At 39.5% G+C, this 72,089-nt stretch overlaps 4 protein-coding genes and 2 pseudogenes across 5 annotated transcripts; 1 reads left to right on the top strand and 5 right to left on the bottom strand.

The window, feature by feature from the left end:
* Positions 1–1,449: 1,449 nt before the first annotated feature.
* Positions 1,450–6,920, bottom strand: LOC149813691 (peter Pan-like protein). Its single transcript, XM_089991763.1, has 8 exons — positions 6,889–6,920; positions 6,654–6,692; positions 6,383–6,568; positions 4,476–4,706; positions 4,168–4,260; positions 3,857–4,044; positions 2,697–2,890; positions 1,450–1,954 (listed from the first exon to the last, which is right to left on the bottom strand). Exons 2-8 carry the CDS (start codon positions 6,669–6,671, stop codon positions 1,920–1,922), a joined length of 945 nt encoding a protein of 314 aa, XP_089847889.1. The 5' UTR covers positions 6,672–6,692; positions 6,889–6,920; the 3' UTR covers positions 1,450–1,919.
* A 4,011-nt stretch (positions 6,921–10,931) lies between these two features.
* On the bottom strand, positions 10,932–12,272 carry LOC149813690 (putative aspartic proteinase GIP2 pseudogene; annotated as a pseudogene).
* A 12,280-nt stretch (positions 12,273–24,552) lies between these two features.
* LOC149813689 (putative aspartic proteinase GIP2 pseudogene) lies at positions 24,553–25,991 on the bottom strand (annotated as a pseudogene). Its single transcript, XR_016428222.1, has one exon. The product of XR_016428222.1 is annotated as a putative aspartic proteinase GIP2 pseudogene (transcript).
* An 8,338-nt stretch (positions 25,992–34,329) lies between these two features.
* Positions 34,330–36,773, bottom strand: LOC149813688 (protein PROTON GRADIENT REGULATION 5, chloroplastic-like). Its single transcript, XM_089991774.1, has 2 exons — positions 36,481–36,773; positions 34,330–34,561 (listed from the first exon to the last, which is right to left on the bottom strand). The coding sequence occupies exons 1-2, from the start codon at positions 36,736–36,738 to the stop codon at positions 34,457–34,459; spliced, it is 363 nt and encodes a 120-aa protein (XP_089847900.1). The 5' UTR covers positions 36,739–36,773; the 3' UTR covers positions 34,330–34,456.
* A 13,422-nt stretch (positions 36,774–50,195) lies between these two features.
* Positions 50,196–51,602, top strand: LOC149813687 (uncharacterized). Its single transcript, XM_089991180.1, has 3 exons — positions 50,196–50,279; positions 50,399–50,487; positions 50,612–51,602. Exons 1-3 carry the CDS (start codon positions 50,196–50,198, stop codon positions 51,600–51,602), a joined length of 1,164 nt encoding a protein of 387 aa, XP_089847306.1.
* A 3,845-nt stretch (positions 51,603–55,447) lies between these two features.
* LOC149813686 (very-long-chain aldehyde decarbonylase GL1-5-like) lies at positions 55,448–61,925 on the bottom strand. The gene is made up of 10 exons (XM_089991179.1): positions 61,866–61,925; positions 61,460–61,683; positions 60,696–60,931; positions 59,234–59,453; positions 58,536–58,911; positions 57,343–57,450; positions 57,010–57,210; positions 56,049–56,147; positions 55,793–55,966; positions 55,448–55,627 (listed from the first exon to the last, which is right to left on the bottom strand). Exons 1-10 carry the CDS (start codon positions 61,923–61,925, stop codon positions 55,448–55,450), a joined length of 1,878 nt encoding a protein of 625 aa, XP_089847305.1.
* Positions 61,926–72,089: the final 10,164 nt, after the last annotated feature.

The following is a 72,089-nucleotide window of genomic DNA, read 5'->3' as shown; positions in this document are numbered from 1 at the left end:
ATTCAAGAACAGTAGGTTCCAAAGTACTGAATTGAACTGTAACTTGCAACCAAGAACTTGCAGAAACTCAAAAGGCTTTTTGTGTGTGCCATAATTCACGAGCAGTCAGCTCCAAAGTATGGAATGGAAATTACTTGAATAAAATCAAAGGCTCTATCTCACTGTGTCATAATTCATGAGTAGTTGGGTTGCAAAATACTGTATTAAATTAATCATATAGCACCTATCAGTTCAACATACCATTTCTTTCAGATCCTAGGGACCCCGAAAGAAAAGAGACTACAGGTGAATTAGATAGGTTAGATTGGAGCACATGGTGGGCGTTTGTCAAGTTTCAAAACCAATCTATGGCCTACATGTAAGAATAACCAATCTATGGCCTACGTGTAAGAGCTTGCTTGGTGGTTAAAACTTAAAAATAAGGAGCTCTATCATCTGGAGTTTGACAGCTCAGGGTTTACCATCCCCTTATCTTCCATTGAGTGTGAATGGCGGCATGTGCCATGTATCACCCACCATCCTTCTGAAAATTGGCTATTTACATTGTATTGAACTTGTAAACTGCAAAAGCAAAATGCTAATTCCATCATAGACCTTTTAAGATTCAAACTAAACCATCTATTTGTCTGACAAACAGAAATTTAATGAGCTCCCTGCTACTACTTTTATACTTTGAGATATAGATCACCCTTAGAATGAACAATTTTTTCCATTTCTGTCATTGCCAAACATCCGACTAAATCCAGTAAAAATGCTAGAGGCAGTGTGGGAGCACAAGCCACAGATATGCACAAGATGCATCCTTTTCTACCCATTTTCATGCACAGAAAAATGTAAAAAGACATCATCTTAACCCTCCTATTCTCATCATTTGTGGCGACTTTCTCAACACCTGAAACATGGGTCAATAGCCTACAAAGTTTTTGTTGTGGCCGTGAACAATTTTCTAGTAGCAGAAGAGAAACCAGAGTTCATGTCATCCTTCATGTTACCTGATACAACAAGCACACCTACCATACGCTGAAAATTATGGCAGATCATTCAATCCTTATCAATTATACCGTATTGGATAGATACCTAATCTAGCTACATGATTGCTAGTTTTTGAAATAAAGAGACTTTGATTTTGATAGAACTACTAAAGGCAACTTCAAAACATTCCTCACAAAAGCACATCATTTGCAGAAAATCATTTGCTGCAGAGACTGTAAAACCAGGTCGGACAGTAGAAAGTATCACGCCAAATCGTGTTCCGATGATTTTCTGGTGGGTATACAATCATGGATGGGCAGCCATTGAATGAAAGAGATAGAGGTTAGGGAAAGGGTAGAGGTTTTGGAGAGAGGTTAGGGAAAGGGTAGATGTTTTAAAGGAAGAATAAACTTGTCATTAAGTTTTCAAGTTTTAAAAGTATTTTCAAGCAAATAACAAACAAGTCCAACAAAAGAATTACAAATAAACCATTATGAGGGGCACATAATGTCCCAAAACCAATTGTGCATGTTGTTAAGACACACAAACGGTTGTGCATTGTACATATACATACATAAAGAGATTGTGTCAAACATTGTACGGTTTAATTTGATTTGCACCTTCAAAATCTGGAAAATATTAAAAATATTACTTCTACAGTCATGCTCAAAGAACAGTTCCTGAACAATCATAAAAAATGTGTAAGAAAAAAACAGCAATTAGAATGCCAAAATTTGCCAAGAGACTTGACTTTAACCACCACGAGGCTGTGGCGCTATGACTGCTGCCAGGGTCCAATGGTTTACCAGATGGAGTCCTAAGCCCAACTGGCCTGTCACTGAAGATAATTTCTCAACTTATAACCAAAAAGATGGCTCTTGCAACGTCAAAGCAATTGAAGTTAGAGAGATGGATCTTCACAGGTTAAAACAAACTCTGGAGAAGCATTACTCGCCACCAGTTTTTTCTTTACTTGCATTACCTGTACAAGCAACAGAGAGATAACACGCTAAGGCACGAGGCAAGAGATGTTCAACAAGTAACAAGTAACAACCCGTAAGAGCATATTCACAGAGAAATGAAGAGAAAAAAGAAGCAATGTAGCCATTAAAGAAAAGGGAGAAAAGAAAGTCACAGAATGATTTCAGATTTTCCTTGTTCTGAATTTCCCCTCAATAAAACTACATATTTGTCACAATTCTGCTCATGGATCATCACCAAAATCGGAAATACAAGCATCTCTGGAATAATCAGGTTCCCAAACCCCTTTTGGACACTCAATTCACTAACTGAGTTTCTTCCAAAACCTGATCAGATGCATGCAACAATCCTATGGTACACCTTAAACTACTGAAAACCCAAAAGATCAGAATGCCATGCATTCTTCTAAAACATCTTTGAATTTTTTTCTACTACTTATCTGGGTTTTCTTAACCTATCACACCATCGGTATTTGTACACAGTTGAATCAAGGCAATCCTATCTACTCACACCATCAAATATTTATACACGGCAGCAGCTTAGATGGAAGATGAAAATAATAGTCTTCAAAAGAACTTTTAGTAAACCAGCATGAAGATTAGGAAGCTTATGGTGGGGAAAATCAATTAAGTGAAGACATTTTGAATTTTTATCACTATTGCATCTAGGTCATCTTGCCTGTAATACCATCGACATTTAAAAAGAGTCAGTTGCATATTTAGCAATGAATAGAATATCTTTACCATATTCACTGAATATGACGCCACCAGAGCACAACCCCTCCTCCACTTTATGTATTTGCAGGGTCATTCGAGGTCCAAGCTCTTGAAGTTTCACAGCACTTTTCGTAGATGCCCTGTTCACTCTGCCAAGATCAGTTGGCAAACTCACTGCAGCTGATTCATCTTCTGCTTCACTTTCTGATCCATATCCAGCCCTTCACATATAGTAAAAGAAAATAACTGTTTGTCAACGGTGAAGATTACAATTAACCATCAGCCGAATTGCATTTATAGTGAACTATTTAACATTCTCAACACTACCTCAACCCAAGAAAGTTCTGTATCAAGAAATCAAAGGCCAGGGTTTCAAGATTTAGTAAAAAGAAGGCATTCAAGAAGCAAAATTAGTATGTAAAACAAGAAAAGACACTGGGACATGTGAATCTATCTCCTCAAAGTTGCAACTGTTTAAATATAATGCAAGACAGACTATGTCACAGGGACTCTTCAACTAGGTGCTGCACCCACGTCGCACCCGCACCCGATGCGGTCAACCTGACCCTGGGTGCAGTCAATGCACTCGGGGTCATTTATGTCCAACTTTTGGATTTTATATATATATATATATATATATTTTTTTTCCGCACCCCCGCACCCAAGTTTTTTGAAAGTGCCGCACCCCTGCACCCGCACCCATGTGACATAGAAGACAGACAATTTTGATTGAAACTGCACAAAAAATAAAAAAATGAATGACTCGCAACATGGATTTCTCAAATGTTTGTGACAAACAATGCACTAAAACAAATATGACAAGAAAAACATCAAATAACCCACCACTGCCTATTCCGAAAGAATTGACAATAGGGAATAAAGCCAAAAATATTTACTAACAAAACAAAAATGACCAAGAACTTGGCTCTGATAGAAAGCCAGACATGTACCCAAAGAGTCCAGTGGGGAAAGCAGGCATAACTACCCTTCATATAGCCAGAGAAGATAATATATATACACAGCCAAGAGCACTTGTCGCAAAAAGAAAAAACACAACCAGCGGGGAAGTTTCCACGCTAGGAACAACTATCAGGTAGCTCATTATCTTAAACAAGTGCCAAGGATAACAAATGTTGGAAGGATACACATCATTCAGATAAGAACTACTATTCAAGAATAATACATACTTGGTAACAAAGTCGCTAACATCCTGAAGATTTCTCATATCAGGTGCTTGACGATTCTGCACAAATTTTCTAATCCTGCGGGAGACTCCAACAGGCTGTAATCTAATAGAGTAGTGACGGAAGTCAATGAGCTTGGTCTCTTTATTGTAATTGAGCAAGACAATTCGCTGACATGAAGAGAGCTTGACCTGAAATTTCCAATAAAGCAGAAAAAAGGACTATCAGAGGAAAACAAGATGAAGGAAAAGTAGAACCATCCAAATTTTAAGCAAATGAAAATCATTTGAAATGGCTGTATTAGCACTACTAACAGTATTAATGTCAATAGATGGAAATATATTCTGAAACATAATTGTAACGAGCTTCAGATGTTGATCCCCTGTGCCAAAACCAGAAAGGACAATCTGCCAGAAATAAACCAAATAAGCACCGAATCAATTCCAGAAACAGTTACGACAAGAAATACAATGTGCAAAATGTTTCCTAACACATCAAATATTTCACACAAACACGCATGCATGTGTAAGACATTCAACTATATAGAGAGATATCACACAAAGACATTAGCAAGTGGCAGGAATTTTGATTCTTCAATCATTGTATTTTAGTAGAAGCCAACCAGAGGAGGATTCCTGAAAAGATCTTGTGGACATCGTGGTCGAGCTTGTGACTGGGCCACATCAGATGCCAGTGAGTACTCATGCACTTTGAATGATAGAGTTGGCCCCTGAGGAGTCCTTGCCACCCTTAAATAGGGTGAACTTTCTGTCTTTGACAATATCAGGAAATGAGTGACACCTAGAGGCCCCGCAACGTTCAAAAAGTCGTTCAGATTATTCCGCTTTTTTTCCTGAAAGACAGGAAATGAACTGATTATTAGCATATCAGAAAAACGAAGAAAACTTCAGAAATAAGTTACAATCTTATTCAGTAAAAGAAAAGTCATAATAATATCAATACCCACTGTCATATCAAAACCATACAGATGTTAGACATCAGTTCGGCAAATAACACAGTTGACAAGATAAGAAGAATTTCCAGGTTTACCGACGAACGGGGGAGGACAAAAAGGCACTTTCAAAGGGACTAGTATCTGATCGGATTTAGCACATAGCAGATTAGTCAAAATAGACTAACCAATGAAATGATGCTTCACCCAAAAATGGTGCCACACACCCTGAGCTGGTGACAGAAAGACTCTTATTACCACCATCTAGTCCATTGGTAAACAACCAAACAAACAGCATTGCGCATGCTGTCTCTATCACTTCCATATATGATCAGAAGAAAGCGAGAATACCAACATGAGAACTCAATCGACTAGCAAAAAAATATCACTGGCCATGGATGACCCTTGAAAACACAAAGAATATGCACCAACTTCATACCTCAAGAATTTTTACCCTCAACCTTTTTAAATGTTCACTCTCATCAACAAGCATTTTTGCCAAAGGGAAGATCTATAGATATGAATATCGTATTCAAAGAGTTAACATGTGGGATATTAGTGGGCAAGCAAACGTGGAATGGAAGAAACCCAAAACGGTAAGGCATATGCAGGAGATGTGAATAATGGTTTCCACCGACATATGTAGCTGCACATTTCATAATATGTTGGAAATGCACTAAACATATGTGATCCTAGAAGAGAATTTGTTCATTAATTTAAGGTTATACATTGTCAATTAAAAATATAGATGACCATGTTGCCAAGAATGAAGTACATGAAGATATGAAGACATGAAGTGCGTGTTATGATTCAATCAACATGATGGAAACTATCAACCTGGTCTCTGTATGTTACTCATATGCTCCCTTCAAATTTGTCATTCCTTAGCAACTTAGAGAAGCTAGTTTGCCCCCGACACCATTCACATGAATAGAAGTGTAAAACAGAACCTACAATTTGCAGAGCTTAGAGAAGCTAGCCTGCCCTTAGCAGCTCCTGTACGCCACCTATTAGAAACATATATTTGCTCTAGCATTTATGCATCAAGAACCTAAGAATTGATGCAACTGTCACGATGATCAAAATTAGCATTTCTTGTAATGCTGATAAAACATCTCGAAATCATTGACCAAGTGCAGACCGTGAACGTACGTTTATCTATCAATAGAGAATCTGGAAAACAATTGTTTAAGAAGTTCTTAATTTGGACGAAGCACTGATAATCTTCGCAACAAAGGGAACTTACCTTCTCAAGCATACATCAAAAATCGAAAAGTAAACTTCAAACTGCGATATTTCATTCAGTAAAGGAGAACAACAAAATGAGAATGCAAAAAAAAAAAAAAACACTCTTTATGTCCATTAGCAATAAAAAACAACAATGAAAACCGGCAACAACGATCCATTCTTGATAATCTCCCAACGGTGCAAACAAACAACTAAATTCTTTCGTAACTGAATCGCGAGCAATCAGTTTTATCTCATGGACCAACAACCAAAAAACACGATTTACATCGAATCAACACCCAAAAAAACAGCGGGCATCGACACTCAAACAAGAAGGGGGGAGTTCTTACCTTCAATTTAAGGGCGGTATGGGGCGACATGAGCTTCCGGAGATCGAACTCCAGCTGCTTGAGCGAATGGGGGAGTTTCCCTCTCGAGAACACGAAACTCTTCGGGATTTTGTCGCCGGTGACGTGATCGACGGCCGGCTGCTTCACCTTCACCACGGGTTTCATGTAAACCTTCTGCTTCTTCCTCTGCACCAAATTTTCCCAAAAATAGAAATTAAGCAAAGGAATGAACCTTCCAAAACATGAGCGGGCATGCAAAGGATGAAATTACCGATCGCATGCGTGCCATCCCTAGACTCGATCACCGCGTCTTCAAGAGAAGAAGAAGAAGAAAAGTCAGTGGAGAATTCATAATAATAGGAGGAAATCTCGCTATATTCGCCTCTTTTCATGAGTTCTGATCGCGATATGCAAGAACCCTAATGCCCTCGAAATTTGATGCGAAGAAAACACCCTAATTTGTCTAGAAAAGCACGGGAGAAGATGAGTATTGACACACAAAATACCTCTTTTTCTTCTTCTTCTACTTCTTCTGCTGCTGCTAGGGTTTAAGAGTAAAGAGAGATCAGGGTTTAAAGGAACCATCAGGTCTGAGGTACTCTGTTCGGAAGCCGTTCATCATGAGGGTGGGATCAGGTGCAATCACATTGGAATGGGCCCACGTATCCATGGACGGCTCGAGCAACGCCAAAAGGTTCAGGGTCTTTTGGTTGCCGTTCATCACACCGATGAACGGCCTGACCGGCCTTTTGTAAGAAAATGTTTCTGCTAGTGTCCGTAAATCGGTCATAAAGGGATCGGTTTGGGTTGGAATGTAGGCATTACTGATAGGGGTAGGGTCGGATCTGGTTTGGATCCAAGAAAGTTTAAACCCAGATCTAGGTGCTGGTACCGGATCTAGACCAAGGTCCAATTAGATTTACTATAAGAAAAAACATACTTGGGACTTGTAAGAATTACATGAACTAGACCCAATGAAATAATATTTTTTTACTTTTTTAAATTGAAAAATCACACATCTTAATCGAAACTCAAGTCATACCTGGTTTTGATATGAAATTTCACAAACTATACCCGCCTCCATATATTAATCAGACGTTTTGAGTTCGACCTAGATTCTAATTGGGCCTTCTTTATTACCAAACCTTGACCCTATAAGGCTTTGTAAGTGTCAAACCCGACTCATTGACCCCTACTTACTGAATCCTACTCAATTGAATATGGACAAATAAGATTTTGATTCAAATTCAGATGAAATAAACCATGGTGTTCAAGCTTGGTTCGTTCTTCTGATGAGCCGAGCTAGATGAGCCGAGTTAGATGAGCCAAGCTTGAGCTGTTTTGTTTATAACTAAAAAATAATAGAATTTGAACTCTAAGGGCGCATTTGAATCGCCGTGCCTGACAGCAGGCGTGGGCCTCATGAGCGTTTGCGCGCAAGCTTATTTAGCGTCTGTCACTGCTCCATGCCCCACTAACAGAACAGTGGTGGACAAACACTCTCGAACCCAAAAAAAAAAAAATTTGTTTTGTTTTTTGCGTGGATAGAGCAGGACAGTGTGTCCTGTCTTGTTCATGAATGTGCATGGACATCCTGGCCCGTCCTGTCCACATGCGTCCACCATTCAAACGCACCCTAAAACTGTCAAGCAAAGACCTAACTTGCTCATTTACAAAAAATAAACACAAATTTTAAAAAAGTAAACAATAGGATGTAAATTCTAAACTTATTTCTTGCAAGCCAAATACTTCAACCATCTATTCTCTGTGATATAAAATATATGCAAACTATATTTATTACTAATGAAAAGTCTACACTAAACCAAGTTGAGCCGAACATTCATTGTTCATGCTCGGGTTGCCAAGCCTATTTCGCGAGTGCCAACAACTTCTTTATGAGCCGAGCATGAGCCCAGCCATTTGCAGCTGATCTCGTTTCCCACACACACGCAGAGAGAGAGAGAGAGAGCTGCATGTAGGCGAGATCAATGCATGGGTTCCACCTCTTGAGTCTTGATCCGCATGTCCACATATCTCTACTAGAAACCTGTGGTATTCAAACACATCATTACTGAATGTGGATCCAATAAGCATATGACTTAATTGGATATTTTATGTATTGATCCAGGGTGGAGGATTTGCAAATTTTAGTTGCTTCGGATCCAACTCCCTAATGTATTTAGCTGTTCCGGATCCAAACAAACACATCATTACTGAATGTGGATCCAATAAGCATATGACTTAATTGGATATTTTATGTATTGATCCAGGCCCCAGGGTGGAGGATTTGCAAATTTTAGTTGCTTCGGATCCAACTCCCTAATGTATTTAGCTGTTCCGGATCCAAACCGTTTGCATCCATATTAACCACCATAGTTTTGTTTTGAGTTGTGAACTTGCACATGGGTGCCAGTGGTTCACAAAAAAAAAAATCAACAAGATGTGAAAGAACAAGCAAACAGCCTCTACTAGAGAGTACGGTACACTAGGGTAGCCAATATTTGGCCTTATAAATTCTAATTGCCGTTATCTAGAATCATCATCATTAATATCTAATTAAACAGATTAACCATAATTGAATTCAGTGTCAGAAGAAAATAAAAACATTTGCGTCATGCATTTTGGTTGCCATGGAATTTGAAGCCGGGTACTCCTCTGCACTAGCCTGGCCTGAGTAGTAAACGGGCATGGTTCAGGACCAGAGGCCAATATGACCTGAATCAAGTAGGGATTTCAGTAGGTCAAGGTTGGGATGCAAACAGATCTGTCCGGATCCAATAAATATATTGGAAAGTCGGATATCGATCGGGTGATCAGGTCGGGATAGCCAAAAAATCATAAAAGTGTCATACTAGATCCAGTCTGTTTGCATCTCTAAGGACAGGCCTGTGAAGCACTAATGGTGTTTGCATTCTTAGAGACAGGCCTGTGAAGCACTAATGGACTTCGGTTCGGGTTGGATTGGGCTGATCCCCAAAGAGATCAAATTTTGAGATGAAAAGGGGCATGCACAGATCTGGGCCAATATGGATACAGCTTCAAGTTCGCATCTGACTAGTGACTACTATCCAAATTCTGCCTATTTGCATCTAATAGATTAGGGTGGATATGTGGCCAAATTAGATAGCAGGCAATATCTATTAAGAACAATCATGAGGCAAGCATTACTTTTTAAAAATTGTTGGCAATATAAATGTTTGTAATATTTACTTAAAGGGCATGCAGATGGCATACGTGCATGCAATGAACAACTTGCACAAACAATTAATATTATACATGATCAAAAGATATGTATAGAGAATATGCAGTTATATCATCAAATCAGTACTATTGACATAACAATCTAGCCTTTCAATGTAAATGACATAACAAGGTATAAGTTGTTGAATTGTATAATCTATGCTTGAAATATAGGTGTTATTATTTTTATAGTTAATTATAAAATTTAAAAATGTATGATGCATTCGTGCAATCAAATGAAAAGATAAATATAATGTCTTATAGTTTAGTTTATACATATAAACAATCAATTAATGGTAACAGAGATCATGTAAACAACGGAGAATCGAATAATGATTATAACTATATTGTGTCGGATGAAGGTGACTATCAAACAATAGGAAAAGATCAAGGCACATATGACATGTAACAATTATTGACAAATGCAAATGATGCAAAAATGATAATTGAAAAGTCAAATTCTTGGTATGTTATGTAAGCTATATAATCATTTATTGGTCAATAGAATTGATTTTTTCTACTAATGATATGTAGTTAAATATGTTATAGTTCAATGAATTTTTATACAATAAAAAATAATTAAAAAATATTAAAGTAAAGTCATCTATGATGATTGATGAGTTAAGTAATAAAAAACTTAATGACCAAGAATCTTTACCATGGCTAACAACATACTCAAATGATGAAATTATTGTTGTCAACCAAAGATTTAACCAGCTATATACTTTATGAACATTCGTCATGTAGGGATGGCAGTGAACTCGGGCTGGGCCGAGGAACTAGGTCTCTATTTTTTGTCCCATCTCAAAATCTCTCGCTCGGGTCTTGAATTTAACCTCCATCCCCAGTTCAAACGGGGCAACGTGGGAAGGGCCCCATTTTCTCTTGGTCCACTGCCATCTCTAAAGAAAAATGGGGGACGGGTCAAGGCAGGGCAAGGTGAAAGATTGGAGATAGGGATGGGGCCGGGCGAAAAAAAAAAAAGTATAAGTCGATACCCACCTTCATCCTCGCAAGGGTTTTGATTTTAACCTCCATCCTCGTGTCCATCTCTATTTTATTTCTTCTGATTTAAACAAGGCGGGCCCCAGTTTTCCCACACCGGTCCACTCCCATCCCCACATTCATGTTGCCACGTGAAAGCCTCAGAATTTTCTTTTTATCTCGATTTAGATTTTAGATACAGAAACCTACCCCCACCAGGGGCATGCCGACAGCGAATCCTATGCCGAGTCGTACATAGAAGGACACCCATTAATGTTTATGCTGGGCGTGTCCTTGTGACATAGAGACTAATGGGATCTACATTCTACCGAGAGGAGGGGAAATTGAAGCCGGAGCAGGTTGTCTGGCGGAGCAAGAGGTTGGGGCTGAAGCCCATGGTTGAACGAACCAGATCGAACTGCAGCAGATGGTTCTCCAACAGGCGCCCTCCGATCACGATCGACGCCGTGGGGTTGAGCCCTGCGTCCACGAACCCCAGGCACATGACCCCGTTCCCCACGTCCACCATGGAGTTGGACCCGAAGACCTTCCACCCGACGCTCGTCCCCTGGAATCGAATCTCGATCTCCGGCACCGCCCACCCGACCTGCGTGCTTGTCACGTTCTCGGTGCTGAAGCACGCCCCGTACGGCCACACCGCAGCGGCCACCCTCACGATCCCTCTGGCCGCCGCTTCCCTCACGAAGGCCGCCTCGAGCGCGGCGTAGATCGAGCTCTCGAGCCTCGTGTGCGCGTCCACCGTGCTGATCTTCGTCCCGCCGCTCCCGTTGCTTGTCTCGAGCAGCGTCGCGTTCGCCGGAACCGCCTTTCCGTTCACCGCGATGGACGTCACCTTCACGAAGTACTCGACCGTCGGCTCGACCACGATCTGGCCGTTGCGGGATGTGGTGGTTGGATTGCTTAAAAGCTTAGTATAAGCGATCGGCTTCGATACGTCGACGTCGGGGAGCAGCATGTAAGGGCCGTCCCCGAAGAAGACCACTCCCGGAGTCGAAGTCGACGGCGACAAACAGATGGCGAGTTTCTTCCTGAACCCGAACGCGGTCGCTAATTGGTTCGGCGCACTCACCCCTCCTCGGCCTAACCCGAGCATGCCCCTGCTTCCGGCGGGTAGGCCTTGTAGGAGGATATTCGCACCGCACATGAAGATGAAACGCGGCACGGTGACCGTTGGTCCGGCGGTTTTGCCGTCTGTGCGCCGGAGTACGATCACGTCGTCGGAGAGTAATCCGTACGTAAAGACGGGGGCCATCGTTAAGACAGTGTTTCCCACCAAGGCGCTGCAGGTGTGGTTGGTGCAGCCCGGCCTGGGTCGCGGCTCGAGGCATACCAGCGTGTTGCAATCTTGAGCCCGGGCTAAGGTGCAGGCCGGCGCGCCGCACTGGATGGGGCGGTAGGTGGTGGACTCGTAGCCTTCATCGCAGTAAACCCAGAGGAAGGCCGAGCCAAGGTCGACGACGAATTTATCGGGCATGAGCGGGGTTTTGTGCTGCAATGTGGTCACGTACAGCTGAGTCGTCGCATCTTTGGTGACCGGAAGGACAAGAGCCCTCGGCTGGAGCGTCGCCGCAGCGGCGAAGAAGACATAGTATCCATGGAAAAGGAGGTGGAAGAAGAAGAGGATGGTGGCGAAACGAGAAGCCATGACACGAGCGGCAGCTTCGGCAATGCTGTTAATTGATCCAGAGGAACTTCATGTGCTACATGTATATAGAGGATCTCCAAAACATCTTGACCGTTGATTACATGAAAGAAGAAGATCTTGGTCATTGATAAAATTTGAGGGCGAATAAAGGGAACAAGAAAAACAGAGCGATGATTTGAACAAACGGTGGGTACTTCAACAAAGTCATAAAAAAGTGAAAGGTACCAGTGTGTATCCAGACGGGGGCGCCGTGGTTAATTCACTTGAGACAATCGGCGTTGAATATTCAATATAAAATAGTGTTTTTTTATGGAAAATAGGTATTTTTTTTAACCATTATCACGAAAGTCTAGTATTAAATCATATCTTTCGAAAGCATATTAGCATATTATATATATATATATATATATATATATATATATTTTAATTCAAAGTAAGAGTGAAGTGCATATATATATACATATATAGGAAAACCGGTAAGAACGAACGGGCGAAACACTTTCATCTAAGTGAATTAGCGACATTTAGCACAACATTTATCGGCGCGACCGATGGTAAATGTCAAACCTGCCGCTGATCCATGTGCGCGGCGAACGTTAGACCGATAACACTGTTTCGGGTTTCTCTCTCTGTATATCACACCACCCTAGGTTTTAAAATTGCTTGCTTACAAAGGTCAGCGCCTCAATACGACTGGAAGCGTGTTTAACCAATGTTAATGTTTCAAGGCTTCGTGCTCTTGGTTTTGGGTTCTTTCTAATACAAATATACATGTATACACATATGATACGGTTGTGTTATTTTTTTTGTATTTTTCCTTTATATTGTGTCATGTTTCTTAAGTATTAAAAAATAAAAAATATGCTTAGTGTTAAATCAACTATAGTTATACCACGCTATGCATCCGTACTCGTATCCATGTGACAAGAGGGGCTAAAGATTGGGGATGCAACTTTGTTTCAGTCAAAGAACATTTGTCATATAGGGAGAGAGTTTTATGTTGCGAAGCAGGTTATATGTTTTCCCCGAACATGCAGGTGCATCTTCAGGAGTCTGAATGAGCGTGCCACGTATGTAAGCATGTGGGGCTCGTATCCCTGTGTGTGTCGACATCAGTTAGCATAAGAGTTCGGTGCGGTTGCAAATACTTGAGTACCCTTTCTCGTCATTCTCGCCATAAAATGATGATTCTAGAAAAGGACAAAATGTCCTTCATCCAGAAAAGAGAGGATGATCTTAACTCTATAAAGTCTAAATGTTATGTTTTCGCCCTAAGCAGTAAACTTTTCTGTTATAACAGGAACTCACAATATTTTGCCTTAAACATTTCAGATCACCCTTTGACAATACACTATCTGCTGTAACAGGAGCTTCCTTTGATGGCGCACGCTTTGGCATCATCTGCTGTCGTTGGAGCACTCTTTGTTATCGTCTGCTGTCGTTGGAGCACCCTTTGTCATCGTTTGCTCGTGAAAAATAGTTGAACTAACAGAAGAATCAGCATTTTGTCTATTGTTCATCATGATACCAGGATGCAAGTGTCAAACTAAGTAGACAAAGAACAACGATTTACATAAGAGATAATGGTGACAACATCGAACTGAGAAGACATAAAGCACTGATTTACAACAGAGATTAGATCAGATAGTAGTGATTTACAACAGAGATCAGATCAGAGAGTAACGATTTACAATAGAAATCAGATCAGAAACTAACGATTTACAGTAGAAATCAGATCAGGGAGTAGTGATTTACAGTAAAAATAAGATCAAAGAGTAGCGATTTACAGTGAAAATAAGATCAGAGAGTAGCGATATACAGTAAAAATGAGATCAGATAGTAGGGATTTATAATGAAAATCAAATCAGAGAGTAGCAATTTACAGTAAAAATCAGATCAGAGAGTAACGATTTACAGTAGAAATCAGATCAGAGAGTGTGTTGTCAAAGGATGATCTAAAACGTAGAGTCGCATAAATGTGGACTCGCAGGAATGTGAAAAGCTATTTATGGGAGGATATTTCTGTCAAACATATATCTTTTAGAGACTTTTATTTTTACAGAAAAGATCACAAAAACATCTATATCGTTCATCGTCGAGTTCATTTTCTACTGCAAAGCGATTCTATGTGTAGCTGATGATACATCCTATCTAGGCAAATAAGCTCATTAGTAATGACAGCCCACTGCACTATTTTTCTCAGATTGAGGTTGATTCTTAGAGACTCTAACAATGGTAGACTCTTGAGAATATGCTTCACAAACTTCAGCTCAAGCACTGTCCCCTTGAAAAAGCTGATGAGCTTTGATTCAAGCAATGATAAGAATCGCAAAAATATGCAAAACTATTTATAAAAAAACATTTTCGTCAAACAGATATCTATTTTATAAAAAAACATTTTTGTCAAACGCATATTTACCTTTTTTATATGTTATTTTATTATAAAATTGTCATAGGTGACCAAGGTTGTTAAATGCGATGAGGCGAAGCGAGGCGTTGAGCCTGCGCTTCGCCTCTGAGGCGTACGCCTCAGGTACTGAGGCGTACACCTCTCACAACTGGAATGAAAGTGAAGCGGTGGGAGGGGAGGCAGTAAGAGAAGGACCACCCGCCCAGCAGGTACGGAAGCGAGGGATATGTCGGTCGTCCGGTGGTCGGAGAAGACTGAGCAGCAGCTGCAGCACAGCAACTCAGGTGGTTGGTGGTCACAACTGGTCGGAGGTTGATGAGGGGCGCATCACAGCAACGCCTCAGTACCTTGAGCGTGCGCCTCGCCTCTGAGGCATACGCCTCTCACAACACTGTAGGTGACATTGGCATATGAATTATCCCAAGTCTCAAAATATTCCTTTTTACACAGGAATACAATAATTTATATTTGAGGGAGAACACACAGCACGCTCTCTCTCTTCATGTTGAGACCCCCACTTAGAGCTCTCTTCGCGTGGGACAAAATTGGGCCACCCCAATGGGAAACGTGATACTCTTTTCTTCACGTAAAGCGGTTCCTCGGGGATGTTAAAGATGATAAGGATGAAAGTTATCACCAACCACAACTCGGTGCTGACCATCAATGAATGACTGGAATGACAATTAAATGTAGTCAGAATAATTATAAGTTGGACTATTAATAAAACTGTGAACCAGGGGGGTTGAATTGTGGATGGGTGGGTTGGGAGAGGAAGGTTTTTTCTTGGTTGTCAAGAAACCTGCTTAAAAATGTCACCTCCTTGTCCCCTCTTTACATATTATATTAAAACCCCATGTGAGTGCCACCACTGTGACTTCAATTAGGGATCGGGTTTGTATCAGGTGTCTAACCTGACCTGATTATAAAATTCAGGTATTAGCATCAAAAGTGCCAGTCTCAAATAATATTAGTGTCGAATCCGTCCGTTTGTACCCAACCCGTCTCAGTTTTTTTGCCAGATATCCAACTCGATCTTAGTGTTTTATATTTATTTTTAATTAAAAACAAGCTTATGAAATAATGCCAATCTGTGCTTGAGATTTCATTTTTGTGACCCCGCAAAACTCAAGCCGGACAATTTGTTATTTGGGCAGGTTTGGGTACACTATGACAGGTGGAGCACCCAACCAGTTAACAGTGCTAGTTTCAAGAAAAAATGATCTTAGAGACACATTTGAAAGTGATACAAAATAGAAAAATCTTTACCATTTTTCTTATCCTTCCAAACAAGAGTCTTTTTCACTGAGAGTTTTTCAAAAAAGTACACTTTTTTGGTAGAAAACATTTCATCACGGGGGCTGAAGAAATGTTTTCTATTTAGAGAAAATAGTGATTTACACTCCCAACAACCTATCTCACCACTACTACCCACCATCACCACCATCATCTATCTCACCACCACCATTACTACCACCACCACCCACCTCCCAAAAAACTGCCGAAAAAGCTCCACCACCACCCACTTCCTCTCTCAGTTTTTTAAAGATTTTCCATTTTATTTTTTTCTTACTACCCAAACAAGTAAATTTTTATTTTTATACAAATTATCATATCAAAACTTCTTGTACAAAATTTTCTTCTTCTATCATAGTTATTCTTGATTCCAAGGGCAGAGCTTCATTGTCTTTTTAAAAACCACCTTAACCTACTTAGATTATTGTCACCATGGTCCCCTTTTTTTTCTTCCTTGATTATGTAATGTAACTAAGATGGCGCTATTATGAGGAATCATATGGGCATCTTACTATAATTGATAAGATTGAGATAAGGCTCATAACCACTTTATCAACTGTTGCCATATCATCAATGGATTTCCTTTCACCCTTTGGTTTATTTTTTTTTGTTAAGTTTGTTAAACCTGACAACTTGCCTTTATCGTCTTTGCTTTCACGTATAAGTAACTCTTGTAAATCGGTGAATGAAATAATTAAGAATGTGTTCTCTCGTGTCTCATGAAAGTAGGTCTAAAGGTTGAACCACATATATATGCTTCTCTCTCTCTCTCTCCTTTGCTCATCGTCTTCTACATGCATGAATAGATAATCACTTTGTAACAGGTGCATGTAATTTATTTATTTTTTTCTTATAAAAACACATAAAAAAACATAGGCACATATTGTAACTTTGTAAGTAGTGATGCAAATGGATCTGATTTGGTTTGAAAGTGTGATTCATTAATTATCATCTAAGTCAAAAATGTTAAAAGGTACAATTATGTATTTATGTGAGCCACCCTTTTTTTTCTACAGAGAAAGCTGGGGTTCACTACAAGAAAAATGTGTATTAGCAACAAACTTTATCCGCGTTAACGTGTTTAGCGACGACTTAGTGACAGATAGTGTCTGTCGCATAACCCTAGTCGCTAAACTGTAGCAGAATTTATTTGTTTTCAATCTGTCACTACTTAGCGACGGATTAGCGGTGGATCATGTTCATCGTGAATCCATCGCTAACTAGAGACTGATTTGGTTATGCGACAAAATTTAATCCATCGTTAATCCATCGCTAATCTGTAATGAGGGATACGTATCCATCGCTAATATCCATCGCCAATTTGGCGACGGACATTAGCGACGACTTAAATTCTATCGCAAACCTTCAACTGATTTAAATTGGCGACGGAGTAGCGACGGATAATGTCTGTCGCTATTTTTGTTTTAAAAATATTTTTTTTTTTTAAATATTCTAAAACTCGAGAAAAATTTTTCATTATACAATTCATATAACATGCTTATAAAAAATAAAGTACACGTAAAAAATACATATATAGGCGAAACAAATTTAATACAAGTTCTAAGTTAAACAACTTTAACAACCAAATACAGTCCTTGCCAAGTTATAATTAGTTACAAGTATGTCAAATAAATTAAACACATGAATCTAATCCTCGCCAAGATTCTGGGCATCATCCTCTTCATTTTCTCGATCTGCCCCTCCCTCCATGCCTCCATTAGCTCCTCTACGCTAATCATCTCCAGCATCCTACAAGAGAACCAAAATGTTAATATTTATAAACAAAATATAATAAAATAAATTATATACAATGCACATAATCTAATGCAACAAAGTAAATGGTTGAATGACACATAGACTAACAATAACGAAAGGACATCAACAGAATTCAGATATGTGTTCTAAGACTGAAAAAAAAAATTTATAGTGATTCAATCATGCAGATATGTGTTTTAAGGTTGTCAAAGAATGTCACAGTGATTCACACATGCATATATGGTTTATAAGGCTGTCAAATAAATGTGTTATGTATCATAATCATGCATATATGTGTTACAAGGCAGTAAAAAAACTTTCATAGTAATGAAATCATGCTTATATGTGTTCTAATGTTGTAAAAAAACTTTCATAGTGATTCAATCATGCTCATATGTGTTCTAAGACAGTCAAAAAACTTCCATATTGATTCAATCATGCATATATGTGTTCTAAGAAAATTTTTATATTAATTCAATCATGCATATGTGTGTTCTAAGACAGTAAAATAATTTCATAGTGATGAAAGCATGCTTGTATATGTTCTAAGGTTGTCAAAAAACTTTCATAGTGATTCAATCATGCATATATGTGTTCTATGGTTGTCAAAAAACTTTCATAGTGATTCAATAATGCATATATGTGTTGTAAGGTTGTCAAAAAACTTTCATATTGATTCAATCATGCATATATGTGTTCTAAGGTTGTCAAAAAACTTTCATATTGATTCAATCATGCATATATGTGTTATAAGGCAGTCAAAAAACTTTCATATATGCTAATATCATGCTCATATGTGTTATAAGGCAGTCAAATAACTTTTATAGTGATTCAATCATGCTCATATGTGTTCTAAGGCAGTCAAAAAACTTTATATGTGATTCAATCATGCGTATCATGTTCTAAGGCAGTCAAAAAAATTTATAGTGATTCAATCATGCATATATGTGTTATAAGGCATTAAAAAACTTTCATATATGCTAATATCAAACTCATGTGTTCTAAGGTTGTCATAGTGATGAAAGCATGTTTGTATGTGTTCTAAGGTTGTCAAAAAACTTTCATAGTGATTCAATCATGCATATATGTGTTATAAGGCACTAAAAAAAATTTATAGTGATGAAATCATGCATATATGTGTTGTAAGGTTGTAAAAAAACTTTCATAGTGATTTAATCATGCGTATATGTGTTATAAGGTTATCATAAAAATTGTATAGTGAATCAATCATGCATATATGTGTTCTAAAGCATCAAAAAAATTCATAGTGAGGCAATCATGCATATATGTATTCAATCATGCATATACTAGCGTGAAATCTAACGACATGAAACAAATGACATGAATCTTTATACTTGACGAGCACTGTTGCTCGTGTTAAATGCAGACAAAGTTTTTCTGTCCCGAAAAAAGTTGTACAACTCATTATGGACAATGTTGGGAATGACTTCATTTAAAAAGTACTATATTTTATCCTCAAGACGTTGACAGACACCTTCCCAAAATATAGCAGGGTCAATCGGACGTTGAGAGATGATGCTGAAAGGAGAACTCTAAGAGTCATGGCTGCAGAAGATAACGATTGCTATGGTGTTCATGTTACTCCTAAATCCGAACACATGACTCTTTTTGGGTTTACTAGTTGCAGTCACCCATGTTGCAGGATTAAAAGACAGATGCTGAGTAGAGTCATCACCATATCGCTCTACCATTTGCTGCTCGTATGACTCCTACAAAGTAATGATTAGAATCTGAATTAATAATTAAGCATTATAATGTTTATGATAACGTAATTCATAGTAACTTTATATTACAATGTTTATTAATACAATAAATACATACTGATGTCGCTCTTGCCTTCTCTGATATAAAATCTCTCGTGCTCTTACGTTTATATGTTTCAACAAACACATTCTTGTAAGGCACAATGTCTCCTTCTTATGCTTTCTGCAATGTTAAATGATAAAAAAAACAATTAATAAGTATGCAGAAATACTTACAAATTTGATAATATATATATATATATATATATTGATGAGTTATCATTTTCTTCTAATGGCTCCCAAAAGTCTTAGATTCACCTGTGTGTAGATGAGCATCGGACATCTTCTTTCGGTTTTGTGCAGCCTTTGCTGAGTGGTTTCAAAATTCATTGCTCACCCACTTGTCGTACATGCCCTCCCAATAATCTCTTCTGATAGTAGAAGGCCCATGGCCCTTCCACTGCAGTTGATCATCTATCCCACCAGCTACTTTTTTTGTTGTAGTCTTTATATTGTGCAGCATGTCGGCAAATAGATTGACAGTCATCTTCTGCCACACTACCCTCGCATCTTTCTCCTCGTTCGGAGTCGCGAAGCAATGAAAAGCCTATAAATACTTTCAGAAAGTTAGCACACATGAGTATAACAAAAAATTAAATATGAAATACATTAGTTATGATAAACGATTGCATACCATGAATGAAGACATTAATCTGTCCAACACCTCTGTCGGATACTCTTTTCATTGTGCGATCGGTCCTGAAAGATGCTGCAGTAGTGACTTCTTAATTTCTCGTATTACTTATTGCTGCTTGAATCTCGTACTGCACATGAATTGATACACATTAACAATGGACTGTCGAAATATACTATTTATAAGATAAATATTTGACAAGTGACAATGAAATACTTACGATCGACTATCGATATACACTATTTGAATGAGTCGTCATGTGTCACACTGAGAAAACCCTTCATTCGGTGTTGTCTCGTAATGTGTATGAGTAGCTGGTGTAGGTGGGTCATGTGTAGGCAAAACATCACCTACAAAATAATGAGTTAGAAATTCACACAATGCACATTTAAACTAATCAAATATACAATTATTTAAATAATATACCTATTGAAGCATTGCGTGAAGACGAAGGCTGAGTCTGCCTACCATTGAGCTGAGATCCTATAAAGACGATTAACAAGTAACAATGTTTATATAAACATATAAGCAAAAATATAATGAATGCCTATATTTAAATATAACACAAAGACATTTACCTAATGATGTCTCACGACCTCCACTTGGTCCTCGACCACTGTGACCTCCACGAACCATATTCTAACAAATAAAAATGTTATTTAGATCAGTTACATGATATGCAATTTCATGGATACATATTCAAATAAAAAATAACTTCAAAAAAGCATGGATACAGTCACATCAAGCGTGGCAATACATTCAAATGATTCATAACATATCAATGTCAAACATGTACCTGCAGCAAACACACTCCAATATTCCGCTAACTACTACCTCATCAAACATAACAATACATTCAAATCATTCATAGCACTCAAACATGTGTTTCACTAGATCGAGTATGTTTCCTCATCACTTGTTTGACTTTCATATTCTTTTTCTTTCTCCTCCTCCTCTTCGTCATCTTCGTCTTCTTCTACATTAAGTGTCCATCTACTTGGTATATCATTTGGATCACATTCTTCCATACATGTGCCATCAAATAATGAAGATGTGACATGTAGACCGTGTGTAACATCGTGATCATAAGAGAAGTCATACATATCATCTGATTAATAGTAATCACTTTCTTCAGTTAACTTGTCTTCCTGTAACTGATCATACTCGGGGTATAGTCTAAACTTCACCTTACAAACTGCATACCATTCATTTCTATCTGACTTCCTTGTACTCGGATATAAAGTATAGTAAACTTGTTGAGCTTGCGAGGCTAATATGAATGGTTCATATATTTCAAACCTTGATTTATGATTCACCTCCACAATACCTAAGGCTTTGTCGACTCTTGTTACTGTGGGATCAAACCAATGACACTTGAATAAAGTTACACTATTATTTGTGCCTAAGTAAGTCAACTCCATTATTTCTTCTATAACATCGTAGTAGTAATGTCATGAGGTTCTATAAATTGATTATTCTTACACATCGTGCAGAGGCATCTGATCTAACCTATAGGATCCACTGTACTGACACTTGCCGTTGCAAATTCAATAAAATTGTTAACACCATTCATATATTCATGCGACACCTCATTATCAATTATCTTACAATACATTCATTCACAGTTTGCAGCCATTTTGTCATATAATGTTATGGATATTATCATCACCAGTTAAAAGAGAATCTTAATAATGCTATGATGAAAAAAATATCTAATTTATCTATTAATTCTTGTTTGGTGATTGTTTGTGAGCAATTTTTTGTTTCAATTAATTCGTAAATTTTCTTCTCCTCTATACCACAAACATGCTTAACATAAAATACAATTCCATGAACCATTATGCATGCATTGATAATTCAATATTTTCGTGTATAACACCATCACATCATATTTATACACATCACGAGGATATTTAGAAATATGAAATTACATTCCATAAAATGATACATTCATTTGAAGCATGTTTTCATGATACAATTTCACATGGAAGGCATAATCAAATGAAAAATAACTTCATGCAAGCATGAATACAGATACATCAAGCATTGCAATACATTCAAACGAAAACAATGTCAAACATGTACCTGCAACAAACACACTCCAATATCCCGCTAACTACTACCATGCCTAGCATGGAATCCGTACTCCAAAAATAAGAACACTTCTATTTTCATACATTAAAATCATACTCAACATGATCTCCAAACTCCATCAAAGCACTCTTAGATATCCACAACTAAGTGAGTGTGTGAACAAAAAAATGTTGCATCCAAGAAATTAAATAACATGTGATGCGCTTGCATCACTTACTCACCACATGTATTTACCCGATTTGAATTGCTTTTGCCTTTGGAAATTTTTTTATTTTTTTTTTTGCATTGCATTTTTAGCCGCACGCGATGCTTAGCACTAAGCATCGTGCAATTAGCTCAGCAACGTACCTGCAAAGCATAAATATACAAAATAATACAGGGAGGAGGCTCGACCCCTCCCTAGTGAAAAAGGAATCAGGGAGGGGTCGGAGTCCCTCCTTCGCATCCCGTAAGACAAAGAAGGGGCTCGACCCCTCTTTGGCGAAAAAAAGGGAAGGGGCTCTGCCACTCCCTCTCATCTCATAAGACAGGGAGACAGGGAGGAAGCACAACCCCTCATTGGCGAAAAAATAACAAGAAGGGGACTCGACCCCTCCTTGATGAAAAAAACATGGGAGGGGGCCGACCCACTCCCTCGCATACCGTAAGACAGGGAGACAGGGAGGAGGCTCGGCCCTTCCCCGACGAAAAAAAAAAACAGGGAGGAGGCTCAACTCCTCCCTGACGAAAAAAAAAATAGGAGAGGGGGTCGAGCCCCTCCCGCGCATCCCGTAAGACAGGGAGATAGGGAGGGGGCTCAACCCCTCATTTGAAAAAAAAAAGGGAGGGGGCTCGACCCCTCCCTAGCAAAAAAAGGGGAGGGGCCAAGCCTCTCTAGTGCAACTCGTAAGACAGGAAGACAGGGAGGGGGCTCGGCCCCGCCCCGACGAAAAAAGCACAGGGAAGGGGTCAAGCCCCTCCCTCGCATCCCGTAAGACAGGGAGACTCGACCCTTTCCTAGCGAAAAATAAAACGGTCGGCGATGCAACAGAAAGAGAGAGGGGGAGTCGGGGGTTACTTGAGCCGAAGGGGGAGGTGTCGCCGAGGAAAAGAGGTCGTCGATCGAGAGAGCCTCCTGGAGAGCGATGTCAGAGAGGGACGACGATGGGGAGATCGTCGGCGCAGTCGGCGGCGACTCTAGTCGCCGGTGGTCACTGGGGAAACAAGAGGAGACACGGAAGGGGGGGGGGTCTTGAGGTGTCTGCCAGACACAGGGAGGAGGAGGTGCCCGAGGTGGTCGTCATAGGGCAGGGCGATCGCCGGAGACCAGTAGGCGGCCAGGGCGATCGCCAGAGAGAGGTAGGTGGTCGGGGCGAACAACGCGGATGAGAGAGTGAGCAGAGTTAATTTCGTACCCTAGATGAGTATTTTACATCAAAAATTAGCGACGGATTCGCGATGAAATAATTTTGTCGCTAACACCGACGATACTTAGTGATGAATTCATGATATAAACATTCTGTCATAAATACCGTCGCTAATCAGCGACAGAGTAGCGACGAAAAAAAGCCATCGTTATTCCATCGCTAAGTTGCGACATAGTTTGCGATGGATGTAATTCCGTTGCTACTTAGCGATGGATTTGACGGTGGAATTGTTTCATCGTAAATCCCGCAACTAAATCAAATTTTAAGGATGGCTCATTTTCTCTCGTTAATTCATCACAAAATTATGATGAATTATTTCTGTCATAAATTTCAGTAGTTAATTAACATTTTTCTTATAACGGTTAGGCATACCCCTACCACTTATACAGCCATATACCATTAGGTTTTGAACATGCAGCGCGGTGACGGGTACTAACTGCTCCTGCCAGACAAGCAGAGCACCCTTATGGTTGTCAGGCGAGGGCTCCACAGAATAGAGAGAGCCATGCCATATTTTTTCAAACAGAAAAATAAAGAAGTGCACATGTATTAAACACACGTATGAGGACAACGGGACACCGTCTCGTCCTCAATTTCAAACATGTTTTAGAAGTCCACCATGTTATCCTTACTATCAAATAAAAAAAATAGGGAATGAGAAAAAAACAATATGCTAGCATCAAAGTGGTGCACGCCTTTTGAACCATATTCACACAGGAGTATGTTAACAGATCTTGATTGATAGTGAGATTTTCAAGTTTTCAGCACTTTCAGATATATCGTGATAGTATCGCTATTTTGCCGTAGTTTTTAAAGAACGCATTGATAAAATAAACCCTTTATGAGTGTATTATTGTGCAATCCCTTTTACAAGACGGAAGATGATTGTTCATTGGGGGTAACAGCACCTGAAAACACCGAAAGCCATAAAAATCACACTAGGGTGAACAGCCATAATTAGGGATTACTGGATCACATAGATGAGAAATTGAAGTTGGCACAGGCGGTGTGGCTGAGCAAGAGGTTGGAGCTGAACCCCATCTTGGAAGCCCCCAGATCGAACTGTAGGAAATGGTTCTCCAACTGGCGCCCTCCGATCACGATCGACGCAGTGGGGTTCGGTCCTGCGTCCACGAACCCCAGGCACATGACCCCGTTCCCCACATCCGCCATGGAGTTGGACCCCAAGACCTTCCACCCGACGCTCGCCCCCTGCAACCGCATCTCGATCTCCGGCACCGCCCACCCGAGGCGCGTGCTCGTCACGTTCTCGGTGCTGAAGCACGCCCCGTACGGCCACACCGTAGCGGCCACCCTCGCTATCCCTCTGACTGCCGCTTCCCTCACGAAGGCCTCCTCGAGCGCGGCGTAGATCGAGCTCTCGAGCCACGTGTGCGCGCTCACAGTGTTGATGGTCGTCCCGCCCGTCCCGTCGCGTATCTCGAGCAGCGTCGCGTTCACCGGCACCGCCTTTCCGTTCACGATGATGGAGTTTACCTTCACGTAGTACTCGAGCGTCGGCAACGTCACGGTGCGGCCGCCGACGAACATCTTGATCGGGTAGTTCAGGAGCTTAGTGTAAGCAATCGGCTTCGATACGTCGACGTCGGGAAGCAACACGTAAGGGCCGTCGCCGAAGAAGATGACTCCAGGAGACGACGTCGACGGCGACAAACAGACGGCGAACTTCTTGAATCCGAACTTCGCTGCCAACTGGACCGGTGCGCTGGCCCCGTCCCGGCCAAACCCGAGCATGCCCTTGCTTCCGAAAGGCAGAAACTGACTGAGAATGAGCGGACCGCACGCGAAGATGAAGTGCGGCACAGTGGACGGAGGCCCGACGGTCCGGCCGTCGGTGGATCGGAGAGCGAGCGCGTCGTAGAAGATCATGTCGAACGTGTACATCGGCTCCAGCTGCGCGATCGTGTTACGGACCATGCCGTTGCAGGTGTGGTTGGCGCATCCAGGTCGGGGGTGCGGTTCGTAGCACGCGAGGCTGCAGTCCAGCGCTCGGGCTGCGACGCAGGCGGACGAGCCGCAGGAGATCGCGCGGTAGGTGGTGGACTGGTAGTCTTCGTCGCAATTGACCCAGAAGAAGGCGGAACCAAGGTCGACGACGAATTTGTCGGGCATGAGCGGGGTTTTGTGCTGCAATGTGGTCACGTACAGCTGAGTCCAAGCATCTTTGGTGACCGCAAGGACGAGACCTTTCGGCCGGAATGCTGTGGCGTAGGTGACCGAGAAGACAGAGCAACCATGGAAGAGGAGGAGGAGGAGGAGGAGGATGGGGAACGGAGGAGCCATGTCCGTAGGTCGATCCACCGAGAGGATCTTATTAATAAGAGAGAGAACCCCTTTACTGATTGATTGATGATAAGTGGGCGAAGCATCTCGTCGCTTTTATTATTATTTTTTTAAAGATTTTGAACCCTTTAGTCACTAGGGCAACGGGCGTGGCGGCCGATGTGCCAAGCCGACCAGGGCCAGGTTTGATTCATGATTTTAGGCTCGGGCTTGTTAGTAATAGGGTCGAGGCTTGAGCTTGTGAGGAACTGGGCTAAAATCCTGCCTGGGCCGGACCGATGGGCTGCTTGAATTATTCAAAATAAAAAAATAAAATTAATTTTTTATAAAAATTAGAAATAACATAGTAACTGGGTAGGTGAAAACTTGTTAATTAATTTTAATTACCTAATCAATTGTACTAATTTTAAAAGAAAGATAATTAATTAAACCATATTACATTAACTGCACACACCAGATTTTTTAGGTATGAATCATCTTATTTGGACCCTCTTGACCCAGCTCACTTAGCATTGTTCCGTTGGGGTAATGGGTCGGGCAATGAGCCTCTCTTCCTGAGTCTATTAAAAACTAGGTCAAAACCTGGCCCGATAATAAATGGGTCAGGCTAGCACGGTCAACATCCCAGTCCATTAGCGAGCCGAGCCGAGCCAACCCAATGGCCATCCCTACTGACTGCTGTTAAAGGTTATCTTTTTTTCAAGGAAGACCGTTGCTAATTCCTTTTTTCTTATACTTTGACGAACGTACATCATCCAATGTTCCTTCAAGAAACAGCCATTCTACCTTACAGTTTTAATACTTCAGCCATGAATGATGATCATTCAACTAAAACATGTAAACTGGTATGAACACAAATTTTCATGCTTTTTTTGCAAATCTAACCCTACAGATGCATTTGAGGTGGTCCATTTGCTAGGAATTGACTCGAATCAAGAGAAATGATTTTTTATGTTTGCATATTTACAAAAATTCTAAGTCATTGATTTTCAAGCTTTAAAAAAATTCTTCTTATACATCATAATCATGCATCTAGATCACATCCTTACGGTAAAATTTTAGAAAAAAATAAAAAAAAATTATGAAAATCTCGGTGTATACCAGTTTTCATATTTGATTGGTTTACATATTTTAGTTATCTTATATATATATATATATATATATATATATATATATATATATATATATATATATATATATATTGGTTTTAAGTGTTTTATGATAGATCTGAACCATTAGATGTGTTTAAGATGCTTGATTTAGTGAGAATCCACTCTTGGATCATGTTTTTTCAATGAAAAAAACATGTTTTTTTGAGAAAAAAATTGGTTCCTTCATAGCCATTGATTTTGCATTATCGAAAAAACCTGTATACAGATCAGATGATCCAAAAACCGTTTCCCACTAAACAAAACCTATAGATCACATCTACCGTGTTAGATGTGAGAAAAAAATATTTAATTTTTGAAGGGCTTAACAAGATCTAACAAAAAAAGAGTGGAAGGAACGCACTACTCATATATATATATATATATATAGCACATCGTGACCGTTGATCGTATGAAAGAGAGATCTTGGTCATCGATATAATTTGAGGAGAAAACAAGGTGTTTAGGCGCTAATGTCGTGTAGTGGTGAGGTGAGGCCAAGCACGATGGAGGGAGGACAAAGTATGATGTGATTTAGGACTAAAAGTGTGCAATCATATTGCACCTTAAGGGTGGAGTAGATGCATGAAATCACATGGGTTGGCAGAAAATGGTGGGCCAAAGATGTGTTCGCATCACATGGTTGTACTTGTCACTTGCTGAACAGTTATATGATCAAACCTGCACGGAGCCCACGAAATCTGTTCCTGCAGAACAAAAAATGGGGTCGCCCCTGGGTTTCAAAGGCCCTGTTCCTTTAGTTTTTTTCTTCTTTATGTTTGCGTTTTACATGGAAAATTGCTCCATGACAGTGCTCAGCCATGGTGGGTCTAGGATGCATACCCCACCAGGGTGGACCCAAAGAAACATTGTCCATCTTAGGGGTGGCAATTGGGTCAGGTTAACGGGTTGGCGGGTCAAAATACTTCAACACAAATATGACCCATTTATTAAATGGGTAACCCGACACGACACGATTAACCTGTTTAATAAACGGGTCGGGTCAACACGACAGGATTACACGATACAACGACCCATTTATTAAACAGGTCAATCCGATAACATAAACACGATAACCGACTTAAGTAACCCGAATAACCTGTCAAACCCAAATAACACAATTAGAAACAAAAAAAAAATACATATACTTTTTTCCTGCAAATCTCAATATGAAACATTAAGGTAAAGTCATAAACATCAACATAATTGTCTTATAAGTTGCAACCATACTACAAACATATCCACCAAGTTGTCTTACAATCATCAAGATAAACATAAATAATTAAATGGGTTGACCGGTCCGCCTAACTCATTTATTAAACGGGTCAAACGGGTTGGCAGGTTGGCATACCCCTAACACGAAACACAACCCGTTTAATAAACGAGTTAGGTGGGCCAACCCGTTTATGACACGAACCCGTTTAAGCCAAACCCTAACTCGGCTAAGAAGCAAGTTGGTGGGTCGGGCCAGATTTTGCCACCCTGACTCCATCTAATCCCTCTGCCACATGGGACGGCTGTTGTTTTGGTAGGGGTCCGCCTAATCCCAGCTTGCCTTTAAAAAGAAAAAAGTGATCAACCTGAGTACTGGATCATCTCCCACAGTCATTTCCCTTCTCCAAGAGCTGCTTAACAGAGCGTGGTTAGGTGATTAGGTTTGTAAAGTATCAATCCTCTTGGGTTGCCTATATAACTATCTACTGCAAAACAGGAAGTGAGAAAAAAAAAGGAGATTTTGTCAAGAGGATTGAGGGATCACCGCGTGGAGAAAAAGCTGGAATAGCTCAAAAGAAAAAGCATGTATCATCACATAGATACATAGATGGAGGTTTGACTTCTCTTTCTCGGTAACAATATCAATTTTCTATTCAAAACTGCTGCTAGTCAATCGGTTGTTGAAGCACATAATGCTACAAGCTATTTGTTTGAGACCGCTTGGGATTCAGACCCTACTGCTTGAGAAGTGCTACAAAACAAAGAAGCAACATAAATCGGTAAAACTAGTCTGCAGCAAAGAAGTAAATCATTGGACAATTGCTGGCTGTTTAACAAACTTTTGGAGTGTAAACAGCTACGCATAGGTTTTAACTTTTAATTTTGTTTGTGTTCACAGCCTCTCTGACGCATTTTGACGAACACTTTGTGTGCAAAGCGTACTGCACATATTATCCCCTTTTTCTTAACCAAGATGGTTAAGGTGGATCTTTAAGTCCTCTCAAACCCATAATATATACCTGTTAATTAAGGGTATTGGTGCAGGTTTTCCTTTGTTGGTTGCTCATCGGTTCGAATTCTTGGTGCGGTAGTTGCCCCTGACCCCGAGCTTTGTTAGAGGATTCCTGAATCTTAGATGATAGCTGATATATTGTTGTTAATGAACACTATTTGAAGGCTGCCTAGCTATCATTTATAAATTTTATTTGGACATTACATGAACGTAAACTCATTATTCAAGGAATAAGGATCTTGGTTCACTTATACCTAACTCACCTTTATTTTCATAAGAAGTTGGGACCTAATTGTGTAAACGCTTTGCACTAGAGAAGATGACAGCAAGCATGGAAGACTATGCTTGTATCATTATGTGCTTGTTTCCTATGCTGACTTTTAGCATCACTACTCAGCATGTCCAGTAAGCCTTGATTCATGTTAGCATGGATGGAGATAGTTGTTTAAATGAACTAGATGTTGGTGTTCATGTAAAACCTTAACAGGAATGTAAAAACAAAATATATATACTGGGATAAGACGAGCATTGGTGCAGGTACACGCCGTTCTCCTCAGCCTATCAATGCCCACAATGAGCCCAGGTCATCAAGTCAATGATGAGCAAGACTCTCAACCCAATGAGAAATGAGAACACCTTAGTTGCTTTCATCAAGCAATCATGCCTCAATTTATAGTGCGAGAAAAGTGAGTGGTTGTACGTGAATCCTTCCATATTGAACTTGAAACTTTCACATTCACTTAACCACACTTAAGGTTAGACTCGATCCGAAATAAGTGTGATAATGCACATAGCATTGATGCAAAATATGCTTATCATACTATATGAATGTTTAATAATGTTTGTTAAGAATTTGAGTAGCAAAGTATGTTTGCTACTATTCTCGATAAAAGCATGATAATTTGACATATATGATCATGAAACTATAGTCTCATATGTATACATGTAGATGCCATGTATTAGCCAAAACAAAATTATGATATCAATTTTGGAAGAAACATATGAGATTTTTAGATAAAAGAGAATCTAGATGATCTAATCCAACTTATGCACATGAAAAAATATTTTTATATATTCATGGTGACATTTCTTTCAAAATACAAATTTCTGTTTAGTTTATTAAAAACCAAGATTGTATATATAAAATAATAGTAGCAATAAAAAAGTTGATCTTTGAATGAATATCATATATATGTCTCTTCACATAATGTGGCACTTGTGAAAGCTTTTGTTTAAAAAAGATTATTACTATCCAAAAGTGTATTTGTATTATGCTACTTGATATATTTGCTCATATATAAGTACTCTTATGAGTTGAATAAAATTTTGATGTTCCCAATTTTTTGTCCTCGAGCAAGTTATCAAAGTTGACTATGAGTTGGGCTGGTTTTGTGCTTATAACATTTCTTTTGTAACTGGTTTGTATCATGATTAAAGACATGATATGCATTGAAAATCATTTTGTATTGCATATGTAAAAGCATGATATATGGTTAGTCCCATGTCAAATAACTCTTGAAATTGCTTAATTCATGCACCTGATATGGTTAGATAAGTAGGTGATGATGTAGTAGATAAAAAATAAAAACTAGAATCTAGGCTTATTTCAACAACTTGATGAAACATATACAATGAAACATTTTTTATTGATTTAAGAACAATATTGGGCTAGGGCATGGATGATCCCTTGCTTATTGGGATGGATATAGTTAGATCCAAAATGATTTGATGTCCTATGTTTAAAAAATAGACATTTATATGGATCCAATGTCATATTTGGATTACATATAGACCATATGGATCAATTTTTGGGTCTGATATTATTTGCATTTTATAGTGACTAGTATGTTGAATAGTCAAACTAGACTTAACCTTGACCTAGTTTTTGCATAAATTAACTCATGGTATGGATTGAGAAATGGGTTGGATCTGTCTTATTTTTACGTGTTACCAAGTATAACTACCAGTTATATTAAGTCTATGAAATCCAAATCATGGATGGACCTAAGGTTAGATTTTAAACTTTATCTAAAATACAACATGGAGATACTAAATAGTGGATTTGGTTCGTGCTATGCAAGTTTTGACTTAAAATGGTCCACATAGCATAAATCCCAAATTGGACAAAACATCTAGGCTTTAATGACATTAATGTGTGTTTAGTTCTCAATATTACTTTATTTGACACATTATAAATTCAAGATGCCTTGGTTTTACGCTTTAAAATATAAGTCATGATTGAATTTTAAAATGCCTTTTTTAAATCATATCGATTATTATAAAAGTGAGAGCATCATTCTTTTCACTTGGAATGCTCCTTAAATGAGCTAATTGCATGAGAACATGATTGCATATTTTTGACATGCTTTGAATATTGTACAACTTGCACTCATGAATTTGGATAACAAATTTATAATCGATTAAATTTAGGTCCAAAATTCATATATGATCCGAAAGTGATTTACTTTGTGAAAATAAGAGCATATAGCTAAAAAGTGCAGGCTTGATAACGAATATTTATGATTTTTATGTTTTTTATGATGCACATGAAAAGTTGGAGCATTTGCCATATTTTAAGAATTGAAGATATAAGCTTGGTTTGATAGACTTGAAGCTGATGAATGTGAATTGTATGCACGGTGACTGAAATTTTTATTTTGAGTCCGATTATATTGATTCAAAATGGATGCTAATATTGCATAAAGTTATTCCTTTTTATTGTGCATATGAATGGTGGGAGCATGCATATTTACCACTAATTTTTGTATAGTGGGAGTGTTTTTTTTCTAACAATATGTTATACAAAAAATGCATAAAATAATGAAAGCAAGCATAGGACAATAGTGCCCGTTTGAAATCTTGTATGGAATATAGTTTTTTGTCTCACACATACTTGAAAAAAAATATTGTTATTCTCATCTTATATATGGATGGCAAGTGAGAAATGATTTGAATAGGAAAATTACATCCTGGTTAATCTCAATGAAAGATAATGGTCCATGAATGTTGATTTTAAGCATGAAGATGCTTGAAAACTACAATCAACTGTTGAAGATGAATTAATTGATAGGATGACAAAAAACCTATTATTGTTAAGCAATATAAACTGTTTGGCAATGAACCGTCTATTGGTTAGCCAACTCATGTGAGGTCATAAAAGTTCCACGAGTTTCTTCTAAGGAGATGTTGAGCCATAATAATAGGGGTGGTGGCCATGTTAGCCTCACCTAAAGATCATATGGTTAGTCAAGGTTGATCACTTCTCTAACTTTATGAGAATGGGTAACTTTTTTCATAAATGCACTGATATAATGTGACTTGCATTGAGAAAGATGATTCTTTTGAATAAGAATCATGATGGTAATTAATAACATTTTGGGAATGCATGGAGAAATCATTAGGGAATGTTTGTTCACCCTTATGGTCAAATGGGAGATGTTGAATTTAGGTATTGGATCCAAAGTTTGACTATGGAGGTGGTTATTGGATTATGACATTCTTCTCCAGAATTTTAGTGGTGGATAATATCAATCCTCTTGGGTTGCATATATAGCTGATGCTGTGGCAAAACAGAAAGTAAGAAAGAAATTTTGTTAAAAGGATTGAGGGGATCACTACATAGAAAAGTGACTTTAATAGCTCAAAGGAAAGGGCATGAGTCATCACATAGATGGAGGTTTGGCTCCTCCTTCTAACTCACATGTCCCACAGTTCATGACCACACCCTAAACTAGTTTAAGGAACTACCTATGTTCCAACAAACTGGTGGATTGGGTGATTTGAGATGAATCCAGGTAAATCATTGTCACCATGATCTTCTCTGTTCCCTTTAGTTAGTGTCACTAAGATGGAGAATGCAACTTTTGTCTTTTCTAAAGGAAAAGCTACTACTTAAGGAATAGGGAATGGCTTTGGATCAAAGATCCAACCGAGCAATTACCATTTAGTCTGAAATTCAGAAGAAATTGCTACATTCAATTAGGCATACAGATTTGGATTCAGTTTTTATTTTGTAGATGATCAGATTCTTGTAAGCCAATGCAGTTGAATTTTAAACCTGGCACGAGTGCTTGGTGAGTGTGGATCAGGAGTAACCCTAACAGTACTACTGCCAGGGGTAAAATTTAATTGGAAATAACAGGAGGCAACATAAAACATGTAAGATGAGTAGAATGGGTTCTAACACTTTTTCATAATTCTAACTCTATAGATGATGTTCAACATGGTCAATTTGTTAGGAATCGATAATTGAATCATGTCTTTTGTTGAAGAAAAAGTTTTTTGAGTCTCAAAAATTTATAAAGATTTTGGACCATTTTTCAAACCTTATTAAAACTGGCAAGAATCAGACGATCCAAGTGTTGGTCACAAATCTTAAAAACATATTTGGAATTTCATTTTACACACACAGACTCTCTCTCTTCCTATCAAATTTACCTTTCTGACCTCAAAAAGTGATCATGCATTTAAAAAATATCATTATTTTAAGAGTGTTTTAGTTATTTTAATAAGATTGAATTCATCTATTGTTAAATGCAACTAGTTTAATGTTAGATAAACCCAAAGGCACGCGCACACACATACACACACATCCCTGATTTGAAAATCACATTTTAACCAAATCCGACAATATGGATGTATTTAGAATCGTCAAAATAGTAGGAATCAACCCTTAGAAACATATTTTTGAATTATAAAACTAAATTTTTTTTAGAGTTAAAAATTAAGTACATTTTATGCTGTTGTTTTTTCAACCTGACATACACGCCGGTAAGACATTATTGAAGGGTCGATTTATTATTAAATCAAACATCCAGATCACATCTGAAAAGTCAGACAAAAAAGCCATAAAAAGAACATAGTTTTTCACTAGTAGTTTGGGACCCATCAGTGTGGCAAACATAATCCCATATGTATATTCTTGATTCCCACGTATCCATGATTAATTGTATAGATGATCTACATATATGTTATTAAGAATTTAATGCTTTAAATTATTATTAAGAATCATGGAAAGAGCATATACATCTCACATAGTAATACTAGAGTTACACTAGAAGAGGAAAATTGGAGAGCCAAAAAGCCTCCTTTCAAGCAAGAAATCCCAGTCTTTCCCCATTCTTCTTTGCCAAACGAATCAATCCTTGTCTTTGCTTACCATCAGCACCAATCGATTTGCAGAACTCGGTAATTACCTACAACAAAATCCTCACGTTAAAGATCATAGATGAATATTAAGGAAAAAAAAAATTAATGCGATTAGGATGAACGGTTTTCGAGTCTTGGCTCTGACAAAAAGGGAGCTTGGGCTCAAATTCCAAAAGCTTGGCTTCAATTTAAGCCTTTGCTTCTCTGAACTCAAGCCTGTGGATTAACAACTCCTGGCTAGAGCTTGGCTAAGTGAGTGGATGTCATTAGAGATGTTTACGTATACACTTTTTTTTTTATAGGCAAGCTGGGTTTAGGCAGACCGCCACCAGTTATACATCATACCATTGGGATTTGAACTTGCAAAGTCTCAACACAAGGTGACATGCACTAACAGCTCCTACCAAACAAGCGGTTGGTAGAGATGTTTACAAAGACTTGCTGGTACAGTGGTGTATATGAATCACTAGGATTTTTTTTTTCAGCTAGGCCAATGGAAAACATTGACAGGCCTGTAGCTGGTAAAACCCTTTGATATCCCCCTGCCAACCAGGGAGTACTCCCAGCTTTGACCTTGCAGTAAGGGTCACTTTTCGTGGGTTTTGAACTCATAATGTCCCATCGAGTCGGTGGCATTCATAAATCACCCCCTACCAGATCAGCAGAGCCCTTGTGGACATGAATCATAGGATTTGCAATAGAATCAAAAAAGAAAGAAAAAGAAAACTTTGGCTCTTTCTAATTTTACATGTGCTGATGACATCCTTTTGAGAAAGATGATACACCTCAACCAATATTTTTTTTTGAAAGGCAAGCTGGGGTTAGGCAGATCCCTACCAGTTATACAGCGATACCATTGGGATTTGAACTTGCAACATCCCAACACAAGGTGACGCGCACTAACTGCTCCTACCAGACAAGCGGAACACTCCCGTTGGTATCTATGCATTGAACATAGCGTCCGTCCCATGCCGAGATATAAGGTAAACAAACAATGAACCTCAAATTACCCCAATTAAGGATAAGAATTTCACATTTTGGTTAACATACAGCACCTCTGACCATTCTGGAAAAAGGGGTGGTGATGACAATTATACACGTATCTCTAAACCTTAGATCTCATATTCAAATTTGAGAACAAGTAGTTTTGCAAGTAAAGGACTTGCAACATTGGCAATTCTCTCTCTATATAGTTCATTGCTGACTTGGTTCGAGAAAATTTGATAAGGAATCATCCTGGATTGGACTCATTAAACTTGGTTCATCTACTTGATCCACCGATGAAGGGTTGGGTTAGCCATTAAAAAATTCGAGTGTCTTGCTTTAGCTGTACAGACTTGGTTAGATGGGTGATTTATTTACACAAGCCACAAAATCCTTTTAGGTCACAAAACCAGACTCTTTTAGGAGACACCCGGTCCAGTGGTACTTAGGGCTGGGGGTCTGTTGGTACTGGCCAAGCCCATAAAGTCACACTGCAGAATGTTGTCCGTGTCCCTTTAAGTAGGCGGCCTCCTATTATTTAGAACTCATACCGAGTTGGCTCATACTGCTCAGTACTAACTATAATGGGATACGACTTGGGATATAACCAATGCAACTGAATCCATGGAAAAATATGCCTAACCCCAGCTTTTCTCTGTCGAAAAAAATGTACCCAAAGAAAAGAAAAAAAATATGACTCATACACAATATGGACCTCACATGTTCCTAATTATGTTTGCATGTCTCAAGTAACCAAACAATCAAACAAAGAAATATCAAAGTTTAAAAAGCTTAAAACATCAGATTTACTAGATAGAATTGTAGACTTAAATCAAACAAATTGGTAGCTTCTTTCACCAGCCAAACACATGACCATTATGTTGAATCACAAAGCGAAAATGAGAGAGAGAGAGAGAGAGAGAGAGAGAGAGAGAGAGAGAGAGAGAGAGGAACCATGATCAATTATTGGTTATATATATACCTGAGAGTGCAAGGCGATGGCTTTGCCCCTAAGTTGGTTGAAACGCTTCTTGCCTGTGATGTTCCTGGTCAGCACCACAAGGGGTGCGAAGAAACCTTTGCCTTCATTCACATTCTTCATGACCGGGCTGGACCTACTGGGTCTGGCTACTCGGACCGAGGTAGGAACCGACCTCACCAACTTGTTGCACTCCTCACCTGCTATGGAAAACCCCCAACTTCCATTGAAGGATGAAGACAGATTGATGGATGCAGCCATCTCTCTCTCTCTCTCTCTCGAATGGTTGAGCCAGATGATGTTTTTCTGTTAGGTCTGAGAACTTTTGGCTGATAGGAGTTTTAGAGAGAGAGAGTCATGGAAGGAAGGCCACACAATTGGTGGATGGGATTCTGGCTCAGAATCTTAGAGTGGTGACGTGGACAGGGTTGTGATGTTGTGGAGAGAGATTGGTGGACTTGGAATATCCGGGTCCAATTTGGCATGCCAAAACTTGGGAGCCACGCATTCAAACGCAGACTAGTTCACAAATCTTGAAACCTAACAAAGTTCATGAACTCGGACACATCAAGATGTGACTCCCAAACTTACCCTGCGCAAGGGGGACTGGGTTTATTTATTTTTTTTAAAAGCCCAGTCCTAGCCCAGCCCTGATTCCATATGAAATAGATTTTTATCCATTTTTGTAGCCCAGTCCTAGCCCAGCCCAGCCCTGACTGCAGCAAATAGTTTGATTTGTCCATATGAAATAGATTTTTATTAATAATTGTAGCCATTTTTTTATTTTATCTAAAAAAAAAAAAAATCGGGGGCGCTGCCCCTGACTATCAAACCAGTTTTTTTTTCCTACACCCCTGTTTGCACCCCCCCCCCCCCTCACATGAATCCTAGCTATGCCACTGCATCAGGGAGTACCATTGATTTAGGCAGGAACCAACAAAATCACTTCTGACAACACATTCTAAAGCACAATCAAAGTTGCTAGTGAAGGAAGTTGGAGCGAGAAGGATTCGGAAAGCAAAAGTGGGAATTGAGACACTTTCAAAATTTTAGAAAGCGTGAGACAACTTAGAAGTTAATAAAGAATCATCTAGAAAGCAATTTAGGAAGTGAACCGAAAGAGAAAACAAATAAAAACATAAAAAGGGGAAAGTGAGCTTCTCCTAAATGAAAAGCGCACTTCCCATTTTTTTTGTGTGCTTCACAGCATATTTCAAAAGAACAATGTTTCACGATTCGGAAAAACACGCTTCCCCACTCTATATATGGCGCTTCCGGTAACTCTGAGCACAATCAAGGGTATGCTAACTTCAAGTATCATCTACATCAGGCCTAGGACAAAATACCATAAATGGGCAATGGCACAATGGTTCATCATTCTTGATCAACTATCAGTTTGTATCATTTGTGGATCATGGTGGACTACTAGTCTATGACCCACAGTGTGTGATTCAGTGTGGTATCAGGGACATGTTGATTTTTGGACAATGACTAAATTTTACAAAACATTGAAAAGCAAAGAAGGTAATAGAAACCACTTTCGAATTAGTAATTTTTTCAATAAACAGTATTCCTAGTTTCCTAGCAAACATATACATTAGAACGAGTTAACAACAATGTGATGAAAAAAACAAAAGAACAAAAATAAAAACCACCATATGACTCAAACTCGATTTATTGAGCTGGAGTCTAATTTAGCAAACCTGCTAGACTCCACACCAACTTATGTAGTAAAGGCGTCAGCAAGCACAACAGTTGATCCAAAGAAACCACCCCAAACTGACGAAGAAACAACTCATCTAGGTAGAGATTTGTCATCACTTTTGTGCCAGAGCCTCAGTTCTATGCTTCCAGCATCTTGTCCACCTCCTCAAACGGCAAGCCTTTGGTCTCTGAGACCAAGACAGAAACAAATCCAAGGGTAATGAATGCAAAGCCACCGAACAAGAGTAAAGTCAAAGCTGTTCCAAGTGCGTGTGTCAATGACAAGAATGTCGGTGACACAATGAGATTGGACACCCACTTGGCAGTAGCAGCAATCCCTCCACAAACTCCCCTGTACCTTAAGGGGGCGTTTGCATGTCACGGAATGGGATGCTACAGCACCCCCTTCCGTGGATTCCCCCAAGGTTGTTAAATGCGATGAGGCGAAGCGAGGTGTTGAGCATGTTATGAAGCGAGGCGTAAGCCTCCGCGTAAGCTTCATGATCAGAATAATAAAATATATAATATTAATAAAATAATAAAAAATTTAAATAAGAACTACTAATTTGTTTTTAGTTATTTTAGTACAAAATCATAAGAAAATAAATTAAAGATTCATCACCGATCTTTGCATCTGCCATTAACTGAACACACCAAATCCATATCCAAATCTGACTTTTGTGTACGAGATCCCAACCCAAATCCATATCCAAAATTTGATAAAGGTAGAGTTTAATATGGATCCAAAACATACATGATAATTCTGGAACTTCTGAAATAAGACCAAAATTTATTGTTTTTTACATGAAAGCTACAAATGGATCAGATTAGATCCAAACCTGAAAACAGATGGGATCAAATCCAAATTTAATCAGAATATACTTTTGGATAACAAAGTAATGAACTATCACATTGGATCTCTCATTTATCAGGACCTATAGGATGAGATTCTGGATCTGCCAGGTTCAGGGTAAATTATATAAGATCTCCACCATACCAGAGAATCTCACACAAAATAGTTGTTAGAAAGATCTCCACTCCAGATATACATACTCAGTGGTATGGATCCAATATCTAACTCTCATCTTATACAAACATGATAGAAAATTTACACTCTCCATAAGGGTGCGTATGGAATATAGGATTTCAGTGGAATTTGAATCCATATCCACTTAATTCCTCTTTGTGGCTGGAATGAAGGATTTAGTAGAATTGGATTACAATTCCACTAAATTTCCTAAATCCAAACACATCCTAAGGGAGCCAATATGGTGCAATAAGAGAAATGTAACTTACATCGTCTCCAATATTTTATTGGTTTGTGCTTGGGAAAAGCAAGAGGATTTTGCATTGATAGCCAAACTAAGTGCACACCATAGTCACAAATACCAACCATTTTTTTAAATATCGTGATTTTATTGTGAGATTTTAAAAAACTGACACAATCTTGAGAAAAATGTGATATTTCAAAATATCGCCAATTTTGAAAATATCACATCTTTTATCACAATATTTTCTTGTTATAATGTGATCTTGGCATTTTTCTATTTTTTGCCTATATTTTTCTACATAGTTTATCTGATATATATTAAAATTTTAAATATACCAATATTTTTTGAGATTTTCCTGAGGAAAATAAATTTTACAGGTTATCATGACATTTTCCTTTGTCAAGAAAATCACTAATTAGATTTATGACTATGGAATACACACGCATCCAGACCGATGCATGCCAGCGTATCGGTAATCAAGTACACTTTGTTCTTTTTATTATATCTCAGGTGATGTCACACGGATACGTATACAAACATGGATGTGATATATGGATTCGAGACATGAGTACATTATATGATTTTTATGCAAGGTCAAACACAGTGATGATATATATTTCTTAAATTTAATATATAACTTTTGATCTTTTTTATTATGAAAATCTACTAACATATTATACATAGTGTCTCTGTAGGCCTTGTCATGTCTTCTAGACACGTGATCATCGTGTCCTTGTGACAGAATTCTCAAAGTATTAGGTGGTCATAAAAGTCATCTCATGAACAAATGAAATATAAAAACGCTAAAAGAAATATCAACGCTTCAGGTACTGAGTGTGCGCCTCGCCTGTGAGGAGTATTCTTCAAGTACTGAGGCGTACGTCTCTCACAACACTCGATTCCACTACCACAGAAATGAAATCAACCCCCCCCCCCCCCCACACACACAGCGGTAACCGTTTTTTGCAAAAATCCCACCTCCAGTGTGTAAAATGGCATGCCTATCGTGGATTTTCTGCAGAAACACATGTTTTCAGTGTTTGTGTTGTCACTGTAGGCCCCACAAAAATGTACACCCATTGATGCGTTTATGTGAAAAACAACCCACTTTCCATGACACACAAACATGCTCTAATAGGTAGATCTTCCAGTTGACAATCCATGAAACGGTGCCCATGCCAGGTGCATAGAAGTGTTGGATTGTTTTCAGTGGATGTACATAGAGGGAAAAGAGAAAGACAAAGAAAAGAGGGAGAGAGTGATTATGTAGAACGGCCTGCTGAGGGGGGATTACCGTTTGGTATATCCTATAGTGCACATGAGATGAGTGAGTATAAATAGCCCTCCCTTGGGTAGCCATTTCTCAGCCTGGACAAAGAACAATTTATTCCCTGCTTATTTTCAAAATGTTTTGCAATAAGTTTTAGAAAACATTTTTTTAGAAATGCTAAAAAATGAGCAATCCACTCGTTAACAAGAGAGTGGGCCCTACTCTTTTCTTAACGCGTGGACCCATGCATGTGAGAAGCAACATGGCCACCTCAATTGCCATATATGGCCAACATCTCCCACTTGACCATGTGAACCCAATCATGCAGAGCTCTTGCATAAAAAATATAATAATGCTGGATATCATTTTATCTTAATCCCACACGAGATACATGTTTTGAAAATAATTTTTCAGATATGTCTTTGGTTAAAATTAAGATCATCAATCATATCAACGGTAGGCAAGTAACTGACTCTAATCTCATTCTTCTCAATCATGTTATGAACATAATGATATTTCATTGTCATGTGCTTGTTTTAGAATTTTCTGCTCCACTCTTCGTGAGAATGATAGCTGCTTGATTGTCACAATAAATTAGCATTGACTCATTGGTTATATTCTACTTCAAATCACTAATAAAACATCTTATCTAAATGGCAAAAGTGGATTTAGTGTCATCTTTGTTGCCAACAAAATCAACATCAGAATATCCAATCAATTCTAAATTATTTTCTTGAAAGCTCAATTGCAAATCTTTGGTCCTTCAAATATCTAAATACTCTCTTCATTGCTTGCTAGTGAGGTCAATCAAGATTATTCTAGTAGTGATTAATGAGGACAATAACAAAACTAATATTAAACCTCATACATATCATAACATACACCAAGCTTCCAACAACATGTGTATAAGAGACATTCAAACTTTCTTGTCCTTCACTCAAAGAATCATTTTTACTTAATTTTACCCTTTTTACTATGAAGGTTCTTACTGGCTTGCAATCACTTATTCTAAACTTCTTGAGTATATGATTAATATATCTTTCTTGACTCAAGTTTAAAAGATTAGATTTTTTGTTATGAGTAACTTTAATTCCAAGAACATAAGATGCCTCTCTCATGTTTTTCATCTCGAACTGTAAATTTAACCATGACTTGATTTTGATAATCATTTCATTTTCAATCAAAAGAAAATAATCCACATATAAAGAAAGGATAGAGAATTTGCTCCTACTTTTCTAAACATAAATACAACAGTCAAATCTATTTGCCATGAATCCTAGTATAGTAATTGCCTTATGGAACTTCTAAGTATCACTTTCGTGAGCTAGGTCAGCCTGACAGAGTAGTTATCAAGTCGAGGTCTCAGTAGTTGGAGAAGAACTCAAGCTCACTGGACCATAATGAGCACTGGATTAGGCTGGCCTAGCTCAGCCTTGCTCGACGTGTACCTCTACTTGAGGTATGGCCTCAACCTAACCTAATAAGAGTGGGGAGTTAGGCTTGACCAACCAAGGCATACTGGACCCTAGCGACAATCTTCTTGTAACGGGCCTATTTCCTTCAATGGGCCAACGCTGCGCGACGGTCCCTCCTCGCCGTCACAAGCCCACTTGTCAGCTCGTTTGTCGGTCGTGGAAGCTTGTAATTAGAGTGCAAGAGAGCAAGAGAGAATTGAGGGAGAGAAATTGCAATCACAAGAAGCAATCACAACGAGGGTGAACAAAAGAAATCTCAATGCATTTACTTTATTCACAATTTTGCCCGTAGGCTATTACAGTTCAAATATACGGGCTGCCCCTTCAGGGTATTGATTCATCTGAACCGGGCAGCTTACATCAGACTCAACAAAAGCAAAACAGACTCTAAGCGCAACTCTACAATGTAAGTCGCAAGGGAACATACTCTCCCTTTCAAATCATGCACCGTCCTCGGCGCCATCTGTTTCGTGGTAAGCTCTGACTTCAGCCGGATAGGGGCTGTTCATTCGGAATGCAGGCTCCCACGTTGGTTCCGCTGTTTCCTCCCACTGCACCAAGTATTTCTTTGCCTCTCCCAAGTAGTTGATTTTGTGGCGAAGAATCTGACTGAGGTGTTTTTCGGCCCGTTGTGCTGCCGGGGCCCTCTGCATAATGGGAGCGCGTTGTGGCACACTGCGTTCTGGGTCTCCATCATCCGGATGGAACTGCTTGAGGTTGCACACGTGAAACACTGGGTGCACCTTGAAGTCTGGGGGCAACTCAAGCTTGTATGTCAGCTTGCCCACCTTTTTTATGATAGTGAAGGGTCCTTCATACTTTCTGAGCAGTCCGCGGTGTCGCCCGCGGAAGATGCCTGTACGACCAGGATATAGCTTCACCAACACTTGGTCTCCAACTTGGAACCCTGCGGGCCGACGATGCTTGTCCACCCACTTCTTCATTCTCTTTGCCGCCTTGTGTAAGAATTCATTCGCTAACTCATTCTGCTCGTGTCAGTCGCGGACAAACTGATAGGCGAAGGATGACCTTCCTTTTTCTTGTGCGGCAAGAGTATGCGGGGTCAGTGGCTGCTGCCCCGTGGCTATCTCAAACGGGTTGTGGCTTGAAGACTAGCTCTTCTGCAGATTGTAACAAAACTGTGCCACATCAAGGAGCTTCACCCAATTTTTCTGATTGGCACTAACAAAGTGCCTAAGGTACTGCTCAAGTATCCCATTGATGCGCTCTGTCTGCCCATCTGTCTGCGGATGAAAGCTTGTTGAAAATAGCAAATCAGAGCCGAGTAGCCAAAATACTTCACACCAGAACTTGCCCGTGAAGCGAACATCGTGATCACTCACAATGCTCTTTGGTATGCCCCAGTGCTGGCCCATTTTATCGAGCTTTTTTTTTTTTTTTGCCCTAATCCTCCTCTCAGCCCATTTTATCGGGCTTTTTTTTTAAAGTCCAAACATTGGACATTTATGACCCTAGGTGCGTTGACCACACCAGGTGCCGCACTCGCACGCGCGTCGCATCACGTCGATGCAGGTGCGGCACCTGGTTGGCCGAATCCCTGTGACTTAGGATATAACATATATATTTAGATTATATTCAGTTTATTTTAAATTTATTTTGTATTTATGTGATTTTATATATATATATATATATAGCCAAGTCCCCATGCCCACATTTTTTGGAATTGCCGTGTCATCCCCTTCGCACCCGCACTCACACCCGCACCCAGGTCACATAGCTGTGAGCAACTAGAGGAGGTGCACATGTAGGATTTACCTCTAATTATTTATAAAATGGGTTGACACTTTTTAAATGGTTGGAATGTATGTCAAACATGAATTATTGGTTAGTCTGATGCATTTTTGTTGTCACAAAGAATTGGGGAGCTCGAGATTCAGTTATTATTGAGCATGTCAAGTAGCTGCACTGGGTGACCCTGTGGCAGACATGGTGTATTACATAGCTTCTCAACTGATTTTGCAGCTTTGAGTGGTTTCATGTCTGTTGTGGGAGAAGCTGACATCATATCTTGACACAGCAGCTGATAATAGATTTTCTATTATTTTGTTGATCAATCCAATCCGAGTCCAAGAAGACTAGTAGATGGTTATATCTGGCAACTGTTTTATGAGTAAGGTGCACCAACCAAGTTGTTATGATGTATAGCATTGGGCATTGCGGGCTTTTCCCAGCTTAAGAGTCTGAAGATGCCAAGAATATATATTAGTCCCATGCAAAAGCTAAACTTTAGACTCAAGAGAATAATAGCTGACATCCTGTCACTTATTCTCTTTCCAATTATTCATTGTCTTAAAAGGAAGTCTATTGGCGCAGCTTAACTACATTGTTTCAGATCTTGTATAACATGCCCAAAAGTTCCTTTTGAACAGTCTTCATTTTCTCTTTGATCGATGATGCCCTTAACTTGGCTAATAGGTATTGTGTCAGCCAACTAACTTGGTGACCAAGGTGGTTTTCCCCCAATAATCCATATATATATATATATATATATAAACAAACAAACAAATAAATAAATTATATATAGGGCATGTGTGTGTTGTGTGTATTTATGTTCTTTTATTGTGATCTTTCTCTTCATGTTCTATTATTGTGGGAATTTAGCGAGTTCATTTATTTATTAAACATAAAGCCGTGCCTCTTATTGCAAGCATGGTAGTGTAAAACAAGATCATGCTCTCTCACTCTAACATGCTTTGAGGGTTGATATAGGAACTCAATGTTTTGTATCTTTGGTTATGCTTCTCTTCCCTTTTCTTCTTCCTCCACTTTTGTTAATATTTACTACCATGTTAGCTGGCTGTAAACTGCATCTTACTATGTCAACCTGCCCGCTTATTAAGAAAGTTGATGAAGATCAAGAAAACCTTTTTTTTCAGTATTTTTGTCAATCTGTCTCTGTCAACTTTGATTTTGGCCCTATTGACTCAACCTGACATGTGAAGCGACAATGGTTTTTTTATAGACATTATTTGATACCAAATTCTCAAGATCCTCTCCACCAAACTGCTAACTCCATCTACCCCTTATCATTGATTTGAGAATATTTTATCTTTTCCATTTTATCCCCTGGTCATTCATTTGTATGCTAATGAGGGTGATAATATATAGATAGACTTGCTAGCATTCTAAATTACATCCTGGAGATAAGAATGTGAAGGATATGCAAATTGCACGTGGTGGTCAAGTCTGTAAGGGAAAAGATTATGCTTCCCTATGGCTTTGCCTGGATTTCTTGGGTTCAATCCTTCTTAAACTTGTATGTGCAGCCACATGAAAGATGCTAACACTGTATTTCTGTAGGGTTAACTGCACAAAAACTAGGTAACCTTTGAATAAAAGGCGGATGATGTCTGCAAACCATGAATCTGTTGTTGGTCATTGCTAGTTGTAACCCTCTTCTACATGGTGTCTTTGGTACATGCATGGTCATGAATATATCCTGTCATTGAAACGTTTCTTTTGATCTGCTTTTTCAATACTTATGACTGGTGGAATTGAACAATTGTCAAAATATGTTTGAAAGAAATGCTTATGATTACAGCATTTCAGGATTGAGGTGGATCAATATTGTTTGCCAGCATACTTACACTTTGAAACTTTAATAAGCTTACATGCAATAGGTTTGTACATGTTCGTCTGTGAGTGATTCTGTAAAATTTATTAATGAATAGAGGCACTTTTGCTAGAGGACCTGCATTTCTGCAAGGACATGAGACTCTTCTATGGCTGTCACTGGCTTACATTTTCTGCTTTTCTGCATTGGGCAGTGGACCACGAACCGCAACACGGTGTCTTTGTTATCTGAATCCTTGTCACTTCAATGTTCCTACCCCAGTATACTGGGGTCATCTCTACCTTGACCTGGAACTTTTTATCACAGACCTCATAGGACCTAAATCCTGGTAATGGCTCATTGTAATGCCCGTACCGTAACTGGTGAAACCTGTATACTGCCTGAGTCTCTGACCCATTGATAGTCCCACACACATCCGTGCAATGCTACATCAATCTTTGCTTCACCATAATGTAAGACTGAAAAAAGACAAGATTTGAACTTGCTAGTTGCCAATTTTGTTTTTTATCACTTTTCTTTTTGTTCTGGTACATAGATCTCTGTTGAATGCCTAGTTGTATTTGTAGCTTTTTCCTTAAAGAGTGTCACATTTGTCTCTTTTCTTTCTTTTTTATGTGCAGTGATTCAAGCGATGAGGATTATGATGATGATTACTCAGATTCATGTGTATGTGTAATAATGTAAATCATGGTTGCTATTCTTGAACTGCTCAGCTTTGTTTTGGAATAAAAACACTGGCTGCAAGCTGACATGATATAGACAGGGATTAAGGATCCCGTTATCATTCATCCTAAAAGGAAAAATTCTGGGATCACACGAATTATTGGGTATTAGGAGTGGATCCATATCAGGGACTGTTAATCAGTTTGAAATGTCTGCATCGTTTGATCCAATACCATTTATCACCTTGTTTTTGAATTTGGGGATTATCTAAAGTAGGTGCTGCCCTTACCATTCGATATAGATGGAGAGCGCTCAGCTAGGTGATTATAATCATGTCACAGTGCTTCTGCAAGTTGTGCGATAATCATGTCACAGTGCTTCTGCAAGTTGTGCGATAATCATGTCACAGTGCCTTTGTATTTACATTCAAACGCAGATTGTACTTAGTCAATCTCTTGTACTCGGAGAATTTATGTAAATTATGTACAAATGAAAAAGTGGGATAAATGTTTCTTGAAGTGTACCAAAAAAAAAGTAGTGTACAAACTCTTTAACCTGTTGGCTTTTCCTCTTTATAACTTATTATGCCTACCTCATCTCTACCGTTATACATAAACATAATGATGAACAGCCTCTTTGTTCTTCATCTTGGTACTTGGTGTCTGTGATAGCTTATAAATGGCTAACAATGCAAAATTGCTCTGACATATGCCTACCATGTGATGTGGGCACTTGTTTTGAAGCATTAATGCCTGATTTGCATGACTTGCGTTGTCTATACTCTGGGAACCATCAAGAATTTGATTGATGAATGCTCTAATAAATAGTGGGCTAAAAATGTCTTGCAAGCATGATGATTTATGTTGATACATGTCGGTAGTTGCAAGAAAGCAGAAATGTGCAAGAGTTTTCTGTTTATTTGTTTCAAAAAAGTTTTTGGTGGTAATTTGTTTACTGTGGTCCCATGCATATTCATGTCAACTTCGAGATGTGCACGTTGTTCCAAAACTGGCCTGCTGGGCCAGACTGCTGCTGGTAAACATTCCTTCTTAGGCGGGGATTCGAACCTGCAATCTTCAGGACATGTGAGTCGACCAATTCCTCCCTCTCTCTTTCATCTTGACCTAACGTCATTTCTTTTGCTATTTGAGCCTATGTTAACCAGTATGGGTGATATCTTAAACTTGCGGATAAAATGAATCATTTGATTCATGCACTAAGAACCCAATCCTTGGCCCCCATGACTGTGAAGAAGGGATTAATGATATTTTTTAAAATATCATCTATTTTTAAGTATTTTGATATTAGTACAATAAAACAAAATTTAACTTTATTAATATTTTTATGTTCACAAAAATTTAAAGAGTAATTTATTGCGAGATTTTCCCTCGAAAAAAGTTATACTCAGATTTGCGACATTGATTTTTAAGAAAGCCAAGATTCTTGGCTTGCTTACTTGAAGGGCTTGGCTCAGGCTCAGACTACTGAAGCGCAAGTCATGACCCACTTTAAACAGACACTCTATTGTCGTCTTGGGCTCAGGCTTAGGTTGCTAAGACAAAAGGGCTCGGCTCAGGCATAGAATTAGCCCAGAAGGGTTGGGCATGTAGTCAAGGTCCTTCATGAAGGCCGGAATCCTGGACCTAGTGACATGCTTTTGGGGTTTGAAGCGAGCCTAATTTTCTTGGGGTGCCCACTGAAGGGCTCGGCTTGGGCTTTGAATTAGGGGTGGCAATTTCTGACCCGACCCGCCAACCCGCCTCTTAGGCGGGTTCGGGTTGGGCTTAAGCCAACCCGTTTAATAAACGGGTCGACCCGTGTAACCCGTTTATTAAACAGGCCGGGTTCGGGTTGGGGGTATGCCAACCCGCCAACCCGGCTGACCCGTTTAATAAACGGGTTAGGCGGGTGGGTCAACCCGCCAACCCGACCCGCCAACCCGTCTGCCCGACCCGTCAACCCGACCCGTCAACCCGACCCGCCAACCTGCCTACCTGCCAACCCGATCCGTCAACCCGCCAACCCGACCCGCCAACCTGAAAACCCATTTACCCGACCCAACCCATTTATTAAATGGGTTGGCGGGTCGTGTCGGGTTACCCGTTTATTAAACGGGTCGGGTTTGTGTTTGCCACAGCCGACCCGTTTAATAAACGGTTCGGGTTCGGGTTGAGGTATGCTGACACGCCAACCCGCCAACCCGACCCGATTGCCACCCCTACTTTGAATGTTAGGACTTGAATCTGTTCGGTCTTAGTGGAACTGGGCGTGTTCAATTGAAAATAGCCAGCTATAGCATAGGTTTGAATTGCCTTGAGGAGGTGGCATAGTGGGATTTTTTCTTTTTTTCCATAACAGAGCTGGGAAAATTAGGGCCCCCTCCCTTTTACAAACAGCCTTTAGCCAACCCAGATAGGCCAGAGGCCTGTTCATACTACCAGGCAGTTGTTCAACCACCCATATACCAGTAGGGTTCGAACTTGCAACGTCCCATCACATGGTGACTTGCACAAACTGCTCCTACCATATGGTTGGGGCCCCCTTTGGTGGCATAGTGGGGTTGGGCTAAAGCCATCAGATGGGCGGCTGAGGTTCGAAACTTGCGGCATCCATACACCCAGCATAAGCCCCGGGAAAGAGAGTTTCGAAGTTTTACTCTCTGGGAGATCAATCTATGATCTACCTGTCACCAGGACCCAGGTTTTTTTTGTGTAATAAATAAAAAATGATTGAATCAAAGGTTTGGCATTATGCTGCAGCTACGGCCTTGAGCGATGTACCACATAAATTAGCACGTTATGTCTATTGACAAACTTAAAAGGACAAAGTTGCTTCAGTGGCCGGCGCTTAACATCAAGGTTGTTAAATGCGATGAGGCGAAGCGAGGCGTTGAGCCTGCGCTTCGCCTCTGAGGTCCTCTCACAACTGGAATGGAAGTGAAGCGGTGGGAGGGGAGGCAGTAAGAGAAGGACCACCCGCCCAGCTGGTACGGAAGCGAGAGGGATATGCCGGTCGTCCGGTGGTCGGAGAAGACTGAGTAGCAGCTGCAGCACAGCAACTCCGGTGGTCGGTGGTCACAACTGGTCGGAGGTTGATGAGGGGCGCATCACAGCAACGCCTCAGTACCTTGAGCGTGTGCCTCCCCTCTGAGGCGTACGCTCCTTGAGCGTGTGCCTCTCCCCTCTGAGGCGTACGCCTCTCACAACACTGCTTAACATTACTAAACTAGTAAACCTGTTAAACCATAATAATTTCTTGACTAACAGCTGTAATATATATATATATATATAAGAGAGAGAGATAAAATGAGATAACTGGGTAAATAATCATCATGACATCATCATCCCCAAGCTTTGTCCCAATTAATTACACTAACCATAATTGCAATTACATGTTGCAATAAAAAAGGGCCTAAAATCACCACCATCCGACACCTTCAAATCATTGCGTTTTCATCTCCCTTCCCTCAAACGACTATATGTGTGCCCCACATTCCCAACAGCTATATTTTTACACTTTTTAAATTCCCTTAGTACCAACGGTCATATTTTTTTTCAACCGTTTTGTCCTCTTTATTGCATCTAAGCTTGTCCCCGAGGCCAAGGGGGCATCAACAGAGCCAAGCTCACATTCCCTCTCTTAGTCTCTTCTTTCGAACCTTAAGCTATGGACTCCAACCCTCTCCTCATCTCGTAGGTCAAACCCCGAACAAATCAACCCCTCAGGACCAAAACTTGAGGATGGGGTGTTTTCTTGCATGTTTCGGTGGTTCCAAAGGAAGAAAAGGGCGAAGGCTAGCACCCAAAGTACTTCCAAGAAACAGGGTAAGCTTTTTTTTTCTTCCATTTTCTTCACTGGTTTCTCTGTGTATGTGAGAAAAAAATTTGTGGGTATTGAACATTTACCACTTTCTTGGACTAATTCATGCTCTATTTGGTCGCAGAATTATGAATTCCATGAATCTCAGTTACCCACTTATTCTTTGAAGCATCCTATTACAGAGGTCCAGGAAAATTCAAATTCAGAATCAATGTCAGACATGGGGCTTAATCTTCTATCCTTAAATCTACTTGTTCTATATCCTTGTATACTTTTTCCTTTCAGATTTTGACTTGAAGAACCTCCTTCTTCTCCTCTTTTTTTTCTTCGTTTGCAGAGAGAAAACAGAGAAACCTGAGGTGGTGAGTTTTAGATCCCAGAAGAAGGTTACTTTTGATCTTCTAGTGAAAACATATTCAGAGGTTCCATCTTGCGAAGAACCGGAGTTTTCGTCAGAGAAAGAAAGGAAGATAGATACTGAAGATGAAACAGAGGAAGAAAATGAAAGCCGAAGTTTGACATCTAGTGAAGATAATTCTACAACTTCCACCACTTTTTCATACCCTGCTTCTCACAGATACCAGAATTGCAGACACAGTGATGACGAGGATGACGATGTTGATGATTATGATGATGATGGTGATGTTGATGATGATGAAGATGCTGATGATGAACATGAAAAGTTGTTTGAATGGTATTCTTCTTCTTCTTCTTCTTCATTTGAGTCAGAATTGAAAAGCGGTTCGCCTCCATCAACGAAGAAAGAAGCTGATGATATGAATCAGAGGCCGACGGTGGTAGTTCGTCATGCACGTGACCGGAGCCAGTATGTTCATCCTGTGCTAAACCCGGTTGAAAATGCCTCACAGTGGAAAGTACTAAAGAGCAAAGAATCTAGGAATACAACACTACTGAAAGAGAGGAAGGAAAACATCCCATGCAAGCAAGAATCAGTGATCAAATTCAATTCGGATCCACGACAGGAAATGTGCGTTGATGCTAGTCTCTCAAACTGGTTAGGTCCCAATGACAACAGTGCAAGTGCCAATTCAAGCATAACCCATCTAGGAATTTCTGAAAAATCCAAGGATGGTACTCTTAGCTCCAGTAAGATTGCAGAAGGGAGGACAATTTTTGATGCATTGACAAACAAACAGGTCAAGCGGACAACTCCTCAAAGATCACCATACTGCGCTCCTGACGGAAACTGGAATCACAAACCCATGGCTGTGGATGAATTTTTGGCGAAGGCTGGTCACGAGATTAAAGGAATACCAAATGCAACCAGTAAATACAGAGGTACCAAGTCGAACAGAAGGCTGGCTTAAATTATGAACTTATGGGTCTGACAGAAAGGGAAACTAAAACTGGTGCAGTTTATATGTTGCAGAATCAGAGAGTGAATTGGCATTCAACTCCATTTGAAGTGAGATTAGAAAGAGTTTTATGCAAAGGTTCAGCTGAAGTTTGATGGTGTTTGTTGGGTCATTAAAGATTGCATTTATTTTGTGAACTTATTAGAAGATAAATTGAAAATTTGGCAGGTTTTAGAATGTATGAAGTATTCAAGTTCTCATATGTTTGATGCATATCTTTCGCTATTGTATGTATGTATCAGCAGTCAAATATGTAATAGTGTGATTCATTTAAGAGAGATTCGTGTCATTATAATTTGTATCCCTTAACAACCATGCATGAAATAAAAAAAGGGGTGAACCTTTCTGATGCATTTCATTCCATGAAAGGTAATCCTCTTAGTGTGCACTGAGATTCTAGAGACTGGAGTTTGATGGTGTTTGTTGGGTCATTAGAGATTGCATTTATTTTGTGAAATTATTAGAAGATAAATTGAAAATTTGGCAGGTTTTATAATATGAAGTATTCAAGTTCTCATATGTTTGATGCATATCTTTAGCTATTGTATGTATGGATATCGGCAATCAAATAGTGTAATAGTATTGGTTGCATTTGCTAAACTTTCATCAAGAACTGAATATTTTTTAGCTGTCACGTAAGTTCTTTGGTTGAAAGAGACAACCTGATATAAAAAAAATTGAGCTCTGTTGTGCACGAATTGATTACCACCAAGCCCTGTAGGAGTTTAGTCATTTGATCTTCTATGACTCTTAAGCTAAGGTTTGGGACTATGTAACTTGGGTACTTGAAAATACCCAATGTAATTGTAACGTTGGAACTTCTTGATGCTGTTAATGGGGTGTTGCTACATATGAACATATTATATAAAGCATGAGAAACATTCATTCATGCATTCATACAAGCAATTCATAGGAAGCATGATTTATGATGATGATTTAACATCATATGCAAATAACTATCTACATGCCTCTATAAAATTATAATTCAACTTTTACTTTTCCAATGTATTATATTTAAGCAATATGTATATTAAAACATCATAAACTAGAAGTAATATGTATTAAGAATAAAGCTTAAGTCCTTATATCCATATTCAATTCTAATATACACTAGTCCATAATCAATGGGAGTTATCCTTTTCTGTGTCATTACCATTTAGATATGTCAATCGTGATAAGCTCATTTCACGGGTTTAATCTTATCAAATATATAAGAAGCAATTTAAACCATAAGTATGTCAACATACAAGTTTAGATTCATTATTGAATCCACAAAAAAAACTATACCCATATCCAAAATTGACTTGAGATGTTATCACCAAGTCTAACATGATCCATATTGAAAAATAGATCTACTTGCAAGTTTAAGCAAAACCACGGGTCATAGGATTTGATTGTAGTCCAAATCCAAATCCTTAGGTTCCAAATTCAAATGGCTCCATACCATATTCGACATTATACTTCTTTGAATCTATTATAAAATTTGGGTCAAATCTGGACCCAGACAAAATATATTATTATGTCCAAATATCCAGGTTGATACTATCCAGATTCACCATAATACCTTGGTCAAGTCTAGATCTATATAATCAGAGGATCCAAAGAGGGACCATACAAAAGCACACATGCATATATAGATCAATTATGCAAATATAAATGATTTTGGATCCCATCTTCTAATTTGGATCTAAACTCACCTATATTAGGTAGAGCCTAAATTCAGATCAGATCCAAACCATACCATTCTGAACAAATATTTATATTTAGATCGAATATTCAATTATTTGACCCAATAACTAAATTATTTTAAAACTCATAACCATGAGTCATTCAAACTTAATACCAACATAGATCCAAAACAACTAATAAATATGGGAGGACTAACCTGGATCTTGAAAAAGTCCATCAAACCTTTTATGCATCCCAGGTGCAAATATGGTTTTGTTCCAATGATCCATTATGTTCAAGTTGATCCAACAGGTCCAATCAGTCTAATATTCATGATGACTGGAACCAAACTAATTAGTATAGTTTTGAGTTGGTTTAACTAGTTCAACTTGAGTTTGATCACTTCCATCTCAATCGGATCTGAATTTATTGGATCCAAACAAATTGAACTCTGAACCATTACAATCCAACCAACTCCAAAACATTTTCATAAAGCGGACATATGAGTCAGATCCTAACAAAATCCATTCAGGTTCATCCAGATCTAATCTGGTTTGGATAAACATATCTAGTCCATATCACCTCAGACTTATCTACTTTTTACCAAATCCGAACAGCATCTACCTGCCCCATTTTTTCTTTTCTCCTTTTTTTTCTTTTATTTATTTTTTTTATCATTTTTTCTTTTTTTTTTTATCACTTTTTTTTCTTTTTTTTTCCCACCCTTACCCATAAAAAGGGAGCCCGATTAGGGTTTTTCAGAAATAACGGATTTCAACTATGGTATTTTAAAAAAAAGTACGGCAATCGAGTTTCATTGATCAAACAGGTACTGTATATGTGATTTTTATCAGGGTGGTCGAATTTCTTGTCGATCGCCCCTCCCGCTCGCCTTCCTATGACTCATCACCAGAGCAATCCGGATGGCTGATGCTCGTGTAGATCTCTTGAGGAAGATGCTTGTTCAGATCTTCCCGAGAGGTAGATGATGTTGTCTTTGAGGAGTGCAAACACCTCAGTGTAGACCTGGCAGGCACTCCAACTTGGTTTGGTCGTCGGTGACTCTTCTCTATGGATCAAAGACCCAAAGCTGTGATACCACTTTTGGAACCCAATGGTTCCTAAATCTGGTATAGATGGGGCCATCAAATTCGAATGGGGTAGGAGCTGGAAGGACGGGGTTGAACCTCCAACCTTCTAATGACACACACTCACCATTGAGCTATTCCAACCCTCCACATGGTGGGCTTCTCTCAATCCTTCCTTGAGCTTATTTCTAGCTCATGTCTATGTGCCTATCTATAACATGTTGCCATGACCATTGACCTATATATAGGGAACCATGGAGAGGATTGGGATTAACTCCACCATAAACATGGAGATAATGCTCGGTTAAACTCAATAACTCCTTCCATAGCCATGTAGACTAGGTTACATGTAACCCTCTAAAAAATATTAAATTATATAATTAAGTAGCATAAATAACCTTAACGAGCCCACCATTTTATGTGGCATTTGGGGTTTCAATCGTGAGACCCTATGACCACACTGGGTACGGTACCAAGATCCAACAGAGATGTGAATCAAGCTGAGCAACTCAACCGGTTGATTGACACCAAACGATAACTGATCTTTGCTAACATTGTCCAAGTACCTAGATCGCATCATGCTCTAGCAAATACCAAGTTTCATTGTTCCATTAATGTTTAGTTGTTTTACATATACTAGCTCCATTTGTCTGTAGGCCATGTCAGATGGATATAGTTGCGGATAGCAGGTATAATACGGTCATTTTTATGAAGTTTCCAAGCATACCGAGCGAGAGTTAAAATGAAGTATCCACACGACATAGTCTGTACGTAGGTGATGAACCAAGTAGACAGATCTGATATAACTTTCAGATATTGATATGAACTTTAGGGCTACTTGCCCAACCCCCAATTCAGATTGTCTAGCCAGTGAGCATGGCTTTTGAGTATGCATAACCAAACAAGAAATATCCAAAATTTATGCTTGAGTTTTGCATAAAGAGTTTAGATAGTAATATATGCCAAGTAGTAAGACCTCTTGGCCAGGATCAAGGCTTCAAGGTTCACACATGTAAACATACTATGTGCAGGGCCAAAAGTTCACGCAAAATGCATAGAACGTGCAACCTCCAAGGGACGGAAACCATGGCTAAGTGCAGCATCCCATACTTTCTTTGTGTCGAGCATCGTCTCTCCGCACTCCTGTGCATCCCAACCTTCCAGTGCATGCACAATTCCGGCAACACGCCATGCGCTCATCACCCTTCTTGGAAGCCAATTCTACACCACAATCATACATAAGTTAGACACACTGTGATGATGATGATGGTCTGCAACAACATATCTTGATATCTATCAGCAACATGTACTAGCTCTATAGCTGTCAAGGAAAATTTGGTTTAAAACTCAAAGTAAATTAATAGGTTGTGCCTCTATAGGACTCACCTCACATGAGTGCACATTTTCTAATGCTTTAGGAATGACCAAGGCTGGAGTTGTGTGATAAGTGCAGTCCGAGCGAACAGCAACTGGAGGGAATTGTGAAAATGGAACAAAGAGTGTTCCTTTTGGAGCCATCCTTTGCTCTTTGGTGTTCAACCCCTCCCCTACTAGCCACACCTGAAGATAAATGAAATTAATTAAGATTATATTGAATAAACGTGTACCATATTGAGTGTGAGCTCATATGAGGATAGGCTACCTTGCAGTCATAGTAGTTGGCACGTTCAAGATGGCTATGGAGCTCAACTGGGATCTTTGATTTAAGGCCATGAAGCTCTTCATTTGTGGCTGTAAGAACCTGGTGTACATATATGAAAAGTACGTAATTGTTAAAATGTTAGTGTCACTAAATGATAATCATTTTTCTAGAAGCCTGAGACATCACGAGTTAAATTTCCCTTGGGATCAAACCGATGCCTGGTTAGGTGATCGAGCGAACACTGTAAGTGTGCTCGCCCGGGGAGGTGATTGTACATTTTTAGTGTGCTGCTGCACCTGATCATCCTCCATCTTTGAGAGAGCCTGCCAGCTGTGGGGCTTAAGCAATGATGGAGGGTGATCAGGTGCAATGCGATTGCACACTTTTAGCATGATGCTTCACCTGATCACCCTCCATCTCCATTTTTGGGATACAGCCGGTCAGCTGTGGAGTCCAAATTACAATGACGCCCCTTAATCTAAAGCATAGCATATTCTTTTATGCAGGGCTCAATTTTTAGCTTTCCTAATTGTAATAAGACTTACAATTAAGGGTTTTTTTTTTCATTTTTACTGGTAACAACCAAAAATTGTCACAGAAGGTGCTTGTTCAAAGAAATTTCTGCTTGAAACTATTATTTATGTGAACATTTTTCTTTAATGAAATTAATGGCAGAGGGATGTTAGGAAGTAGAGCAATGTTCCATTCTAGATAGACTGGATGTCTGGATCCATATCCATTTCCATGTTAGGGGTTATAGGCCCAAGCCCAACATCCAATATCAAGGAAAATAGAAAATTTAGTGAAAGAGAAGCCAATGTGACATTTTTAGCAAAATCAATGGACTATTAGCTCAGTATAGCCTCGAGCTGCGTGAGTGAGAGACCTGACCCAGATAGACTCATGTTGCATAGCGTCAAGACTGGTTAGTCAAAGAGGTAGCATACAGTAAGCATATTACCTTGGTCCCGCGCTCGCATAAAGCTCGCGCAATGGCATAACTGGTTTTGGTGAGCTTGCCACACACCAGAACCTGCTTAGCTCCTTGAGGGAGGTTATGCATCACCACTGCAGCAGCTAAAGAGCTGCCATCCACCACCTTCACCTTCATGTTCTCATTGCCTTCCAAGTAGATCTTACCATTTTTGTTCAAATCTTCCCTCTAGAACCACACAATTTAAAAATTGTCAAAACTTCTCAGTAAATGCTTGAATTATATTATAATAATGCTTGCACTCATCATCCCCGCGCGCGAACCAGCCAGGTGTCAACGTGCAAATCAGTGAAATTTTACCTGGTTGTGGAGGCCTAGAGTTATTACTTTCACTCCTCTTGCGTCAGCTTCTTGGATGGCTTTCTGTATCATACTGTTGATTGTAACCTTTTGCCAATTGAGACCATACTACAGGTAATACAATAATCAATGAGATGGCTTTCAAAAATTAACTAATGTTCATTAGAGGATATATTTACCTAGTTATGTTTATTACAATTCACCTTTATGTTCCAACCTTTCTGTGGGCAGGAGGCTATTGGATAGGGATCTAAACAGGTTGGACTCAGTTCAGATCTAGACATTAGTGAATCTGTCATAATCAGATTTTGATTTGGATCTGAACTCGGGTGGAGAGAACACAATATCAAACCTGGTTCCAATTAGCTAATCATGTATATTTTATAAGTAATTGGGTTGGATAATCCATCAAATTCATATATGGACTCAAATAAAAATATAAATTATTAATCAGATTCTATTTGGATATGGTCAGATGTTGGACCCAAACCCATTCCATTGACATCCCTAATTGGAAGCTTGACTTTAAAATGTCAAAGGTGCTTGCAATGGGTTTTCAATCTTTTCTGGCTTTAGATGAATTGGCTAGGGGCATACAATACCCTTAGGTTACCAAACTTTGGGATGAATGGGCCTACTCTGATCCATATACCAAGAATGCACTTATAAGGTGTTTTCTTTTTTGAAAAATAGAAGGTGTTTTCATGGTGACAAAAGTTTAAAACAGAAATTTATGGCCATGATTTTTCTCGTGAGATTTTGAAATATTTTATTTATCTCGCATTTTTGGCAAAATATCAGTTAAAATAAATAAATTAAGTTTTAAAAAATACGAGGCAAAATAAAAATTGTTGGAAAGTGTTTATATTCTCAACACTTTCCAAAGATGCATTTTTAAATAATTAATAGTATTGAGAGAGAGAGAGATGCATTAACGAACAGTTTAATGAGATTTTATTCACCCAAAGATAACGTTGTTAGTGCATTTTAATTAAATTTAAAGCAGTCTTTCTTTAAAAAAAAAATTAAATTTAAAGCAGTTAACTAACTCTGTTTTTCTTTAATCTCTTGACTAAAACGTAAATATCGAGATAAAAATATGCGATTCAGATTCTGACAAAAATACTGCGATATCGTGAAATTATCGTGGTATTTTGAAGTTTAAAACGGTGAGATGGTGTTTTGAGTCTTACTTGAAAGTTGAAGCGTGGGATCGCCCATGTTTGGATCTTGAGCTTGTCAAGTCGGATCTTCTCCACGGTGAAGGTTGCCCCAAAGATCCATGTAAACAACACCAATACAGCAGTGAAGGGCCACATGAGCCAGAAGTACCACTTGGTGCAATATGGCTCGGCTGCCAAGTAAGCGAATCCAAGTCGGATTTGCCAAATGGAGTGAATGGTAGTTGGATGGGTCAGATGGACGACATCTGTCATCTCTTCTCTTCCTTGGATCGATGCGTTGTATAAGGAGTCTGACGTCTTGTCAACCGTACCATACATGTAATCGTATAGAGGCATGAAGAGACAGAAATTGATATGAACTTGAGAATGGTGGAGGGAGTGGAACCTATTAATTGAATAAAATTAAATCAACAATCAAAATTAGCACTGCGATAATCAAAGTTTTAATTGGTTCACATGCCCACTTAGGTGGGGTCCTAAACCCTAATATCAGTAGGGATGACAGTGGACCGAGGGAAAGTGGCGCCTCTTTCATAGGAAATGACATGAAACAAACGCCCCCTAAGTCTTGGATCTACTAACTACCAAGCCAAGTTAACCCGTTTTATTCATACCCAAGTTTGGACCCAATGTCACAATCAACAGCAACCCACACACAAACAAGCTTGCAGGCTGTAAATTTGGGGTGTTTACACAGGCATACTTACGTGGGAGTGTACATGAGGTACTTGAGGGGAGGAAAAATGGTAAACGCCCATTTGGGGATGAACTCAACGTTGCAGTGGCCCAAGTTGTTCATAACATCTAAAAAAGTCATGTAACCACATACAGTAACAATTGAACCGGTTCCTGTGAACCAAGGGACCACAAAGGGAGGGCTGAAGATGACCAGATACAGCAAGTGCTCCGCGAATGGATGAACAACAGCTGTCAAGAGAGAGAGAGAAAGATCATTATGTTTTGATGGATAAATTTGAAACTTATTAATCATGCCACTAGTAACTCTTTGAGGAAATCACACTAAGCCATCCCACTAGTAACTTTCCATTGGAATTTTAACCCTTAACCCAGATATATTCTAGAAATGACAAGACTAACGTTGTTATCTAAATTTAAAGACCTTCCAACATGGAAGGAAGGACCCACATGCTAGCTCAACAGTCATCACCAAGTTGCATTTATGCTTTATACCATAAATAACACTCACCACACTAAGGCACAAAAGCTGTGAAACTCAAGTAAAATTCCATTCATATTCATTAAAAAATCAAGTTCTAATTTTTTTACACACACATTATATATATATATATATATATATATATATATATATATATATATATATATATATATATATATATATATATATGTGTGTGTGTGTGTGTGTGTGTGTGTGTGTGTGTGAAATTGAACATTCTAGATAAGTTTTCCTAGCATTTTTTTGTTTTATTTCTAAATTCTGACCATGCTGATGTGATCTACGTACATGATTTTATAGGGATCAGCTCTTGGAGTGTTCTATTCCAATGTATCGGTGAGTTTTTATAAGATTCGAAAAATCAACAGTTCAAAATCTTCATAAAATTTTGAGGCTCCAAATATCATTTTTTTTTATCAAAAAACAATGATTTGAGTATTGATTCCTAGTAAATCAGCCAGCTGAACACATCAATGTGATAGTAAATAGCAAAAAAAACACCAAAAAAACCAAAAATCTCTTTAACATGTTAACATTATATATATATATATATATATATATGTGTGTGTGTGTGTGTGTGTGTGTGTGTGTGTGTGTGTGATCACCTACTCTCACCTAATTGAAGCTTCAAAATTTTAAAATTTGATTATTTTTTAGTTAATCAGACCTATAGATATAATCTACAATCATTATTTAGTGAAAAATACATTTTTGATCATGTGATTATGGCATACATGTAGGTTTTTTAAGATTTTCAAAAATCAACGGCTCACAATGTAACAAATTTCATGACTTAAAAAAACATATGATGTGTAAAAAATATAATCCAAAACATTATTCTTGTCAAATAAACTGTGTTAAGTACATCTATAACGTCTGATTGAAAAGATGCAAGTAGGTGCACCCGTAGCATTGCTATATATATATATATATATATATATATAAGAGAGAGAGAGAGAGAGAGAGAGACTTACAGGTGATGGGCTCTGTAACGAAGGAGGAATGATGGTGGGAATGATAGCGAGTAAAGAGGATGTGGTGATGGAGGGCTCTATGGGCCCAGTAATATATAAACTCCACCGGCCCCACATGCAAGAGAGCGGCTATAAGCGCGCCTTTCCCATCCCAGAGTGGCAGGTGTGCAGCCCCAGGGATCGCTCCGGCGCACGCAATATAAATAAGGATGGCGTACATGATGGCGTGGTCATCCCTGCATGCACACCCACAATATCAACATCAATCCTCTAAAATCAAACCAGTTGGACCCTGTTCTCCCTCACCCCAAGCAGCTGGGCCACCCTTCATGCATGTGCCAAACCAAGCTCACCGAGTCTTTAAAACAAAAAAAAACTAACTCTTTCGGTTCTGACCAGTGCCAAACTCAGCTAGGTGGTCGTACTAGAATTTTCTCTTAGTTGACCAAGTCTTCGTTGAGTTAAAGTTATGAGCCACCTTAGGTAGCAGGACTTTGCCCAAGTTTCTCCTAGTCTATATAATGGATTCGCCCAACTTAGTTGATGGTTCTCAAAGTTCTTTTTTTATTGAGAATGGTGGTTATCAGAGTTAATTAACAACCACTGTTCATGCTTGGGATTGGAGGACTAGTCAGGTTCTCAAAGTTTGTTAGCTTTGAGCAATGAAATAAGCTCATCCACCGAGAGAGAGAGAGAGAGAGAGAGAGAGAGAGAGAGAGAGAGAGAGAGAGAGAGAGAGAGAGAGAGGTGTTTGATTTACTGACCAGTGCCTCTCCCTATCCACCTGCTGAAACTCGATGCTTTTGCTCTGTATTCGGTGCTTGCTTCTTGCATTCTCGAACCGTGCCCAGCTTATCCATAGTTGGTCATGGACAATCCTAATCACAAGCAGATAAAATGGGCACAAGAGTGTGTAGTCCCTGTCTTTGGGCTCACTGTTGTAGAGCGTATGGATGGCGTGACCGATTAATGGCAACAACACCGTGTACTACCAACCAAACGAAACAAAAAAAAAACACATACATGTCAACAAGCAACTATGATGAACAAATGTAATTCTAAAACATCTATAGATACCAAGTTTGAAACGTAGGGGCTACTGCTATTAGTTTTCCATGAATGGAGCCAGCCAGATAGGCCGCACTATTTGATCTATCGTTTGGAGAATACCTTGTAAGAACCAAGTTTCTCCCATGGCCATTCTGTAAGAGGACCTGGATTTGAAGCCATCCCTACTCCTACTCTCCCTCACTTTCTCATGCCGCTATGTGAACGATCTGCTCTATTTAAAGAGGCCTCTTGCAATGAAGGCACATGTAGATGCGTATGGTTAATCACTCACTGCACCAAGGCACTCCTCTCTGGTGATATATTGCTGATACCAACACGGTTGTCTTTCTTGGTCAGCTCTCAATTACCAAAGTTCCCATGATTCATGTCCTAAATTACATTAAGGGAGCCCTTTGTGCGTCCCTTAGTCATCATAGTCAAGTATGAATGCAAAGGCAATCAGAAGCAAATGGATATTGTGGTAACTTGCTTTCCGTCACATTAAGGATGTGAACGGGAAATGGTGAAGTTCGTTTTCTTTGGGGTGAATGAACAACTCAAGCTGTCAATGTAAATCGGGTCTAAACCAGAAAAATGGTAAACCTTTCATTTTGGTGCCCCACCAAGGGAAAGAGTAAAGCTTTATTTCCTTTAAAACATGCAATACTTCCTCATCTCACGCATTATGAAGAACACGGATCCCATCCATTGAAATAGGATGGGTTCCATCATACATTCAATCCTAGCCCTAGGATTGAATGTATGATGAAACCCATCCTATTTCAATTGATGGGATCCTTTTCCCATTATGAATGAGGTACTTGTTGTTTGTTGTTAGGCCCGAGGACGGATAAGGTAGAATGTGTTAGGCCAGTCTTCCCCTTAAAAAAAAAAAACGGGTGACACCAATTCAGCTTGTGAACCGATTTTTAACAGCATTGGTTAGGCGCCCATTACCTCGAGTGACACCCCTGTTTGGTTTAGAATGTGGGCTTCAAATGGCTCACATTTTTTTTGTGCAATCACGTTGCACCTGATTGGTGTTCTCTGGGAGGGTTGTGTATGTTCGCCCCCGATGATTCACTGAATCCCACGTCCGTGTTCGGGTGATCGAATGAGCGCCACGTATTCATGCACATGGGGCTCGTATTCCCGTGTATGTTGACATAACTTTGCATCGGACTCTGGTGCTGTTGCAAAGACTTAATCACCCTTACTTGCTTTTCTTGCCCTGAAATGACGATTCGAGGAAATGACAAAAATATCCTCCATTCAAAAGTTGTGAAACGACGGGTGGGGAAAAGGACAAAAAAGTCCTCCTTCTAGAAAGTTTGATGTTAACCATTTAAAGTGGAGACGTTCGCCTGCGCCATCTGCTGTAACAGTGCTCCCATTATCAACGCAAACTTTGCCTTCATCTCCAGTTGAGCTTTCCGCCTTGTTTTTTATCCTGTTGTACAACACACTGTCGCCTTCTCGTGCCTGCCTTGTGTTACAAAACATTCCAGTGTCTTCTCTTCATTTCTGCTGTCGTTAGGCATCATGGAAGAAAGCAATGATTCACAAACATTCCAACCAGTGCCATTAAGGCACCGTGAGTAGCTTTTCATCTCATCATGCTATCGATGAAGAAGGCATGTCGTCTTGTGTGCCATTAAGGCATTGTTTGGTTATTGCAGGTAGATCTTGTTATTACGAAGGTTGGAAACTTATCGATATTTGTAAGACGCTGGGACCTGTTGACAAGAACGCTTGTTTGCAGATGCTAGGAAGGGCCTCTACCCCATCAGGTATCCTACAGTCACTCATCATATGCATTGTATCTCAAACCGCTGTATTAGTAACAGACTCTCGTTTTTGTGAGATACATTTTTGTTAGTTAATATCGATTTGTTTGCTATTATGTTCAAGTTCTTCCTTATCGATTTGTAATTTATTGTGCGATATATTTATCGACCTTTTAGATAGTATGTTTTTGTATCGTCGAGTTATAAGTTATAAATACTAAACTGCCGTATCGATTTTCAATATCTGACAAATCGCTATACATATCGTTTTGTAAGATATTATATGTTTTGTAATATGTATTTGTAAGATATTTGTACACAGACTTTGAAAACGTTTGGGTGCAGAAACACATCTTGACACGCATGGCGGGGCGATTTTTGCATGCATATCGTTGCTCTCTCAGCGACTTCTATTGAACTCGCTTTAGAGCCTCGTGGATATTATGAGAGCGTTATCGTCAACACACATGTACGACATGTTTATTTTATTGGCATGGTAAGCGATACGTCGATGCTCAGCATAAGCAAACATCAAACCGCACTTGCTTTGATACTTTCATTCATTAAATCGTTGCTTTGACTTGCGTAACCCTAGTGGTATCCGTTCTTATATGCATCCTGATTAAATCGTAGTAAACCTATGCCGCTTGCTAACGGAAATTGATATATTGCTTACAAAACATTCCACTGTCTTCTTTTATTTGTCGTTGTTGTTAGGCATTAAGGAATAAAGCAATGATGCACAAACATTCCAACCAGTTCCATCAAGGCGGCGTGAGTAGCTTCCCAGCATCATGCTATCGATGAAGAAGGCATGTCGTCTTGTGTGTCATTAAGGCTTTGTTTGGTTATTGCAGGTAGATCTTGTTCTTACGAAGGTTGGAAACTTATCGATATTTGTAAGACGCTAGGACCTGTTGACAAGAATGCTTGTTTGCAGATGCTAGGAAAGGCCTCTACCCCATCAGGTATCCTACATTCACTCATCATATGCATTGTATCTCAAACCGCTGTATTAGTAACAGACTCTCGTTTTTGTGAGATAATATCGACTTGTTTGCCATGTTACTGCAAACACAAATTGATATATTGCTTAAAACATTATTGAGCTTATCATCAGATTGTAATAAAGACGATGTAGCTCAATCAATAGAAAGATCTGGAGAATTGAATATCTATACTTATGACCCAACTGAAGAATTGAACATCTGCACTAACGATGCACATGAAAAGAAGGGTGCAGGCATTAGACCCACTATTGACTTGAATGTTCCAGTGGAAGAAATGCAATTCAATGATGAGGTAAACTACCATGACAGCGCACATAATAAAAGTGTATGCACCGGGAATGTACACGGAAGTACACCTGACTTCAATGTTCCAGGAGAAGAAATGCAATTCAATAATGATCCTGATTTTGATGTCAGTACACTTAATAAAACCGTAGGAACTGGGAATGTACATGGAATTGCACTTGACTATGTTCCTGTAGAAGGAATGCATTTTAATGACGAAGAAGATGCATATAAATTTTACAATGATTATGCCTTAAAAGTTGGCTTCAGTGTGAGAAGGTTTTCTTGGTCAAAAAATGCACAGGGTGTCTTGGTTAGAAAGACATATGTCTGTTCCAAGCAAGGTTGGAAGAAATCAATGGGAAATCCAACTAGAAGCACGCCAGAATCAAGATGTGGATGTCAGGCGAGATTGGTTTTGAGAAGACATTCGAATGGGAAATTTGTCGTGCGTACTTTAATCAGTGATCATAATAATGATTTATCTGTATCATTTATGACTCCTATGCTAAAGTCACATCGTAAAGTAACTGTAGCTCATGCTGCAATGGCTGAAATAGCCGATAGCGCCGGCATTGCACCAAGGAAGACATACAATTTGTTTACCTGCATTGATGGTGGTCGCGAAAATGTGTCATTCACACCTTTGGATCTTAGAAACCACTTGAGCAGGAAGAGGACGGATAACATGAAGAACGGAGAAATATGTTGTTTGGTTCGTTACTTACAGAATAAATCAAGCAATGAACATGGTTTCTTTAGTGCAATGCAAGTGGACGCACATGGATATGTCGTGAATATGTTTTGGTCAGATTCAAGGTCTAGATTAGATTATGAATGCTTCAATGATGTGCTTGTGTTTGATACTACAGTAAAGATTAACACTGAACAATGGCCATTTGCGCAGTTTGTGGGAGTGAACCATCACGCACAGAGTTGTATATTAGGCGGTGCTTTTGTGTATGACCAGACCAAGGAAACCTTTGAGTGGTTGTTCAGAGTATTTACACAGGCAATGAACGGGAAGCATCCTGAAACTGTACTTACAGATGATGATCACGCAATTGCGGCTGCAGTGCTTCATGTGTGACCAGATGCACATCATCGCCTGTGTTTGTGGCATATCTTTCAAAATGCAGCAAAGAACATAGGACACATATTTAATCAGAATACAGGGTTTGACAAACATTTTACAAGGTGTGTACTTCATAGCGTAGACGAGGTCACCTTTAAGTCAGATTGGGACAAAATGATTAAGACATACAACCTTGCTGACTGTCTGTGGTTACAAAATTTATATGCAGAAAAAGAGAAGTGGGCATTGGCATATGAAAGACAATACTTTTGTGCAGGTATGATAAGCACACAAAGAGCCGAATCTATGCATGCCACGCTGAAGAAAACCCTGTATTCATGTTTAACAATGTTTCGTTTCATGGAACAATATGAATTATTTGTAGACGGTCTAAGACAGAATGAGCTTGAACAATACGTGAAATGCTTCAATACACGACCTCTAACTTTTGGCATGAAAATATTGATGCGACCTGCAACTCTGTATACACTAACTGTATTTGAATGGATCAAGAAAGAGGTATTGCATGTCATGAATTGCAAAATAGAAGAACTGGTGCAAACCGAGAATATGCACAAATACCATATTTTTTGTCAGGGCGAAAAGCATCAGGAAAGGCAAGAAGCGCATGTCACGTACAATGTCGACAACGGAAGGGTAGAATGTTCGTGCAAAATGTATGAATTCAAAGGTATCCTATGCTGTCATGCATTAAAGGCACTCAATCAAGAGAAGATACAAGAAATACCTGAGTCTTACGTAATGCAAAGATGGACGAGACACGCGAAGATTGAAATGCTCGTTATGGACAATGCGAGTAAATCTGGTGTTGACGAGAAGTGCCACATAGCCTCCCGTTACCAACAACTGTGTAGGTCATTCATGCATGTTGCTGATTTGGCATCGAGAAGCGAAGAAGGCTATGCATGTGTGAGAAAAGCTGCAACGGAGTTACTTGAAAACGTGGAGTTAATTCACATTAAGTCTGTTGCAGCGAATGAATACCAGCCGAAGATAATGGGATCGAACAACGTAGGTCAAAATCATGTCTCGCTTGACACTCCCGAGAAGTTGCGCCGAAGCGTAAACATTATCTTCAACAAGTCAGTAGTGAACGTTGTTGATTATGATGGACATATTCATGAAGCGCAGGGTATCAAAAGAAAACCTGCCTCTGATCGCAGTCGTCGGAGGGCAAAGGGTGCACTAGAATTGGTTGGCAAGAAAAGGACTAAGAAACAACCAACCTGTAATAAAAAACAACAAAGCCCTTCGAATGAACAGGTATGTAAAACATTATATTGCTTTCCATTGCGTGAAGCTTGTCAAATAGCTAACTCGTGTAATGTCCATCATGCAGCAATACCATGCAGAAGTACCGGCAAACGTTCAAACCTACATTCCTCCCGACCAGATTTCCGGCAACGATCGCTACAGTTTTACAAGGCTTTTGGTATGTAATCGATGTTGCGAGGAGGTATGCATTTCAGTGTCTAATATTTTCTCTTTCATGACAGGCTATGATGCAGTCGACAGATAGGTTTGGGACACAGGAATCTCGTGTGGGCTATTAACTTAGTTGTCATGCCTCTTTGCATGACCCGATCTCCATAATGCCGGATTTTTTGAGAGTTTATAGTCGTTTGTCATTCACTACTTGCGGTTCGTGGTTGAATTTGTTCAAATCGATAGATAGCGGGTTTTTTGCTTATGCAGGAAGGCGAATGATGACATCACTGTATGGCGATTTGTGGTTATCATTGAATAACGATATGTGGCATCGCAGCGTAGAACATTGTTGATTATTGTTGGACTGTCAATCTTAGCGTGATGCGAAGGATTGTTCAAGTGTGCTGCGATGTGTGGCATCGCAGCGTAGGACTGTCAATCACTGTGCTGCGATGCCACAGATCACTATTCAACGATAACCACAAATCGCCATACACCTCCAGTCAACTTCTTCTCCAGCAAATCTTTCGCGTTCCCGACACCTCCACTTGCCTTTTGAAATCATTATTGTTATCTTGTGAAAAGTTGTATCCATATATTATAAATAAAAGGCTACTCAATGTGTATTTTCCAACGGATACCCATAAATGTTTGAGTTGTCGTACAGTATTCATTGATCATGTTAGTTGAACAATACATCTTTTAGGTCATAAATAGTCGCACAAGCACTGGAAGGTGTGTTTGTCTTCTACTTCGTGAACCAGCAACAACCAAACCGACGGTTCCTTCATAAACCTGGAGATCCGCCCTCAAACATAGAAAATTATAGTCGGTGAGGCAGACGAAGACAACTACACGACCAACAATGGCGAATCATGGGTATATTGTCTACACATAGTCTACATGTTTAGCAAAATCTGTCTCTTTCATGCATTTTTTGCGATTTGTTTTTGTGTACTATATAATGTAATTTAAATATCGATCGTTGCAATGTCCGCATTCATTTCAGTCGAACATCCACCGCCGAAGTTGGGCGAAAACTTAAGCAATCACTCCTGGAGGACATCAACCGAATGCGCAGTGAATTCGCACAATGCAACATGATCAGTAATTTTGTTAGTATGAAACTAGTAGTAGTTGTCTATAAACGTAAGCCATGTGTACGTATGATCAATACAACACCATATTTGTTGCAAACAGACTATATCCGATTTCGTAAATTATATTAAAAGCAACGCACCAAGCCAGACTTTGAGCGTCGTCAGCCCATATTTCATGGTATATCGGTTGTATTTTATGTTGCTTTTCATTATTGATTTAGTCTAATTGATTCGTATGTTAACGTTGGTGTTAGCAATGTTTCTTTCGGTTTGCAGACTATATTACGCCGTTTGCCATACTCCAGTGGATTTCAAGACGACAAACCTTATTGGGTTAACGGTAATCACTGCAGAGACCTTATGACAAGTGAAAAGGTAAGCAAACAAACCTACAGTGCAATATTACAGCGTGACAGTGGTAACAACATTTTTTCGATCTATTTGCAGATACTGATTCCTACACTCTAGCAGTCTGAAAAGCATTCTGCTTATACGTGATGGATTTACGCGAAAAACAACTATGGTGTTACAATTCGTTGGAAGTTGACAGTGGTTTACGGCTAGACATTTCCCATCTCGTAAGATTTCATCTATATGAGTACCGTGTAGTGTACTGGGGTCATGAATTTACTTTCGGTCGCATTATTCTCAGATCGGTTTCCTCATAGCCATTTTGGGAGTCGATGTCAGCGAGTGGATCTATCGCACGACATACCATACTCCTTTACAAGATAATGGCGTTGATTGCGGCGTATTTGTAATGAAGTACATTGAAGCGATATACAATGGTGCAGAACCCTGTTTCGACGCTGTATGCCATTCCTTGGCCTCTGTTATTGGGAATTAAGGGCATGTCTATTGCTTCTAGTTTACAATCTGTTTTTGCAGGTTGATATACCCGGATTCCACGAAGAACTCTGCAAAAAGTTGACGTCCTTTCTAATTTCGGAGGAGAAACTGACGGAGGTGAGGATCGAAAAGGCTTGTAATTGATAAAAGATGTGCGCTCAACCCGCGTGATTGACAGTCGCAGGGTGAGACTGCGATGTGTGCAATGAACAAAGACTTCTAATGTTCGAAATGATAATATTCAACATCGCTATGAAATGTTGTATGCTTAAACATCGCTTTAATGTCGCGTTCATATTTTACGAATAGTACAAAGCGATACGCTTGGTGGTCTAACGTCAAACTACACTGCTACGACCATGAAAACCTGTGCCAGCATTTGAAAATTGCTTGAATTTTAAACGACGGTTTCTTCAATTATGATCTTACAAACCTATGAAAAAGGTATAGACGGATACGACAACTGCGTTGAAGCCGCCTATGCACTCGATTCAAGAATAAGTCGTGTATGCAGGAATTGTCGATTATGTCGGTTCCTTATTCGCGAAGCAAAGTGGAACTGTGTGTTGTGTTATTCAAATATTAATGAAACGTCCTATCACCCTCCGTCAGTTTTTGAGTATATACGTCAGTTTCATTAAACCAAAAGCAAATCTTAAATAAAAAAGCACTCCGCATTAATGAAAACAATGTCATGCCAGAGGGCTATTCTGAATGGTAGTCAATGCGATTGGACCAAATGTTTGGGTCTCAAATAAATCCACAAGTACGTCTAAAGAAATCGCCTTAGGTGTACATTACTGTCGGTTCATCAATACAGCGATTTCTAAGAACAAACCTTTATTATTGATAAGTTCACGTAATGCGATATTTAGAAATATCTTTCGTCGTACAGTATTCTTCATTGCTTAAGAACAACTTTACCAGCATTGGTTATGCGTATACAACACAAAACTATTTCTGAATACAATTTACTTTTCATAGAACACCCGTCAACGGAACGAGATGAACACCCGTCACCGGAACGACAAATCCGCTTAGACCTCGCTAGGGAGAGGAAGATGACTTGGCGGAGCTCCTGCTGGCCACCCTCAGCGCGACTGCACCGACTGGGTTGCTGTCGAGGAGGACGACGAGAACGGTGATGGAGGGCCTCGTTAGGTTGTACAGACAGAGCAATCGATAGGTTTCACTTTATACTATTCTGTCTGCCGTTCGTTTTAAACTCAATCAATTTTCCGCATATTTCGTCGCGTATTACCGGCATATGTTCCTGCAACAAAACAGGTAATGTGAAACCAATATATAACATGAATACCCAATAACATCGGATACGAAGCTCATACAGCGTGGAAACAAGGTTCTTTTCCATTGTATATTGCTTCAATATGCTGCATTACGAATATGCCACAATCGACCCCATTACTTTGTAACGGAGCATCGTCAGCACAGAGCAACATCCACTCACCAATGTCGACACCCATTTGCTCGTTAAGGAATCCCGCCTGTGAAAAAGGGATAATATATTACAGTCCGGTCCACCTCGAATAGCTACTTCACCTTTGGGTACAAGCTTACCAAATGCATAGCATCGCGTTCTACGCCACTATGGCAGTCCAATGAGTTGTAGCACCATAGTTGTTTTAGCTGAAAATTCATCTCGTATAGGACCCAATGGTCTGGATGTTGCCAGAGTGTAGGAAGTAAAATCTGCGAATCGATAAAATCATTTTTCGTTCCAGAGACTTATCGTGATGGGGATGTTACGAATAAACCTTGGATAAGAGGTTTGTTCACTTACCTTTCCAAATTTCGAAATGTCTATGCACTCATCATCGTTGTTCCAACAAGGTAGTGCATCTTCGAATCCTATGCCGTATGGCTTTCGCCGGACGTACATCTATTGCACGAAATAGCAAGGTTTAACCACCAAGAAATGTGAGTATGTCATGAAAGCAAACAGAACAACAGCGACCCAGACATACCATGAAATACGGGCTGATGATGCGTACTGTATTGCTCGTTGGGTTGCTCTGAATGTAATTGACAAAATCATACATTGTCTGGTTGCACAAAGTTACGAACTTCAGAACATGCAAACTGATGACCTAGAAATTGATAGTGGACAAATACTTACAAAATTACTGATAGTGTTCCCAGCTGCAAATTCATCTTGCATCTGCTCGATGTCATCTACGAACTCGTCAGGGCATTGCCGCCCACCCGAGACTGTGGATGTTGCACTGAGTGCACCATGAGCGTGGTATTCAGGATTGAACATTGAAATTATTGTCTACAGTAAACAACACTAGTCCAAATACGACATGAAAAGCCAAATGTTCACTAAACCGCTTAGGCGTTTCAAAAAATATACCTCTTAAGCGCTAATCCTGGTACTGTGGATGTGGTTGTCTTCTTGTTCAGAGCCGTGCGTGGCCGTTTTGCTCCCATCGTCCACTCCATTGGCAACGTGCCTGGTCGTTTAGCTCCCATCCTCCTATCCGTTTGCTCCGTGCCTGGTCGTTTTTCTCCCCTCGTCCACTCCTCTGGCGCCGTGCCTGGTCGTTTTGCTACCATCGTCCTCTCCGTTGCCGCCGTGCCCGGTCGTAGTGCTCCCATCGTCTTTGACGTCGTGCCGGGTCGTATTGCTCCACTCGTCCTCTTCTTGTCCGCCATGGCTGGTCGTACTGCTCCGATTGTCCCCTTCTTCGGCGCCATGCCTGGACGGAGATATCGATGGCACATTTGCAACGGAGATACTGAAACACCGTCCTCACCTACAAAGGTAA

The sequence above is a fragment of the Nuphar pumila genome, chromosome 16 (assembly GCF_984573655.1).
Source record: "Nuphar pumila chromosome 16, dmNupPumi1.hap1.1, whole genome shotgun sequence".
Classification (NCBI taxonomy): Eukaryota; Viridiplantae; Streptophyta; class Magnoliopsida; order Nymphaeales; family Nymphaeaceae; genus Nuphar; species Nuphar pumila.
Note: the sequence above shows the minus strand (reverse complement) of the source record. Positions and strands in the feature narration are given on the sequence as shown.

What these genes read in the sequence shown, in the direction of transcription:
- LOC149813691 (XM_089991763.1), bottom strand. An exon ending in ATACCGCCCTTAAATTGAAG is followed by an intron (nt 4,707 to 6,382) that starts GTAAGAACTCCC and finishes CCTGTCTTTCAG; the next exon opens with GAAAAAAAGCGGAATAATCT. An exon ending in TTTTCAGGAATCCTCCTCTG is followed by an intron (nt 4,261 to 4,475) that starts GTTGGCTTCTAC and finishes TATTTCTGGCAG; the next exon opens with ATTGTCCTTTCTGGTTTTGG.
- LOC149813688 (XM_089991774.1), bottom strand. Translation starts at nt 36,738, where the DNA reads ATGGCTGCATCCATCAATCTGTCTTCATCCTTCAATGGAAGTTGGGGG. An exon ending in CCATCGCCTTGCACTCTCAG is followed by an intron (nt 34,562 to 36,480) that starts GTATATATATAA and finishes ATTTTGTTGTAG; the next exon opens with GTAATTACCGAGTTCTGCAA.
- LOC149813687 (XM_089991180.1), top strand. Translation starts at nt 50,196, where the DNA reads ATGGGGTGTTTTCTTGCATGTTTCGGTGGTTCCAAAGGAAGAAAAGGG. An exon ending in AAGTACTTCCAAGAAACAGG is followed by an intron (nt 50,280 to 50,398) that starts GTAAGCTTTTTT and finishes ATTTGGTCGCAG; the next exon opens with AATTATGAATTCCATGAATC. An exon ending in AATTCAAATTCAGAATCAAT is followed by an intron (nt 50,488 to 50,611) that starts GTCAGACATGGG and finishes CTTCGTTTGCAG; the next exon opens with AGAGAAAACAGAGAAACCTG.
- LOC149813686 (XM_089991179.1), bottom strand. Translation starts at nt 61,925, where the DNA reads ATGGCTTCAAATCCAGGTCCTCTTACAGAATGGCCATGGGAGAAACTT. An exon ending in TACCTCATGTACACTCCCAC is followed by an intron (nt 58,912 to 59,233) that starts GTAAGTATGCCT and finishes TTCAATTAATAG; the next exon opens with GTTCCACTCCCTCCACCATT. An exon ending in CCAACTACTATGACTGCAAG is followed by an intron (nt 55,967 to 56,048) that starts GTAGCCTATCCT and finishes ATTTATCTTCAG; the next exon opens with GTGTGGCTAGTAGGGGAGGG.